Genomic DNA, 72,089 nt, shown 5'->3' on the forward strand with positions numbered 1-72,089 from the left:
AGGGGGAAAGCCACATCTATGAGAGCCTGGTAAGCTGTGGGCTCTCCTTGACATTGATCTTGGCAATGAGTTCTTGTTTTAGATAACTCAACAAAAGCTTAGGCTACAAAAACATAAACAAATCTAAGCAATGTCTGAATAGCACAGGAAATGACCATGGAAATAAAGTGCCAGTCTACAGAGGAACACATCCCAGGGATTTTGAAGAAATGAACTTAGTTTTAGAAGAGTTTTTAATACCACTCTCCATCAGCTTTGGGAGAATTGATCATCACAATATTGATAGTCTCCCATATTTTTACCATTTTTTTAATACAAAGTAAGTTTGGATATGCACTAGTTTAAAATATTTATATATTCATGGGTTTTTATTACAATACAGTGGTACTTCTTAGGCCTAATAATGTTTTTCCCTTACCTATTTAAAGTATTTTTAAGTTTCTAATCCTGAAATCTTACATGGCAGTTCACACACAAAAAGAAGAAACAAATCACATATTTTGAGCATTAGGACTTTTTTGGTTATTTGAGTTTATACACACACAGACACACACAAACACACACACACACACACACACACATACACAACTTCTGGCTATTGAGAGTATAGTGAGAGATATAAACAGGGTCAAAAATCATGGTGAGTCCCAAGAGTTACATATGAATACAAAACTTATCTGAAAACTGTATCTGTCTGGCTTGACTTGTAATGAGTCACTTCAGGTACAATTCACAACCATTTCATAACCCAGCCATCTAGAATTAGTTTTTCAATTTCTGCATTTCTAGCTCTATGTTAAATATATGCTTAGTATTTTACCCTTACTGAATCATCCATAGAATTATAACACTTTACACTTGAGGGCATTTCAAAACCAACCATTTCCTTGTGTGGAACAGTCTCCCTCATTCTATCTGTTCATAATGTTTTTATGATCACAATAATAGAAAAAGTTTCTGAATAATATGTATATTATTAATTGTATAATTTCTTTAAATGTATTTCTTTATAGAAAAGTAATCTTTAGTAGTAAACATACTATTGTTTTTCAATTTTAATTGCTGAATAAGAAATTGTAGCACTGTTATTCAGACACAAAGATAAATAGGTCTCAGGAGGATACTCCTAAAGATACAGTGACTGCTCAGCTGTGAATCAGTGTGAAAAGGGAGTATGTTCTCAACATCTGAAACATACAAAGTGCTCCCTGAATGATGCATGTTAATTGAGTTAGAGTCTCACCTCACATAACTTAATTGGAGAAAGATAAAGATCATTAAATTTCAGGATGGCAATGTGACTAACAGAGTGGTAGAAAGACAAGACAACCAGAAAATGTGAGATAGTCACCACCCTGGGACATTTTATTTTTTCCAAAGCTGATAAATTCTACTTGGAGGTTGTGTTGGTTTTAAAGGCAGTGCTTTTACTCTGCGAGGAAAAGTCACAAGGCATGACAAAACCCATTATCAGAGCAGCCAAGAGGGATGATGGACAGGTCCAAGGCAGCAGATGACAGCCCACCATCCCTATCCCCCAAGAGTCAATTGATGCCCACCAAGTCAACTGGAAGCAGTTTTTGGAAGACACGATGCCTCCATACCTGCCCATCTGCTGTCTATTTTATAATCAGCAAAAAATCTGGAATGTTGGAATTCCAGTCACTCTTCCAGCTATTTGACCACACGTGTGCAGTTCAGCAGCCAAGCAAGCAACCTTACTTCCTAAATAACCCATGTGCTGCGTGATTGTGCAAATACGCACAGCATGGCCACACAATCTGCACATGTGTGGCATAGCTCTGTAAGCCCATATGCACATGTGCAGGGGAATCCATAAGAAGAGGATCACAGACCCCTCCCCTTCCTCTTCTCCTTCTACTTTCCTCTCTCTCTCTCTCTCTCTCTCTCTCTCTCTCTCTCTCTCTCTCTCTCTCTCTCTCTCTCCACTTGTCTCTTCCACAAGCCTAGTCACACTATATTCTGTCCCTCCCCCCTCCCTTCTAATAAAACTCTGCTCTGATAATGGGTTTTGTTATGCCTCATGACTTTTCCTGGCAGATTAAAAGCGCTGCCTTTAAAACCAACAAATTGTCTTAGTCACTGTTCTATTGCTGGGAAGAGACACCATGATCACTGTAACTCTTATAAAAGAAAGCATTTAAGTTTGGCTTGCTTACAGTTTCAGAGGTTTAGTCTATCCCTTCATGGCAAGGAACATGGCACCATGCAGGTGAACACAATACTGGAGAAGTACTTAGCTGAGAATTTTACATAGGATTTGCAGGCAGCTGGAAGAGACACACTGGGCTTGGCTTGGGCTTTTGAAACCTCAAAGCCCACCCCCAATAGCACACACACCTCCTAATCCTTTCAAAGAATGCCACTCCCTAAGCATTCAAGTATGTAAACCTGTGGGGACCATTCCTATTCAAACTACCACATTCCATTCCCTGGCCCCAACAGGGTTGTAATGCAAACACACATTCAGTAGAAACTCAAAGTCCCATAGTCTATAACAATCTCAACATGGTTTAGAAATTCAATGTTCAAAGTCTCTTCTGAGACTCATGGAAATCTCTTAACTGCAACCCCCTGTAAAATCAAATTCAAACATACACATCAGATTCCAACATACACATAATATACCTTGCCATTATAAACTGGAGGAAAGGAAGCATAACGAGGAAATACTGGACCAAAGCAAGACTGGAAAATATCTGAACATATTCCAAACTCTGTATCTCCTTGTCTGATGTCAAAACACTCTTCAGATCTCCAAACCCTTTCAGCTTTGTTGACTTCAACATTCTTCTCCTTCTCTCTTTTGGGCTGGTTCCACACCCAATTGGCAGTTCATTTCACATATCCCATGACTCTGCCATCTGCAACATCTTAGGGAATGCAAGCAATCTAGGCTTCACCATCACAGTTTCACACAGTGGCTTCACTGAACCTCCATTGAGGGACATTCTTGATATACCTGGTATCAGTGGTTTTCCTTAGTCACAGAGGGAGTTTCCGTAAATGAATTCCTGTATCCTTCTCTCTGAAGCTTGAACCACAGGCCTGGAGCTGCCAAGTTCTGCTGCTTGCTGGGGCAGCAACATGTCCCCCTTATTCAATTACATTTGCATCAACTTTCTGTTTTCAATGATTTCTTTCACTGCTTAATATTTTCTTTAATTCCTTTTCATGAATTAGAATCTTACCTGACTGGTGTCTTGCCCTAAGATATCTACTTCCATCCATTAAACATCAGGCTTTCTTTAAACTTTTTATCTCCATGAAACCTGGACTTAGCTCTTTTACACTTCTTGGTGCTACTGTTTCCTCAAACTTTGTGTGCTTTTTCCTTGTCCAGTCTGCTCCTTCATTAGAGTCACCACTAATAACCATACAACACAATTAAAAGTAGGCTGTCTTGAAAATCTCCTCTTCCAATGCCATTAATCCAAAACTGAATGGTCTTTAGGTCACTTAATAATATTCTTCTATGAAACCTCTTGAGCTGATCTGTCATAATCTCCATTGCTCTCAATACCACTGTATTCCACACTCCTGATAGTTTGGCCCATTAAGCCCTGCTTAAAACATTCAACTGCTTTCCTAATCCAAATCCTTGAGTCCACTTTCTGTCAACAAACAACATGGTCAAGATTATCCCAGCAATACCCTATACCCTGGTATCAATTTCTGTCTCAGTCTTAGTCATTGTTTTCTTGCTGTGAAGAGGCACCATGACCATGGCAATTCTTATAAAGGAAAGCATTTTTGGGGGGCTTGTTTATAGTTTCAGAGGTTTAGTCCATTGTCATCATAGCAGAGAACATGGTGGCATGCATCTTACTGGAGAAGTATCTGAGAGTTCTATATCTGGATCCACAGGCTGCAGGAAGAGAGAGCCTACCTCCACTGACATACTTCCTCCAGTAAAGCCACACCTCCTAATCCTTTCAAATATATGAGCCTGTGGGGGTCATTCTTATTCAAACCACCATAGAGGTTGTTACAAGTAATGTAACCACCAGTGCTTACTTACTGAGCCAAGGTCACCCCATATAGCCTATGAGAAATTTAAACCAGGTAGGGATGGAGGAGTTCTCCGCAAAACTGAGGCTGAGACAAGTTTATTACAAGCAATCAGACTTTTTATACCCTTATCAGAAACAGAATACAATTATGGTAGCCAGGATCAATAGAGTGGTAGTTGCCAGGATGCAATGTCATTTGAAAGCTATACAGGGTACACAAGATTGTTATCTAAGACTAATTATCCTGTCAAACCTCTCTCTATATGCTTCACTCTCTTTTAAGAAGCACAGAGAATTATGGGTGTTCTGAATGCTTTGCTGCCTAAGGGAGTGCCTCAGTTTCTCAGGATCTGAATGGCACACATACACAAAGAACCACAGACTTTAACCTGAAAAACCTATGATGGATACCTCTCAAGGTAGCTAGGCCAGGCCAACTCCATAATTCCCTGCACAGTAACTTACAATTCAAGAGATGCTACTGCTGATCATATGCTGCCATCTTACTTCTGAATCCATGCTCTCACATTTCCTGTGTCATGGCAACCATCAGTAAACAAGTCTACTTCTTCCACAAACTAAAACAAGGGTCAAGGATCTGGCTCTTACCTCCACATACATGACTTGGCAACTGTATTCACACACAATAACTAATACCACAACTTTTAATTATTTTTAAAAATTCACTTAAACAGTATATCTGGAAAATATTTTCTTTATGAAATACTGAACGTCTGGGTTAAATTAAAGTTCTTAAAAATTTATTTAGGGGAAAAGGATAATAGAGCTTAGAATAGAACAACCTATTTGTACTGTTCATTCCAAGAAGCTTAAGTTCAGGTTTTCTGTGAGTCTCTGTTGTTAGGATGGGCATGAATATATCCACAAGCAGTGCATCCCATGACTGACATCTTCAGTAAGTGTTGAGGACATTTGTGAGCTCTTACTCTTGGCTGTGAGAATGTATCATGTATATGTGAATCTCGTAAACCTCTGCAAGGCTAAAGAATTATGAACTAAATTCAAGTAGTACTCCTTATAAGTACCTCTATCTCTTGGGAAATCTCATGTTTCAGGTACTTCATTTCAAATGAAATCAGAATAGGAAAAGATAAAAATCCCTAATTTTCTAGAGACAAATTAAATATGTAAATAACACAAAGAAATAGAAATAAAATCACAGTGATAGTTCCCTCATAAACCTTTGAAATTACAGGTCTAAAGTGGACAGAGAAACTTTTGCTAAACTCACTCAAAATACACTATATGGCATTTCAATTGTTTTAGCTATTTGATTTTTAAGATTGGTTTAGACACAATTTCACATTAGATTATGTCTTACTTGACCAGAACATACAATCCTCTGACTCAGTAGTGTAGACAAAATGAAGACTCTCCAAAATGAAGACTCAGCTGTGAGAAACAGAAGGACAGTGGAGAACCAGTGAACATGTGGAAGGAACAAGGATTGAGCTGGCTGGAGATGTCTCATGAACTTGGATGATCAGAAAAAGAACAATATGGTGTGTTATTTTGACATTTATGAAACTCTTCCCATAAGAGAGTGAGGACAGCTATTTTTGACAACTTTAATTATTTTGTTTGTTGTCTTTTGCTTTGACTGTGCTGGAATCACACCTAGAGATAGTACAAACTAGATCTGAGCTTGAGCACTGAGTTATACCCTGGGCTTTTTTGTTTTTCAGCTAACAACGTGTGCTGATAAGGAATAACTTAGGTTCTAACAGTCAAGTATTCTTGTTACTGCCCAGCCTGCTGACCTCTGTAGTAAATTCAATAAACCTGATTTTTTTCTAAAAGTAAATACAAATAAAAAATTTTTAAATGAGCATTCTAGTTAAAGGTATAAAAGATAATTTAACTGTAATTACATAATCAGAATTATTATAAAACATTATACTTCTTATATTCTCAAATACCCATTTAAATTTCTTTTATTAAGCAAATATATTATTTGATAACAATTTTAGAGAAAATATAATACATTATTAGTGGAAAATGTAGAGAACAAAGGCTTTTCTCAGCTCAGAATTTTTTTAAAAATAAAAAGTCAATAGATTTTCATGACACAATGGTCTCTAGTCAGCTTTTTAAAGGTATTTTTGAAGTCTGAATTCCATTGTAGATACCAAGATGTCCTGTTTAAACATTCCAAGTTAAAACTATTGCTGAAGAATGACACTGGGTGTCTTTTCCTTTGTCTTTAAAAGTGTGTTTGACTTATGGGATGAGTTCCAGTTGAATGTAAGGCTTCCTTTTTTGTCAAAATTTCATTATAGTAGCTGATATTTGACATCAAACGTGTATTATTTATTAACTTGTCAATTTTCTTCAAATAAAATCCATTTTATACCATCTATATAGAAAGTTTCATTTAAGTAAAACAGAAACATTTTACTGTCATATTGTTAAAGAGTAGAAAGCTGATTTTAGTAGTTTGATTATAAAAGACCCAGAGTCCTTAGAGAACTCCATTCTTCGTGGATGTGTGTCCCAATAATATAGGTTTAGAAATGAATAGATAACACTGATGTTGAGTGTACTGTCAAGGTTTCTGAAAATGCTGTCTCTTTGTATTTTATTACAATGTAATGTTCTTTATGTAAATACAGAGATTTTGTAACTGTGCCGCTGTGAATTTCCTAAATGGCTTCTTCCTTTCTGAGAATTTGGCCTGACTTCATATGTCCCTGATTTTACTTCTCAGTTCACCTACAGCACTTTCACATTCTACCTCTAACCTCAGGTACTGGTTGTAACTTCTCCCTCAATGTGTGCAGTGAAATGCATACTTATATTACAAATTACTGTGAGTCCAGTGCAAGAGAGCAGATAGAATGACTCAGCACCTAGGAAGCCTTACACCTTCACTCTCCCTACCACTGAGTTTCAATACTACTTTATCTCTAGAACTCAGTCCAGGTCACCAGATTCTCTATCACTTTGAAACCTTCAGAAAATGTCTAAAAGGCAGACAATCTTTTCAACCATGATTTAAGTGTTTATTTTCAAGTCTTATTTGATCAAGTTGATTATAACCCCTATAAGGATAAACCTGTCTTGTTATTTACTTGAGGTTTGCCTTTTACATTTGGGCCTACAGTATCTTTTATCATAATGTTATTACCACTACTGCTAATAACATTTACTGCCATCTAAATGCAGCTAACCTCTCCTTAGTACCTACTTTCATGTTATTGCTCTGCTCACATTGTCTCTTTTCATTGTTATAACAGCATTCATGTGGCTGCTGTGTTTACATCCATTTTACCAACGAGATTGGTAACAGATTTGGGAAGACTTAGTCATTTGAGCAATGTCATATAATCACCACCAGCAGGTTTCATGGTCTGTGTATCTGCATCGCTCCACAGCCCAGGTTACAATACCTCTGACTGAATCGATAGCTTTCTGGAACAACAGATGTGCTCTTTAGTGATTATTGTGCATGATGTTCAGTCATTCAATCTTAATTTTCCTCAGGTTAGTTCACAGCACACAATATCCCATACAACCAGGGAGATGGGTGGTAGGTAATAATTTGAAGAGAGCTCTCTGCAGAGTTTCTGCCGAATTTTTTCTTTTCATTTAAAAAAGAAAGGTAAATGGACTATGTGTAATTAATTACACGTAAATGTTTGTTTTTGTTGTTTCTTCTGATATGTTTATTATTTTTATTTTATGTGTATGAGTGTTTATCTTAATTGGTGTCTGTGTACCACAAACATGCCATGTCCATAGAGTCGAGAAGATGGCATCAGATCCTCTAGAACTGGAATTTTTATTTATTTTTTATTAAGAAAAAATTGTTTATTTGTTTTACATACCAATCAAAGATTCCTCTCTTCCCTCCTCCTGCCCGTCCCATTTCCCCATTCCAATCCACCCCCCATTCCCTCCTACAAGAAGATAAGGCTTTGATGGGGAGGTACATTCAGTAGAGGCAGGTTCAAGCCCCTCCCCCTGCCTCAAGGCTGTGTGAAGTGTCCCATCATAGGTAGTGGGCTTCAAAAAGCCTGATCATGCACCAGGGATGGATTCTGATCCGACTGTCAGGGGGCCCCTTAAGCAGATCAAGCTACACAACTGTCTTGCTATACAGAGGACCTAGACTACCAGCAATAGTGGAGAGGGTGCCTGAACTGGCTTACCCCAGTAATCAGATCAGGGAATACCCTAACTGTCATTATAGAGCTTTTCTCCAGTAACTGATGGAAGCAGATGCAGAGATCCACAGCCAAGCACCAGGCAGAGCTCCAGGAGTCCAGTCCAAGAGAGAGAAGAGGGATTCTATAAGCAAGGGGCATTAAGATCATAATGGGGAAACCTACAAAGACAACCAAACCAAGCTAGTGGGAACTCGTGTAATTTAGATCAACAGCTGTGGAGCCTTCAGGGGACTGAACTAGAACTGGAGTTTAAGACTCTTGGTAGCTGCCACGTGGGTGCTAGAAATAGAACTAGGGTTCTATGAAAGAGCAGCCAGTGCTCTAAACCACTGAGCCATCTCCCAGCCCCTAACTGGATACTTTAAATTTCTAAATTCTTTCCCTTGTCTTTACATGACAACTGATCTTTTATATTTCCTCTTCTAGGTTTTATTTACTGGCTTCTTAACAGTTTGCCATAGAATGAGGTCCTCAACCTGATGACTTATAGGTTAGGCTTAGACTTGAGACACTCAACAGGTTCATTCCCTCATGTTTTTCAGTGTAGAAACTGGAACATGAAGTGGGGATCTCTCCAAAGAACTCTATGGAGGATGATGACAGAAAACATGCTTTAACAGTAACTCATAAGCACTGGAAGTACAAAAGGTTTTATTTTTCATGTCTTTCTCCTATTCAGCCATGCAAGACAGGTCTCATTATCAGAGAATATCTGGCCCTGTTTACAAACAGTCCACTTTTCGGTCCTGCTCCAGCTTCATCTGCACTCCTGCCCTCCATCTTTTGTACTCAGAAGCTGAGGCATGCCTTAGACACATTCCCCCAATAGGAAGGAGAAACAAAATGTGGAGAGGTATCCTGAAGTTCTAGGCCCAGTTCTCTCTAAGAGGACATGACATTAGTGTGTTTTATCACAGATATACTTTGCTTCAAATGAAAAGGCTGTGATGTTCTAGAGCAATTTGTGCAGAATAAACACAGCAGAGCTGGACTTGGATAAACAATTGGAACTTCCAGCATGGTACATGGGAAGTGTAAATGGAGACAGATGATGCCAACTGTTCGCCACCACTAACTTCTTTGGAATAAGCACCCAGTGGTATTTTATAGTCGACACTGAGGTAGTGCTGCCTTCCTAAAGTGTATACAGTTGCTGTGCTGGTGTTACATATTTTCTGCAGGGTTTGGGGCCTGCAGAATATTATCATTGATAGCCAGGACAAGGTGCATTGTCCACACATGGAATAAGACCCCTGGGATAATGATCACAAGTCTTTATTTACAGTCTTTCATAGCAGTGGCTTTTTATTATGTCAGGATTCATTATAAAAAACAATGAGCCGGGCGGTGGTGGCGCACGCCTTTAATCCCAGCACTCAGGAGGCAGAGCCAGGCAGATCTCTGTGAGTTCGAGGCCAGCCTGGGCTACCAAGTGAGTCCCAGGAAAGGCGCAAAGCTACACAGAGAAACCCTGTCTCGAAAAACCAAAAAAAAAAAAAAAAAAAAATGAAAATTAGGGAATTTAAGTTAGACAATTATTTTTACTCCACTTCTTTCACCATAATCTACAGCTCCTAGATGACAGCTAGACATCCTTGTTACACAAAGGCAGAAAAACAATGAGGCTTAGATCCTTTGGGAGACCTCCTTTCAATTTGTTCATTTGTTAGGTAGAACATTTTTGTATCTGATTCAAAAGTATTCTCCAGAGATGACTTTGGCTCATGATTTCATCTCTCAGCTCCTTGAAATTTACTTATCTAGGAAATACTGATTGAATTTACTTTGATGGTAAGGAAAAAAAGAATATAGGGAATATATACTATAATCAATCACTTACATAAAAGTCAAGGAATATAATGGCTTCCATAGGACATACCCTATACAAATAATAACAACAATAACATTGTCATGAAATGAATATACTTTTCACATGCATCATAAATATCACAGGTTGGAAAGGCAAGGATGATAAATTCTAATTGGTTACCTATCTAGTGAATACTTACTCATAAAATTTCATTCACATACAGTTGGCTTCTCCACTGATAGATTTTAGCTACTGTTATTCAGCTTTTTATCAATAAAATGAATTGTCTGAGATAATTTACCTACACAGAAAAAAACCATTTATTTTGTTTCACAGTTTTGGATATTTCTGTCTAAAATCAGTGGACATGTTTCTTTGGACCTGTGGTGGAGTATTAGATATGGCATAAACAGATGGTGCTTATCTCATCACTCATGAAATGATGGGAGAATGAAGACAAGGCAGAGAATGGGTTTCCAGCATTCATGACTGCAGAACCTAAGTTCTCCCAATAGGGACCACTTGCCTGTAGCAAGATACATACTTGTATTGATACAAGTATAGAGTGTGCATTATGCACAAGTCAGCCAAAGATGATCTTTTTTTGTTTTATGCTTGAGCAGGTAAAATAAACATTATGTGTTTTGTAATTTTTCTAGGTTTATTTCTTTATGTCTGTAGCCAGGATTTCAATGGGATTTTCCTTGATCAAACCTGACCATCTTTCACATTAAACAAATCCACAGCCTCTCACGTCCTGTGGAAATAAAGGCGTAATATTTTCTCTAAAGTAGTATATCTTATGATTTGTATTTTGAAGTCAAGATGTTTTAAAAATATATAGGTTGGTTCAGTCTAGCAGTTTTTATAATTCAGTGTCTCTTAGTAGCCAAAAAATTTAAAAACAACACAATAACATATAGGATCCAGACTTTTGTGTATTTCCCATCTTTATGTGGCTTTTTTCTTTCATATTACTTTACTCCCTTTTTAAAGCCTTTATTATTCTTAAACTATTTTTATATACCCTTTCTCTTCTCTCTCCCATGCCTATGCATATTTTTAAATACACTGTGACCTATTTAAAGGCTTCTTCTGACTGAATCTGTATTTACAGAATATCTATAACCTTTTCTGTCTGCCTGAGCAAAAGCCCAAACCCATCATGAAGTGTGTTGTCTCAGTTTATGCTGGCAGCTCAAGTCCATAGGCAGCAGCCAGGAGATGGCTTTTTGTACCATGGCCCATGTGAGACACGAGACTAGGAAGGCATGTTTGGTTCCATTTTAAAACCTTTTTAAAGCTTTCTCAGGTTTTATGTGGAAATTCTTGTCAAAAGTTTGTGTGCTGTTGATAGGTGGAGGTTTATTTCCTGCCCGTAGCTCCCAAATAAACACACTGAGGCTTATATTGATTACAAATGCTTAGCCAGTAACTCAAGCTTATTACTAACTAGCTCTTACAATTTAAGTTATCCATATTCCTTATTTATGTTCTGCCAAATGACTGTACCTTTATTAGCATGGTATGTTCATCTCCTGCTCCCTCTGTGTCTGGCTGGCAACTCTAGACTCTACCCTTCCTTTCCCCAGCATTCTGTTTGGCTCTCCTACCTAACCTATTCAGCTATTAGCCATTAAGCTTATTTATTAAACTAATCACAGAGACATATATTCACAGTGTAAAGAATATTACACAGTATTCCCCCTTTTTGTCTAAATAAAAAGGGAAGGTTTTTAACTTCCTAGTAAAACTACATACAATAATTACAATAACTATATACAAATATATACAGGTAACAATTTCATTAACAATGTCCTGCCAATGGAACAAATCCACAGCACTTGGCAAAGCTCTCACAACTTCCTATTTAATGCAGTTCTGGAGAACAAACAATTTATATGAGGACCATTGGGGGACATAAAACATCCAAATCATGCAGCTGTCTGTTGCTGCTTCTGGAGTCTGAGTGATTTCAACCTGAGTCCTGCCCTAGACATTGAACATATTGTGAATCATCAGTTCAATCACAGAAATTCTCTGTTTCTTTCTGGGCAGCTACTGTCTTGTGGATCGCTACTTTGTCCACATTCTCACAATAAATAATTAGTGCACTAGCCTGATGCTTGTGAAATTGACCTCACCTCAAAAGAGAAGTAAGAAAATATCAGAAAAACTCATGAGGAAAAACCTTCCCTGCTAATTATATTATCTGAATATCCTCAGTGAAAATTTTAACTTTATCTTTTCTTCTGGAATTAAATACCAATATCTAATGCTACAATTTAGTTCATACACAGACATGCAAGAAAATGAATATTTATGCCCTTCCTGAGGAGCTGAAACATTTTGGCAGTTGCTCAATTTACTAGATACATTGCTAGAATAGTCAGCTGACTCAGCGCTTTCATTCAGGTGCAGATTTGCCTAATGTTCCTAGCCTCCTGCAGTAATGTAGACATATAAGTAGGTAATTCAATGGATACACCAGTTATATTATCATCAAGAACTGGCTCCATAGTGACTTGAAGTCATTTTCTTAATTATAATTTCTCCCTTTTCCCTTATCTGTGAGTCTTAAATTAAAACTGGCTCTTTTCCTTTAGTTCATAGCAGGCCTCACGCAGGCCTTTAAGTACATAGAAAAAAATGAAACAGATGTTAAATCTGTTCCTTACCTGGAATACAAGTAACAGAACCCACATGATTACATGATTAGCCTAGAAAAAATGTCAGTTGCACTTCCAAAAAGCCTTTTCTTTCTCATGCTATTATTGATTTCTAATTCTTGCTTAAAAATTTACTTATCTATTATATTAATATAACTTTGTTATTTATATATCACATGGCCTGGAAATTATGTAATATAGCCTATCAGTTAATGTTATAAATGTTTCATTTATATTTTGTATTTTAGGCTGTGTATGTGGCTGTGTGTACTTATGAGCTCATATGCAGAGGCCAGAGGAGGACATCAAGTTTTTCTTTATTGATTCTCACTGAAGCAATACAGGAAACAATTCTTATTGAATTTAGACATCAGTTTTTCTTCCATGATACTGGCCACAAAGTACCTGACCTCTTCCTGTTGCTTCCCAGCACCACTTGCTCTGGCTGAAGTTTCAGGCCATGACTGACTTTTAAATAGGTGCTGGAGATTTGTTTTCAGGTCCTCATGTTCACACAGTAAATGGTCATACCCAGGGTAAATCACCCAATCCCTATTATATTTTTCTAATAACTTAAGAATTTCCTGACACTAGTTGCAAGAAATCATATGTCTCCATCATCACATACCCACTCCATCACATTGTTTTTAAATGTAGGGTTTAATTAACCCAGAAACAAGTAGTAAGAGTGGGTGCTAAGTCCTTCAGCAAGCTGCTGAGTTTACTAGAGGTAAAAGAGACCCTTCCTATTCTCTAGCAACCCTCTACTTCTTACACAGCCTCTTCAATTCTTATTAACTATCACATTTTGAGTAATTTCTAAATAATGATCATGTGAGATTCTGAAACATGTGGCACATTTTTCAGAATAATATCTTATGACAATATGACTTACATGATTGGTTAACTGAGGGAGAGAATATGGGATTCCAGGGAGACTTAGGAATATATTTTCTTTTCAGATAAAAGGACTTTGTTTTATTTCTGTTCCAATTGCTCTGACAAAACACCATGACCAAGGATACTTATAAAAGAAAATGTTTAATTTGGGGCACACACAGTTCCAGAGAGTTAGAGTCCATGACTGTCACAGGGGAGGGCAGAGCAGTAGAGAGGTAGGTACGACACAGGAAAAGGAGCTGAATGCTCACATCTTGATACACAACTATGAGTCAAAGAGAACTATAAATGGTGTGAACTTTTTGAAACCGCAACATCCACTACCTATGATACTTCTCCAACAAAGCCACACTTCCTAATCGTTCCCAAACAGTTCCACCAACTGGAGATCAAGCATTCAAATATTTGAGCCTATGAGGTCCCTTCTCATTCAAATCACTACAGTCTCTAGCAACAGCCATAAAGTAGGCATCTGAAAACAGAGAACTGCAGGATAAAGAGATCTCCACTCATAAAGATTTTCAAGAAAAGGAGAGGCTCTTGCATTTGTGAGGAGGCAGGCTTAGTTAATATAATCTGTGCATGTATATGACTTAAACTATGTAATTAGAGTCACAGAGTCTCTGGGTAGTGGGATAGAGTTGATTAATTAATGACTCCAGTCAAGCCATCTCAAATCTTAGAGGGTAGGAAGTGGAAAATGTGTGGCTCTTTCTGAGAGCTGTGAGAGGCCTCTCAGCTTTTGTGGCAGTTCCTGGAGTAGAGATACTATTTTATCAGTGTCTGCAGAGCCAAGCATTCAACATGGTTAGATCTAATATAGGTCACCTATTTTCTCATTGAAAATGCAACCTTTTTTTAATTAAACAATACATCATCTTGCAGAGATATACTGGCACTTGTGATTTACTTAAGGAGTCAAGGAGATTGTGCCTTAGTAGCTTCCTATTTATTGTTTCCCTTTTTTCTTAAAGATTGGCATGAAGTTGAATACATCCAGTTTCAAATCCTAGCATGCTTTAAGGAACAATGGATAACAACTTAAATTTAAACTTAATCATCACTTTGACTCAGACGGTTTGCTTCATTTGTAGGCCAAAATTAATAAACTCACCATTGTCAAGTCATAGCATGCAATGTGGATTTTTGTAGCAATTCTATTGCTTTCCATGTGCTCAAGAAAAAACAAAAAAAATTGTGTGTGTTTATAAAATGTTGCCAACAATGTTATTCACCAACTGTATAAGTTTGAGTAAAATTATATTAATAAACCATTTAAATAACAGTGTATAAGAAAACAAAAGATTTCTGAACTTTCAAAAAGATTGGTTTTGCTTCACCTACAGAAATAAATCCTGCTCTTAGAGAAGCATGGGATGGTCTACACCTGTAAATTTTGTTAGCAAAATGCTCGACTGAATCCTGCCTTGACTTTGCAGGTCCTGGGGAATTGGCTTGCTAGTTATCTTGCTCAGATCCCAAGAATTTTCCAATAAAGCTTTGATTGCTGCTAAATCTTCATTTCCTCCAGTCACTGGGTGTCTGAGGTTCAGTTTCCCAATTCTCTGAACTCTACCTTCTCACATTTTAGATATTTGTCTTTTCTATAATGATTGAATTCCTATATTTCACCTTATAGATCATATAGAACTTGTCAGTTCATCAGTGATTACTTTATAGGAACATTAACTTGATTGAAATATGAATTTTAATATTTTCATCAGAACACCTGTCCAGATGAAATGTATATAAGCATGAGTGTGTGTATATATGTGTGTATGTGTGTGTAGGTGGTTATGCATGAATGTGTATATGTATGTGCATATGTGCATGTGTTTAGCTCAGAGGCTGACATTCCCAATCATCTAGCATCTACTTGAGTTTTTGAGACATTGCCTCTCAGTGAACCCAGAGCTTGCTAGTTGCCTACACTAGCTGGCCAGCAAGATACTCTTATTTACATCGTCTCTAGCTCCCCATCAGCATTCCAGTTAGATAATTAAAATGTGTGTGTGTGTGTGTGTGTGTGTGTGTGTGTGTGTGTGTGTGTGTGTGTGTGTACTAGGGATCCAAAATCAGGCCTTCATGTTTGTGCATCTCCCTAGCTCCTCTAGTGCTTTTAGTTTTGACCTTTATAGTCCTGGAGTGTTCTTTAGTCAGGAAGCCAGTGACATTCCTCTTTCAAGAAGAAGCCTGTAGGTGGCAGGTGCCCTGGATTTTCTCTCCTTCCTATTGGTGGCTAAGGATATCTTCTGAACACTCTCTTCCTTGAATGAAAGGTGTGCCAATGGTTCTACTTCTAGGAAAGGATTTACTCATTAAGGTTGAACTCTGAGGTGAGCAGGGAGGAAGGAGACCTTGTCACACCTCACTTCCTAAATACCACAGATCAAGTTTCCACATTTCCTCGACCCCTGAAGCATGATTTCTTGTTTGACACTGGGAGCTGCTGCAGACTGGCTCCCAGCCTGCTGCACGAATAGTTTTGACTTCTTCAAACCAGCCAAATTTCCAAATAGTGTCAGCTTTAAAATATGGACTTTCTTTTGCCTAAACATTTTAATGTTTATCTTAAAATGCAGAAAATCATTCAGTTTATTCTCATGCTAGTTGATATTCATAAACAAACAACAACAACAAAAATCAAGCACACTCCCCCAAAAACCCCCACGAACATATCTTTGCAAATGAAGCAGAAATGTTTTGGGTTACGTTCTTTAAAAAGAAAAGTAAATTATTCCCTTAGTCCATCTCTGCACACACTTACTTGACATTTATTTGTATTCATATTTATGGATAAATGACATTATTTGAATTTGTGTTTTCTATTTAACATATGTTCACTTTAAATGTATGCCAACTTAAAATGCTTTATGAGATTTAAGAATTCTCAGTTGAGGAAATTAGATACATATCCAGCAAATTTTTCAAAAAGATTAGTAGATTCATTGAAGAATAAAATATTAGCAGTTGGTTCACTTAACATTTCAAAAAAAGCCTTGTGATTTATGTGTATAGTCTGGATTTGAGATTAGCTGAATAGATCCAATCTAGAATTGTGAAGGGATTCCTTAGTTATGCCAGCTCCATATCTGATGGCAATAACACAACTTTAAAATATCAGTCTTTTTGAAAGGCATTGTGGGATGTTCTATTCATTTTTTCTGTCCTTAGGTTTTTATTGTCCTGCTTCAGAATTTACAGATTCTTTCTTCTAGAAGAAAGCTGGTTGATGGGCCAATTTTGATATCTAATTACATTTTCCTTTTGCCAGGAACATAATCATTATTATTCATATCAGTCAGAGGTGGTTCATTATCTGATAAAAAAATATTCCTCATGCTCAACTTTCAATAGCTGATTTTGTTTATTTATGTTCTCAGTAGGCATCATCTTCACTTCCTGCAAATGGAAATTCACTCTTTCCATAAGAGAGTTACCATTCATCTCATTAATCTACCTTGATTACTGATACCTTCAGTTCTTATTTGTCAGTTACTTTTATTATTTTAATTACTCGGTACATGTCCTAAGGGATTCTGACATTTCCAATAGTTAATATGTGCAGCAAAGAAAAACCACAGCCAAATGAACTGAAATGTAAGTGGAATTCAGCCACAAGAGCTCCTGAAATTGACAAGATGACACTTTTATTGGGTTCATACATATTTAAATGATAACAAACATCATACTAAAGATACAAAATTTATTTAGTATTCACCCATGTACCATGTTGTAACAATTTATAGAACACATAAGGGACTTCTTGGGTAATGTACTTTCTTTAGCCAAAAGGGCAACAAGGTGTGAAAGAAGAATCAAGAAGAATCGAAAAGGAGCAGGAAGTTCATGGATGTCTGAAATACCTGCTTGGAAACAGATTGACTAGACAAGTCCACAGCAGTTATATCTCTCCTTTGGTAGGGGCTGCTGTACTGACAGTCACCAAAGGTGCAATTGACTCTCTGGAGGAACCATGTGACAACAAAACCATGGTTAAGTCCATGGGCTGCATCTGCTTTTAACTAGAGCACTGCTTCCAGAAATCCTGACAATGCCACATGTTCTACACTATAGGACAAGTGTAGCTAGAGTTTTCCTGCCTGGCCCACAGTTAGGACAAATCTCTCTCACCCACCAGTCCCACAGCCGCTCAGACCCAACCAAGTAAACACAGAGACTTATATTGGTTACAAACTGTATGGCCGTGGCAGGCTTCTTGCTAACTGTTCTTACAGCTTAAATTAATCCATTTCTATAAATCTATACCTTGCCACGTGGCTCATGGCTTACCGGCATCTTCACATGCTGTTTGTCATCATGTCGGCTGGCAGTGTCTCTCTGACTCAGCCTTCCACTTCCCAGCTTTATTCTCCTCCTTGTCCCGTCTATACTTCCTGCCTGGCCACTGGCCAATCAGTGATTTATTTATTGACCAATCAGCAACACATTTGCCATACAGAACATCCCACAGTAGATAAGCATTTAAAAAATCTCTCGTATAACATCAGAACATAGATTTCTAAAATATATGTGGACAATGAGTTGGAAAGTCAAGAAAGAAAATAATTGACTATATAAAGCCAAAGAAGGAAAAATTGGAGTTATCAAGCACACAGACCCATATAGACATTTCTGTCATAGCACCTTTATTAAGATTTACTTTTATTTGTATATGCCCATGTGTGTGTGCACGCACGTGTGTGCACATGCTCCTGTGCTAGTGCAAGGCTCTGTGTGGAGGTGTCTACAGGGACCAGAAGTAGGAACTAGATTCCTGGGAGCTGTAGTTAAGGACAGTTATGAGCCTGAAGAACTGGGCAATAACAGAAACATGACTCTGAAATTTTAGTAAGCACTCTGCAGCCTTGAACTCTGATTGTTTATCATTATGCATTTCTATTGGCCTATACTTAAATACTTTAATTTTAATATGGCATTGAAAAAAAACATCATATAAGTTTTGGGTTTTGAAGTTCAATCTTGATCTTGTAGCCTGGGCAGTCATTGAAGCCACATTGTAGCTCAGGCTTATCGCACTTTCAGGGACTTCTGCCTTCTCATCCCCAGCTGGCTGGATTAGAGACAGGTGTTACCATATTTGACCATAAATTTCTATACTTTGTGACATTTTTAGTGGAACTTTTAGTAAAATTTTTTTTGAATTTTCAAGAGAACTATGAGATTCCCTTAGAGTACATTAAGACAAAACATGTAAAAATAATCCATAATTCAGTTTATAGATCTGTCAACCAAACCAATTCATTTTATAAAAGACAAGTTTATAGATATACAGATGGGATTATAGAAAAATGTTAGTTGAGTATAAAATATTCATGCATATATACTATTTGGAACTTTATAGATATAACTAGAAAAAATGGTTATTATATTAAAATACTATGTTTTCAATAGTTTATATAGAAGGAAATTGATGTTTTAGCAAGAAATATTTTCTTCTGTCATAATTATTGAGTTGATATCAAGGTACAAACTTTCATCAAACTTATCATTAGTTTTCTAAATTATTTATTTGTCCACATTTTTCAGTAATCTAATTAGCCTGCATCTTCCACTTAAATTTATTTTCTAGTCTTAGTTTTAATCTGGATTCTAAAAATATAGGTATTAAATTATCTTCTGATATGTGCAGGCGTAATATGGTTGAGTAAGTGTTCCATAAGGTAAATTTATGGTTTACTTCCTGTATTCAAGAAACACTAAAAGACAGGTGATTAACACATGACTTCACTTCACAGTGTATAGTATGCCTCAGTTTCAACCTGTTCAGCATGTAATTTTGACACCAATAATGACTTTGATAATGGACATTTCAGATATAATACAAAACGAAGGACTATTACTTATACTTTGATAATAACAGTTTTCAAATTAATCAAACATTGTGGTATTAAGAATATAATAATTTGTAATTTAAAATAGACTACTGTCTAAGGAAAGAGATATGATTCCTCAGGTTATGAAATTATAAAGTAAGAGCTTTGTGATTTCAGTTGACTGTAAGCTTAAGTTACTATGAGTACCCAGCTCTGTACAGTATAGCTATCATAACTATTATGTGACACACTAGGATTCAAAACCAGAGCAATATTTACAGCCTAGGGACACTGCTAAGTCAGATATTCATTGCACAATGATATTATGAATTACCTGTTCTGTATTAATCTGATGATAAACAAGACAAGTATACCTGTCCTAATTTATCAAGAAGAAATGATAGATATTACACGATTACCAAAATTTATTATGGAAGTTGTCAAAATCAATTGTATTTTATAGCAATTTGTTACAGCCAACCATAAATGAACTTAGTGTAAGGGATGCTTTGGTATTCCTTCCAATATGCCATAGGTTCCATCTAGGAGTTCCTGATGTCACACTACGTGTCCTTTTTAAAAAGAGAAAAACCTTTCTCTGAATTAGTGATCAGTTGTTCTCAGTAACTGATTGATTGTTCATATTCTGACAGTGTTGTCAAGCACAGAAGCTAGCAGTTTGATACATTGCATCTAGCGATGTCATCTACCTTGGGACCTTACTTGCAAGAAAGAAGGAAGGTGTAGATGGAAATGTGAAATGCTGAATGAAACTGAGGCTGGGATTGGCACCTTAAAAATACTGAAGCTGGCTCTTTGATTGTTGGAGATACAGAGTTGAAGAGGTGTATACTGGAACCTTTTAGTGACAGTCCAGCCACTTGGATCTGGTCTCATTCATTGCAAATTTAGTGAGTAACTGTCTGTCTTCTATGGTACAAAGAGTTTCACCACTTCAGCAGGCAATAATTTTACTTATGTTTTTAGTGTTTCTTTTTAAATAACTAACCAAAAGCCTGTAATCTGCCTGCCCTCTGTTGAAAGTGAAAAAATAATTGAGTATATGTCATGTAGAGTTCTGGAAATAATTTAGAATGTTTTGAGTATAGTTTCATAAATTGTTGCACCAGACTTGAAAAATACGAGAAAAATCTCTGCTTCTCTCTTTTGCTTCATGTGAAGGCACACACACATATTCCAAAAGGAGCAACACTAGCACATTTGTACCCACTCAACTCCCACTTTGAGTTCCTACATCACTGGCCTCTATCACGTCCCTTATTCATTTAGTTGATCCTTTAGTATTGCCCTTATTTTTATTAGCCATCTGACATGTTGAAAGACAAAAGACACTAAGAGAAAGGTAATTCATTAGCTATATTGCAGAGAACAGGGAAGAATACTTATGATTCTAACAACTGAGGTAAGTAAAGAGAGCTCAAAAATAATGCATACCATATAGTCACATGGTTACTTTTATTATTAAAATGCTACAACTCAAAGCTCCCTAGAAAAAATATAACACATTATTCAAAGCATGTGGAACATTCAGTATGTGACATACAGTTTTAAATATATAATATCTTATGTATAACACATACTGTCATGTTCATATCGTACAATTATGTCATAGCAATTATAATAATATAATGAACATAATTTTTTATCAAAACATAATTTTATGCATAAAATGTAAGATATGATAGATTCGTTCCATGACTTTGCAAGGTGGATGTATTTATGTGTAATGCATAATATAATTATTCAAATTTGTGTCTGACAAAATGCTGAGAAACAGAGAGGGTAAGGACATAGGAGAGGTGTTAATGTCATTGTATCTGGAAGAAATGACCCATGAGTCTGCATACTGTAACTGAAAGAAATATACTTTGAGTTGTCAAGAACTTTTCACTGTAATTATTTTTAATAGTCCAATTCTAAATTATTTTATATTTTTGATTACTCAGAGTCAAAATGCCTAGGCTAATCAGTTGTTCATAAAAGCTGTTTTCCTCCTAGAATGACTGCTTTCAGTTTCTTTTACTTTGATATTCAGTTCTAACTTAATTACATTTTGATCAAGAATATTTAAAAAATAGCATTTTTAAAATAAATCCTCTTATTTTAAAACCATCCACATGGGCCAGTAAGATGGTTCAATGGGTAAAGGCCCTTGTCGCCAAGCTGGGTGACTTGAATTCTATCCCTAGGACCCACAAGGGGGAAGGAGAGAACTGATTCCCAAAAGTTATCCTCTGACCTCCACATGTGTGCCATGACATGTACATGTACACACACATACACATGAAAGTAAATAACTGTAAAATGCTTTAATTAAAATGAAATACATAAAGCAATATACATAGCTATATGTAACACAACACACATATGTATAATGTATATAAATGACATATAAATATAAATAATATAAAGGTACATAAGTGTAATTAATATAACACATATTTTTAGTAGCTATATAATATATATATGTTACTTGATGCTTGGTTTCTCAGTGTTCTTTTTAGTTTTGCTAAATTGCTCTTACTTAGGTTGCCATATAGGGAACAGTTTGGGTGCAAACAGAGGTAGGGAGGATCTGGCAGGACTGTATAATGTAAAAAAAAAAAATCTTTTCATAAAAAGGATGGTACTTCCATTTCCACAATAGCCCAAAGAGTTATCATTAGGAAATTATTCTCTTCATTCTGTTAATGGTCCATCCACTGGTTCTATATTGCCTCATCTTATTGTGTCTATGCCAGATATCAGACAGTAGGTTTTGTGTATTTTTCCATCATTCTTGATATGGGATGTCTTTCTGTATTCTGTGAATATTTGTTGCTATGATTGGTTAGTAAAGAAGCTGCTCTGGCCTATGGCGAGTCAGGTTGTAACAAGGCGGGAAATCTAAGAGAGAGACAGCGAGAAGAAGGGCAGAGGAGGAGGAGACACCAGCCTACCACCCAAGGAGCAACAATATGCCAGCAGACTGGTAACACCACGGCAATGTGGCAACATATAGATGAATAGAAATGAGTTGAGTTAAATTATAAGAGCTAGCTATCAAGAAGCCTGACCCATAGGCCACACAGTTTGTAAATAATATAAGCCTCTGTGTGTTTATTTGGGATCGAGTGGCTGCAGGACTGGGTGGGACACAGGAAAACTCCTCCTACGCATTCCTGTTACTCATTTGTGGTTTATCTAGAATTCTTATGAAGAATATGAAGAAGGCTTTTAAATTATTTCTGACAGTTTTCACTCCCATTTAGAAATCTTAATCTTCTAAAATTTATTATGATTTCCAGTAAGAATAATTTTTCCCCATCACCAAGTATGAGAGTCTTTTGGGTTTTATTTTATTTTTCTGTTTGTGAACTGTTAAAGTTCTACTTGTTCCCTCAGTTTTGAAATTAAATAATAGATATTCATTTCTGTCCCAATTTTCTTTGTTTTCTATTTCTTTAGAGTGGCTTTTTGTGTGTCATTCATCTACTACTGACCTAGAGTCCTATACTATATGCTTATTAGAATTAAGAATTAAGAACTCAATTTATAAGAGGTCATCTACTAATTCATTTATTTATAATTTTTAATTAAAATATAATTAAATCATTTTATCCTTACTTCTCCTATCTCCAATCCCTCTCATGTCCCACCCCCCTTGCTTCTCAAATTGATGGCTCTTTATCTTTAATTATTGTTGTTAAATATGTATGTAAATGTATAAATTTAAATACAACATTTGTTCAGTGTGTTTTCAGGACCAATACTTAATATGGGATAAATCATACGAAGGCTTGTCTCTGGTGAAGATGAATTCTTCATCTCTCAGCAGTCATTAATTGCCTGTAGTTTTTCCTCTAGGAGTGGAGTCCCATCAGATGTCCCTTTCTAAGTTAGCATGTCTGTTGGTGTTGCTGTAGTTCATGTCTTATTTAAGCCACCATGTTGTTGGGGTATCATGAGTGTGGCTTCCCTGTCATTTATAGGAGATACAATCTTCAATCAGACTTCCTCTGGTTATTGAATCCTCCTGCCCCTTCTTCCACTATGTTTCCCAAGCCTTAGGTGCGGAAGTTGTGCTATGGATGTATACATTGGGACTGGGCACTCCATAGTTAGTTGTTCTCTGCATTTTGAGTGGTCGTGGCCTTCCATAATGGTTTATGTGTGTTGTGAAAAGAAGGCTCTTTGATGAGGGGTTTGCTACATTGATCTCTGAGGATAAGGATAGGTATTTGAAACGCAGCAAGGAGTTAGTCTGGTATAGCAAAATTATAGTAGTAGATTCTCCTTTAAGATCCATAACCGGGGCTGGAGAGATGGCTCAGAGGTTAAGAGCATTGACTGTTCTTCCAGAGGTCCTGAGTTCAATTCCCAGCACAACATGGTGGCTCACAACCATCTATAAAGAGATTTGGTGCCCTCTTCTGGCCTGCAGTCATACAAGCAAACAGAACACTATATACGTAATAAATAAAAAATAAACCTTTAAAAAAAATCCATAACCTCACTAGCACTGAATAGACAACTACATTTCTGGTACCAAGTATGATTTCCCACATATTGGGTGAGTCTTAAGTCCAATTAGATAGCTATTGGTTACTCCCAATATATTAGTATCACTTATGAATCTTTGGGGATATCTTGTTAGTATGATTTAAGTGAGAATGACTCTCACAGACTCATATGTTTGAATATTTAGTCCCTAGTTGATGGAAGTGTTTGGAAAAGATTAGGAGTGTGTCCTTGGAGGAGCTGTGTCATTGGGGACTGCATTTTGGTTTTACAAGGCCATGCCAGTCCAGTTAGCACTTTTTGACTCATGCTTATGGATCAAAATATTGCTGTAAACCCCAAATATATTCTTTTTTCTGAGTTGCCTTGGTCATGGTGCCTTATCACAGCAACAGGAAAGTACCTAAGACACTTGCCATGCCAGTCTCTGCTACAACATGTTCTGGGCATAATAGGAAAGTACCTAAGACACTCGCCATGCCAGTCTCTGTTACAACATGCTCTGGGCACCCCAGACTATTGCTCTCCTCACTTGGTGGCTTCCACAGCTATAGCATGTTCTAGTACTAAAGAGCTAGTCCTCTAAGACTGTGTATGGAATCGTGATGTCTTCAGCAATGAAGACCTGCCTTCAATTTCTGGGAGGCAACATACATTATCCTAATATTAAGTATAATTTGTTTTCTTTTACTTCCTTACCTTCATGTCCAAAATGGAATTTCAAGGGCACCAACTTTCTGAGACATATGGCACCCAAACCACATACTGAGTAAACTCATTTATATGACAGCCTATTTCATTTTCACTTCATATCTCAAGCAGATTCAGCTCAGATAAATTAACAACAAATATTGTGACCTGGAGATATGCCATGTATTTCTCCTTCAGAGAACCCAAATTCAGTTCCCAGCACCCATCTCAGATGGTGCTACATGTAACCCAAGCTCTGGAGGGTATGATGCTGCTGGCCTCCATGGCAATCAAACTAATACGTAAATACCCACATACAGATACACAAATGCACATAAATTGAATAAAATACAAAAAAGCCTTTAGAATGATTGAGCTGCTGTCACTTGTACTAATGTTTTAATCCAGGCTTGCTGTTTATTTTCAATGAGACAGGTGTTCAGGATATTATACTTTACATATTTCAAAATGAAAGGGAAAGACTATTAAAATAGTTTAAAAAGATAACAAAGTCATACATAGTGATGCATGCCTTTAATCCTGACACTCAGAAGCAGACATGGGCATCTGTGACTTTAAGCCCAGCCTGATCTTACACAGGGAGACCTTGTTTAAAGAACCAGGTAAAAGAATATTACCATTACAGACCATGGACCAGTACTCAGGCTGCAGAGATTTGCCTACAGCATACACTTCCTTGTGCTTTCTTTCCTTGGAGGTCCAAATATCTTTGAAACTTTATAGTGCTCAGTTTGAAAGGATTTGTAAGTATTCTTATTGAGTACTTGCTTTTCAAAATGGTCTTTACTCTTGAAGAAAACACACCCTTTAAATCTATGAGATCTATATTATTATGCTTCACCTCAATTATTTCTTAGCTCAGATGTTCCTTGTGTACTCAATATGAAAAATATCTGATCTAAGTATTGTGAGGAGTCCTTAAAAATTCAATTAACTTTCTTTAATGTATTTTATGCATTTATGGCATCAAAGAGCCACATTACTGCAAATTAGTTTTGATGATAGTCTTTCTTATAGCCATTATTTCTAGGACAAGAAGAAGTCAATTTCAATTCAGTTTTTGTATGTTGCAGTAAATTGCTGTGCTTAAAATTTTAAAAGTAATACATAATATGTAAATACACAAGTGAACACAGGTAGAGGAAATTGCTAAAGACTTATTTCTAAATGTTCTGTGCCTGTATGACAATGAATATGTAACAGTTCCCTTCAATTTCGCATCATTACACGGAATGCCATTGAGTATAAGAATATTTCATAAATTTGATCTTAAGCAGTTATAGTACCATTGTGACTACAGAAACAAAAGAAGTCAAATTACTCCCATCAATGCATAGTGTGCATTACCCAGGCCCGTCAATGTTGAGAACGTTGGCAACTGTGATTCCTCCATCTCATGTGCTATATTGATAGAGAAGCTAAATCATTTTCGAGAAGCTCTAAGAAAATTTAGAGTAACTGCATGTAGACTTGAATACTTTAATCACCAATAATGATCCTGTGCCACTTAAATCAATATGGAAAAGGCCATGTCCTGGATTTCTAGAAATGTATATGTTGATTTTTTTTTCTGGAACCTGAATAATACTAACTTTATCACATTTTCAGGCAGAATGTGTGTTAAGGCAGTTAGAAAACAAGGAACATTTTTGGTCTGCCTGCTTCAAATTGTTTTTTAGTTGAAACAGAAAAATGATGGCTGTAGTGGCATTTCAGGGAACTGGTTTGGAGTCAGTCTACTATGTTTGAAATATGTAGGTCTTACTCAGAGATCTTTGTGACTAGACCAAAGATAATGTCCACTTTCCTAATATCTAAAGGATACACTGAGGAATGGCGGGAATGAAGTTTTGAGAGACTGACAGAACATATGGTTGATTTACTATCCCAACTATCTCTCAATTTGAAACAACAAGTCTCAAAGTCAATCTGTGTTTATTTGGGAGAGGCAGAAAGGCTAGTCTGTAGATTAGCTGTGTCTCATTGGTCAAGAGTGGCTGAAGTAGAACTGAATTCCATTCAAGGCACACCTATCTGGTGGCTCATAATTGCCTGTAATTCCAGTACCTCCATTAGCTGGGACATACACTCATGGACACACACCCGTGCACAAAGACAAACATAGAGATAAATTAAAAATTTGAGTCTTAAAAACATAGTTTGTGAAGATTTTCTAATTTGCTTTATTAGAAAGAGCTTACTTGATTGGAAAGGGGTACATCTCTCTAATCCCAGCACTTAGGATAGACTGAGGCCAAAAAAAGAGGAAGAGAGGGAGGGAGGTATATCCAGTTTGGGGAAACTGATCTTTGTTGTTTATGTAAATTATATAAATCTATGAGAGTGTCTCCACTGTCGCTCACCATCACACAATTACCCTGCTTAATAAAAGAGATGATTTGAGTCATTGAGCCTCAGGTAGCATTGGACAGGTGTCTGTGTGTCTGTATGTCTGTGTCTGGGCGATGCCTAGCTTATCTCAGATAGTTATTTTAATAGGTTCTTAAGTTCTTCCTCAATAAAAATAATGGTAGATAAATATGTAAATCAAGACATTAGAGAAGGGAAAATGTTTAATTTTTTTTTAAATAAACTATGCTACTGTTTGTAGAAAAAATAACAGCAATGTATGAAGGGAAGTCTAATTTAATGAAAGCAAAGGCAGTGATGGCCTCAGTAAAAATGAATGTACAACCATTTAAGGAAAAAGATGGGGCTGCTTGCAAATCCGTATATCTCTTCCCTTTTTACTAAAGTAACAAGGAGAGTTAAGCAATTAAATATCCTTGTATTCTGTATTCTTTTTATTTGTTGCTAAAAATATACTACTGTTTCATTATCAATATAATTAATATATTTAATATGGATTAATGTAATTTAATGAATACAGTTAATATACAACAATTAATAAAGTAATGTGATTCTTGGAATACATAATATTAATAAAATTATTAGTTTAGCTTCTATGAGTGTTTTAATACCATTAAATACAAGAGATTTTTTTATTCTGAATACTTGATAATTTTTACCATTCTGTACATCATTCTCTAGGATTTTGACAAAAATATTATGTGTCTACATTACAACAAATGCATATTCTTTGGGAACGTATTGCCAATGGCCCAAACATTGAGTGGAGCTTTCAAGTCAGTAGGTTGCTGTGGAGGTCCTGTTGAAACCAGCTCATTGGTGAAGAGTTGTATCCAGTTTTGCCTCTGGGCACAGCCATTGTTCAAGTGAACATCTCTCATTAGAGTCAGGGCTGGGCATACATGATAGCTAAGTTATAAAAACCTGCCTTCCATTATTTATATTTAATCTGCAGTATGCTTACATACTCAGTAAAACACATGCAGGTTCTTATCACTCATGTTTGAGGTCAGTTTCCATGCACTTACTGAGATTTAGCAACCTAAACTTATCAGTGTTGTCCCTAACAGCCCTGCTAGGCTTCCTTTTTAAAGAAGGATTATTTTTTTAAAAAATAAAATAATTTTTATGTGTGCTGGTGTTTTGCCAGCATGTATGTTCATGAATCATGTGCGTGCCTGGTGCCTGTGGAGGTCAGAAGAGGGCTTTGGGTCTCCTAGAACTGGAGTTACATATGGTTGTGAGCCACCATATGAGTCCTTGAAACTAAATCTGGATCCTTTGAAAGAACAATGATTGTTCTTAACCATTGAGCCTTTTCCCTAGTCCTTGCTTGGCTAATACTGAGTGTGTTAAAGTGTCAGATAAAATTTTGTTATGGATTAAAAAAAGGATATCACCACTAGCAATCAAATAATTGGAGAAATGGTGTTTTGAATGAGTACATTCATGATTCCTAGTGAAATTCAAATATTAAGTAGGAATAACAGAGTAGTATATTAAATATTGCTTATGGATCTCTCAGTAGGCTTCATTGGATCAGACTGGATCCCGTTGACTAATAAAGGCCAGACACAAACTTAGTGCCGAGTGTTGATGTCAGGAATCAGAGCGTCAAAGATTTCCACTCTATTTTCAGAAAATTCATTTATCAAAAAGAAAAGAGCATTTGCAAGAACATTACCTATTAAAGCAACTGTACTAATTGCCTAAGGCTGTTTTGACAAAGAAACTCCAAAGTAAATGGCTTGCTACACACGTCTAGAAATTAAAGTATAAAAGTGAAATGTCAGCAGAAATATCCCACAGCATCATTAAGAGAAAACTTCTGTGATTCAGCAGTCACCTTTTGCCAGAGACTATGTTAATCCTGGTTCAGAGCTCTGTGCCACCATGTGGCAATCTTACTATAATCTACCAAATGGTTTAAGACCCACCTTATTTCAATGTGACCACATTTTATTTAGTTAGTTAGTTAAAGGAGAAAGAATTATTTTAATGGAGATCCTAAGGATCTGGATCTCAAGAGAGATCCAAATTGAAATAATGTTGAAAGTATCATCAGAATTCCCACCCAGCTCAACAGTCAGTAATCCACAGATTTTGAGAAATAATAAATCCTTATCACTTGGATCTATGTCTGAGGTTCATTTATTTTATTCCACATTAATAGTTGATACAGAAAAGCACTGAGATGGTGTGAGTACATTTTTAAGAACTCGTCAAATTGTGGAGTGGTCTAGCCTGCAGTTTGATGGTTCTGAGATGAGCAGGGGTATCTCCAAAGGTGTCCGGCAGAGATCACTCTCTCAAATGTATTTATTTCTCTATTCACCCGCACTCATCCATTTTAAATTAGACATTCTCTTCTTATAGAATGGTTCATCAAATTGTTTAGTTTGGTACATCAAAATCCAATATATCAGGCTTATAAACTAGGAGCTGTGCTTACTTATTAAAATTAATTTATGTGCATTGTGATATGAATAATACAGTAAAACTCATGGTTTATTTTTAAGGTTGATTTATGATACGACATAGTAATTGATTTCATGTTAATAAAAGTAGTAATTCTATATAGTTATTCTATATAGCGATATATTAGTTCTACTAATGGTGGAAATAAAAATCAATATAATGTCATTGTAGTTCATGTATTTCTGTATACCACATAGAATAAAAATGCTAATTTGCATACAGTGATAATCAGATAATGAAGAGATGAAATATATCTTACGAAATCTGGAGTGGATCCACTAAAATATGATATTTTAAATGATATATAATGAAAAGAAGCTGAAACCCATCCTTCTATAAATTAAAAAATCTCCAATATTATTCCCCAAAATTTGGGTTTATCTATAAATACTGAGACAGATTACAATTACTTATTTTTCCATTTGTTTCAGGTAAATAATTTTTAGAAGAAATATGTACCAACAAATGTTTGTAGCAGTTTTCTTTCTCTAGAGGATTTTTAAAATTTTTGTTGCTTGGCTGGTTTTTATTGAATATACCACAGGGAACACTAACGATGAACATAAAGTATATGCTTGTAATTGGACATAGAAGACTTCCCTGGCTTCTGTTGAAGCTGCAGTGTATCGTGACAAAGGCCTTATTTGAAACAACAGGAAAAGTTATGGTCATCTAATGAAGACAAATACAGAAGATGTAAAACTTACTAATACAGAGATAGGTCAGTGCTGTCTATTTTAGTCTCATGAAAACATCTGATGTAAGTATTCCCAGGATAGAAGTAGTAGTGTGAAGTAAATAATATGTCAACACTTTTCTAATATTACAAACCATGAAGAACAGTATTGAGATAAAAGAAGAGTCATAAGCACCCATCTCTACAGAATATTCTGAAACACCTTCTTACCCCTTTCCATATTTAGCTTACATTGCTAGTTCTCTTTTTATATATGTATTCCATATTTTCCTTTGATCGTAAACTTGCTGTATTAGAGGGTAAGAAAGAGGAATAGTCACAGGAAGATAATCTTTTAGTGGAATAAAACTTTCAAAGTTAATTTTTCACTAAATGTTTTTATATGTTTTCAATTGAAATTAAAGAATTAAATAAGTCCCCCTTTATCTACTCCACTCACTTACAGTTACCCTCCCTCCAACCTTTCCCATGTCCCCTACTTTCAAGTTGATAGCCTGCTTTTCTTGATTATTATTGTTACACATACATGCATGTGCACACACATATTTATATATGTTCATGTTTGTAAAATAGTAGGTTTTCAGATGATATTATTTTGGCTTTGTTCAGAGGTCTCTCAAATACTCTTATTGTAGTTATCCCTCCAACCACACTCTCCTCTACTCTACATATTAGCAATGCTCAACTAGTGGAAGCTGAAAGAACTTCTAGCTTACTCCCAGTGGAAGCAATAAAGCACTAAAAGTAATGACTAAAGCACCTACATACACACATGTTCTGGAACCTAAGTTAAAGAACCTTTTAAACAAAACCTGGAAACTAGTAGCTCATACTGCTGGAACCTGGGATTGTATTCTGATCATCTCTTGTCATGGAAAATGGAAGAGTCTGTAGAAATTTCAGGAAAAAAATAGTCAAGATCTACTCTGGTTGGCAATTCTATTGTGTTTTATCAGGTTACATTGGAAGGAGCCAGTCCCCTTTGAATCAAATAGAGCCAACAAAAATGATCCACCAGTTCTTGGTATCTTGCTCAACACATATTCTGAAAATCATCATGTAGTGTGTTCTTTATGACTCATTTTGCCATTTAATTTATAACTCAGTTCTTAGCACTATTTGATTACTTCATACTTTCCTTCTCTGATCTTGTTTGTTTTATTGGAGTTGATCATGCAATAATTTTGAGGTGGATAACAGTAATTTTCTTTTCTCTTGCCTATAAACCATGTATTACATTCATATTTGGACACATAGATCTTTAAAATTGCTTTCCATAGTTTTTCATAGTCCAATGTAGTTGCTTAGAATTGTGAAGAAAAAATGAATACTCTTCTCTGTCTGCAATTTACCTCTATAATTGGTACCCAAAGTTTCATCAAGATATATGTATACTTGTTTTGTTTGTTTAAATTAGCCATGAATTCGGAAGATTCCAAAATTCTGTGTATAGGCATATTTCTCATTAGCATTGTTTTTGTTTGTTTGTTTGTTTCAGTTAGTATAGTAAACACAGCTCTACTCCTCTGTTTTTTGATGTTTTGTGTGGGGCACTATTCCTTAAACAATATAGAACATGTCTGTGCAAACATATTGTTCTTCATTATGTGTGGATAGAATTGACATCACCAGATGCACTATGGGGTACTAATCACACTAGGCAGAATATTTGACTCTGTTAGGCACAGTAATTTGATCTGAGATGCATGTACAAGCTGTATGGGTTCAATGAAAACTATCTGAACATCCTCCAGTGCTGGAAACCTTGACCTCTGGGGGATTTTTTTTAATTTATTTATTTTACCTCCCTACCAGTTTCTCCTTCCTCCTCTCTTTCTAGTCCCATCCCTAGCTGCCCTCTGTGCCTGCCCCCATCTCCTCCTCCTCCAGTTCTGTTCAGAAAAGGGCAGGCCTCCCGTGGCTATCAACTAAGTATGGCATATCAAGTTGCAGTAGGATTAAGCACATCACCTTGTAGGAAGGCTAGGTAAGGCAACCCAGTATGAGAAATCAGGTCTCAGAAGCCAGCAAAAGAGTCAGACAGTCCCTGCTCCCACTTTACCAGTCCCACAAGAGGACCAAGCTACACAACTGTAACATACATGCAGAGGACCTAGGTCAGTCCCATGCAGTCTCCCTGGTTGTTGGTTCAGTCTCTGTGAGTCCTATGAGTCCAGTTTCAAGGACTCATATGGTGGCTCACAACCATATGTAACTCCAGTTCTAGGAGACCCAAAGCTCTCTTCTGGCCTCCACAGGCACCAGGCACACACATGATTCATGAACATACATGCTGGCAAAACACCAGCACACATAAAAATTATTTTATTTTTCTGTGCTGAAACCATCTGGTCCTGGGCTATTTTTGGTTAGGAGACTTTTAATGACTGTTTCTATTTCCTTAGGTGTTATAGGTCTATTTAAATTATTTATCTGATCTTGATTTAATTTTGGTAAATGGTACCTAGTGAGAAAATTGTCCATTTCTTTTAGATTTTCTAATTTTGTGGAGTATAGTTTTTTTAAGTATGACCTGTTAATTCTCTGTATTTCCTCAGAGTCTGTTGTTATGTTCCCCATTTTGTTCATTTGGATATTCTCTCCCTGTCTTTTGGTTAGTTTGTTGGATAAGGGTTTGTCTGGCTTTTTTATTTTCTCAAAGGACCAACTCTTTGTTTCAACAATTCTTAGTATTATTCTCTTTGTTTCAATTTTATTGATTTCAGCTCTGAGTTTAATTATTTCCTGCCATCTACTCTTCCTGGGTGAGTTTCCTTCTTTTTGTTCTAGAGCTTTCAGATTTGCTGTTAAGTTGCTTTTATGAGATTTCTCCAAATTCTTTATGTAGGCACTTAGTGCTACAAACTTTCCTCTTACACTGCTTTCATAGTGTCCCATAAGTTTGGGTATGTTGTGGATTCATTTTCATTGAATTCCAGGAAGTTTTTTATTTCCTTCTTTATTTCTTCCTTGACCCAGTGGTAATTCAGTTGAGCATTATTCAGTTTCCATAAGACTGTAGAATTTCTATAATTTTTTGTTGTTGTTGAAATCTAACTTTAAGCCATGGTGGTTGGATAAAACACAGGAGGTTATTCCAGATTTTTTTAATCTGATGAGATTTTCTTTGTGTCTGAGTATGCGATCAGTTTTAGAAAAGGTTCTATGAGGTGCTGAGAAGGAGGGATATTCTTTTGTGTTTGGGTGAAATGCTCTGTAGATGTCTACTAAGTCCATTTGAGTCATAACATCTGTTAGTTTCCTTGTTTCTCTGTCAAGTTTCTGTCTTGCAGACCTGTCCATTGGTAGGAGTGGGATGTTGAAGTCTCCAACTATTAGTGTATGGGTTTTGATGTGTGATTTAAGGTTCAGTAATGTTTTTTTTTTTACATGTGTGGGTGTCTTTGTGTTTGGGACATAGATGTTCAGAATTGAGACTTCATCCTGATGGATTTTTCCCATTATGAATATGAAATGTCCTTCTCAATCCCTTTTGATTGATTTTAGTTTGAAGTCTATCTTGTTAGGTATAAGGATAGCTATACCAGCTAGTTTCTTATGTCCATTTGTTTGGAAAATCTTTCCCCAACCCTTTACTCTGAGATAATGTGTGCCTTTGAAGTTGAGGTGTGTTTTTTTGTATGCAGCAGAAAGATAGATCCTGTTTTTATATCCATTCTGTTAGCCTGTGTCTTTTTATTGGTGAATTGAGTCCATTGATACTAAGAGATGTTATTGACCAGTGATTGTTAATTCTTTTTTTTTTTATTTTTGTTTTGGTGGTGGTGATATTAGTGTGTGTGTTTCCCTTCTTTGGAATTTACTGTTGTGAGACTATCTATTTTCTGTGTTTTCACAGATTTAACTGAGTTGGAGTTCTCCTTCAAGTACATTTTGCAGTGCTGGATTTGTGAATAGGTATTGTTTAAATCTGGTTTGTCATGAAATATCTTGTTTTCTCCTTCTGTGTTGATTGAAAATTTTGCTGGGTATAATAGTCTTGGCTGGCATCCATGGTCCCTCTGTGTAGATGTAACCAACGGTCTTATTAAATAAGAAACACAGAGCCGATTCAGAGAAGAAAGCCAAGAGGTCAGAGCTAAGAGCCTCACCCTTCCTGATTCAGGGATCCTCTTCAGCCAAGAGAGCTCTCCGAAAAAAGGGCCTACTTCCTGTGTGTATGTCTTTATATACTCTAGCTGTTCTGCCTTCTCATTGGTTGTAAACCCAAACATGTGACTGCCTCATCACTGCCTGAATGTACCACCCTCCAGGTCCTTAAAGGCGTGTGCCACCGCCGCCACGCACTTGCTATGGCTCTAATAGCTCTGACTCCCAGACAACTTTATTTATTAACATACAATTAAAATCACATTTCAGTACAAGTAAAATACCACCACACCTCTGTGTCTGTAAAATATCTGTTCAGGATCTCCTGGCTTTTAGAGTCTCCATTGAGAAGTCTGTTGTAATTCTCATAGGTCTGCCTTTATAGTGATACCCTACTGTCTATAATATGACTACTAGCCTTGATTTTCTTATTTATATTATAAATTGTTTTTACATTTATAACTCAAGCAATTCCTCAAAGTAGTGGGTTTTCTGTACTTGTTTCTATGGTACCTTTATTAAATATATTAATATATTTAACATATATTAAATAGATTGACAGTTAGGTAGATAATCAGATAGAGGATAAATTATAATTACATCAATAGAAAGGAAAACAAATAGATTGATAGATCATAGACAAATATAGCAATACATCAAAGAGTTGTTTAGATAGATAGATATACTGGTACATATGTATAAACCAGGGTTGCAGATATTACATATGGTAATTGCAGCCTGAAATGTCAGTTTCTTTATCCTGCTTTAATAACTAGTCTACAGTCATATGTTACTTCTATTAGAAAAGAGTTTTGATGCTATAAAATGCTAGAAACCAGCCATCTATTTTGTAGTTGCTCTGTTTATTCTTCTGGGAAAGTTCTAGTACTCTGTGGAGAATACTCTCTAGCAGATCCTTGACTTTGAAAGTTTATGTTAGAGTTTTATTGTAGAATCTTTTCCAGAACTTCATTAAGTTCAGAGGTCCTCCTGGAGTGCTTTCTCATGGAAGCTGCACACCAGATCACTTTACAGTCTCCCCAGATGCAAGAGAAAGACACTGTGACTTCTATGTAGGAGTGGGGATGTCTCTCATCGTGCTGTGATTTCAATATGTGATATCGAAGTATTTCAATAAGTTCCCTACTATGCTAATTGTAGAGGGAAAATGGGTGTGGAAAACATTTTGAGCCTTTCATAAGCACCCTTTCAATCAACATCCTTCTATTTATTCTATACTTCTTACAGCTTAAGTACTGAAAGTCATTTTTTAGTCATTGACGACAGACAAATGATATCAAACTTTTCACAATGGCTGAGTAGCTCCTCTAAACAGAAAGCTTCCTTGTAGTTAAAGGACCACATATTGAATTGCTTTATTCTACGTAAACGGCTTTCTTGGTCTATTATCTTAACCCTTGCTGACTTCAGCTTCCTAATCTCCATACAGAATGTTTGAATGAGGCTTATCTTATGTATGTTTCCCATGATTGATGTATACATGTTGAATGATACAAGAGGGCATGTGAACCCCTGAGGACATCATCTGTTTGGTACATGCTAATACTTAATCTTTCTCTCTTTTTAAATTGCTTTATGTTTTAAATGACATTCATCTATACATGCACTAGTATTGCACATATGACATTTACCTGTATTCTATTATCTTTGCTTTTAACACCTGTGCTTATGAATATTAATTTGGAGCATGAAATATAGCATAGATATGTAGAAAAGTAAACTACATACAGCAGTGAAAGTGACTTCCTGGTCTTTATAATACCAAGATTTTACAAAAGTTTAAATTCAGAATTATTGTTGGTTATAGTATTTAATTCACCAAAGAAAGTGTATCCAGGAAAGGGTACAATAAGAAATGCAGGTGTGAACTATATTATAATTTGAGGTACATTAATCAGAAGAGTGTCTTCAAATACAGGCTGTGTGAACCACAACATAGATGATGGGTCCACACGAATACTGTCTTAGTTGCCTTTCCAGTTTCAATGAGGAAATACATAACAAGGGCAAGTCAAGGGAGAAAGAGTTTATTCTACTTCACAGCTACAAAATGAAAACCATGATAAGGAAGAAGTCACAGCAGACGAGACATGGTGGCAGGAGTGTGAGAAGTAGACACATTATACCCATTATCAGGAACAGAGAACAAGGAATGCATACCTGCTTATAGAAGTACCACCTCTATCTGATGAGTGATCAGCAGATGATGCCTATGGGGAGAGGAAGAATCAGTTTTCTTCAGGGGTGGGGGTTTAGAGAGGCTCCATATGCTTCAGTCAAGGTTACACCCATATCCGTGCACAGACAAGCAGCAGGAAATGTACTAAGTGGGTATTAAAAAGGGAAAGACAGTGAATGAGTGAAATTGGGAGAGGAAAGTGATGGGGTCTATAGGGATGGAATAGGGATGTGAGCATGTGGTATATTTGATCCAAACAGATAAGTGTGTATGAATATGAAATACAATAGTTAAAAATTTGAAAAGTCCATCACAAAAACTAAAGGAAAATATATTTAAATGATGGAAAACAAAATACAAAAGGAAATGCTTAGCAAGTTTTACCCTATCATAATATTTTGAGTTCATAATGTATGCATTCAAATTAGTGCCAGGCACTGGTGGTGCATGCCTTTAATCCCAGCACTTGGGAGACAGAGCCAGGTGAATCTCTGTGGGTTCAAGGCCAGCCTGGTCTACAAAGTGAGTTCCAGGACAGGCTCCAAGGCTACACAGAGAAACCCTGTCTCGAAAAACCAAAAAAAAAAAAAAATAATAATATGTGTAAGAAAGAAGAATACATAGAAAAGTGCATTTGAGGTAAGGGGAAGAACTTGCAGGCACAACTTTGTACCAGGCTTTCTTTTGGGCAAACAACCAGCTCCCAAGTTGTGACATAGAGAATTCATTTTAGTTACAATTGTTCAACCTTAACCTGGTCCCACTAGCTCTTATAACTTAACCTGTTCCTCTTCATCTGCATTTTGCCTTAGGGCCTTTTACCTTTCTTTCCTTCAGTATATCTTACTTTCATTGCTTGTGTCTGGCTTACTGGCAGCTGCTTGGCTTCTGGCCCCAGGCATGTTCCTCTCTTTCTTCATAGATCTCTCCTTCTTCTCTCTAGCCTAGATTTTTCCTCTTAGTTATTTTCTCTCTGCCCTTCAGCCCTGCCTATCCCTCTCCTCCTAGCTACTGGACATTTAGCTTTTTATTAGACTAAGCAAGTTGTCTTAGGCAGGCAAGTGAAACAGCAACACATCTTTACATAATCAAATAAATTCAGCAAAAACAAATGTAACACATCTTTACATCATGAACAAAGGCAGCATAAACAAATGTAACACATCTTTACATAGTTAAAATAATATTCCACAACACAAGCCCACTTAAGTGGAGTTTCTTCAATTCCTTGCCAATGTAATAGGTCTGATTAGTAGAGGCAAAGCACTCAGGTTCCTCTTCCATTACCAACTGCAGAAATCACTCTCCTCACCATTTTACCACAAAGGACACAAAGCTTCAGGAAGTAAACTGTCCAGTGACACCTGAATAACCCACGAAGCATCAAGAATTCACACTGAAATCTGATGCCACATTCTCCCCACAGCCTCATTCTGCTTTCCCAGGAGAGCAAGAGCCCTGGACAAATGTGACACCTCAGTTTTGTGGCCCTTTGCTCTTCTATCACCTGAGACGGTGCTCTACTAGCATATCCTCATGTGGCATTTTTGTTGAAACAATAAAATGAATAGCAGAAAAAAAAAGTGTAATGGAAATAAGGTCAAAACTTTAAAGGCCTTTAATTCTGCATACATACAATTCTGAATGTTCAAAATTCTGCCATTTGATAATGCACAAAAATACCTTTCTCCTGGAAATATACCCAGTAATATCTAATGGTAAGAAGCCTATCTTAGCTGGCTTTTCTTCTCTACGTATTTCCTGAGTTGAAGAGTAGGTTTGAATTATTGATCAAATGGGACCAAGTATACAAAGCTACATATTTTACTTTGGGGTCAGTGTATAAATAATTTCTAGATACACATGCACAATATATATTTTGAATTATGACTCAAAGAAGTTAATGTGAGGTTGATGAGATGGCTCACACGTTAAGTGTAGCATGAATCTTAAAGAGTCTTGTTAATAAAAACAAACCTGGAGCCAGGTATTGGGGTGAATACTGGAAGATCAGAAAAGCAGAACAAGCCACAGCTTCCTCACCTCGACAGTTCCTCAGCTGATCCTGTTTCCTCAGACTGGAAGCCTCTGAGTACTTATCCAAATGAATCTCAGATGAACTGCTTCTTGAAAACCTGAATGCTTAACCAGCCAAACGCTTCTAGGTTGGGGATTTAGCTCAGTAGTAGAGTGCTTGCCTAGCAAGCACAAGGCCCTGGGTTCGGTCCTCAGCTCTCAAAACAAAAAAAAAGGACAAAAGAAACCAAAGCCACACAGTGTGACCTTAATCAAATACACAATATGGAACTTTGTGATAATCCATTCATAATAAAATGCTAAACCTGTTAAAAAGTAAAAGAAAAAAAAAAAAGCCGGGCGGTGGTGGCACACGCCTTTAATCCCAGCACTCGGGAGGCAGAGCCAGGTGGATCTCTGTGAGTTCGAGGCCAGCCTGGTCTCCAAAGCGAGTTCCAGGAAAGGCGCAAAGCTACACAGAGAAACCCTGTCTCGAAAAACTAACAAAAAAAAAAAAAAAAGTAAAAAAAAAAAAAGAATATGGATAAGATAAGATAAAAAGGTCAATTATTGAATCTACATTTAAAAAGGAACTACTTGTTTTAAATAGGATAAGTAATGAAATTTTTTTGAGTTTATCAAATGTTACTGGACTGGACATTGTTATATATTAATGGAGGTTTTTTGTCTGAATCTGTCAAATGTTAATGGACTAGACATTGTTAATGCAATTTTTGACTGTATATATTGTATATACTTATTGGATAGCTTTTCTTGTGTTAGTTACAAGCTTTTTTTAATTTTAGACAAAAGAAGGGAAAATGTGGTGGTATTATGTTCCCCAAAATATTGTACACCCTAATAAACTTATCTGGGGTCAGGGACAGAACAGCCACAAGATACTAGAAAAGGCTAGAAAATGGTGGCACTCACACCTTTAATCCTAGTATTCCAGAGGTAGAAATCCCTCTGGATCTCTGTATGTTCAAGACCACATTGGAAACAGCCAGGCATGGCGACTCATGCCTTTAATCCCAGAAAGTGAGCCTTTAATTCCAGCGCATGATGACAGAAAGCAGAAAAGTATATAAGGCATGAGAACCAGACACTAGGAGCATTTGGCTGGTTAAGCTTTCAGGCTTCTAGCAGCAGTTCAGCTGAGATTCATTCTGGATGAGGACTCAGAGGCCTCCAGTCTGAGGAAACAGGATCAGCTGAGGAACTGGCGAGGTAAAGTAGCTGTGGCTTGTTTTGCTTCTCTGACCTTCCAGCATTCAACCAAAATAACTGGCCTCAAGTTTGATTTTATTAATAAGACTTTCTAAGATTCTGCTACAGTTAAGAGCATTGGTTATTCTTCCAGAAAGCCTGGGTTTGATTCCAGAAGCATTTTTGGGCCCTCATAACCTCTAGTTCCAGGGCATCCAACACCCTCTTCTGGCCTCTGGGCAATAGGTGTGCATGCTGTGCCTAGACTTGTAAGCACACAAAACACCCATACATACAGGTAAAAATAGTTTGAAAAGTTACTATAACAATGCATATATAACAACAAATAAACAAATACTACAGATGTACACTGTTCATTCATAAAACCAAAATAATGCATTTTGTTTCTATTTTTACTTTTATATAAATTTATACAGATAATAAATGTAAAAAATAAGTCTAGGGAAGTTCAGTGAATGCAGTTATTGCTGATAGTTGATCTGGTATCAGAAGAATTAAGAGTATTTTGTTGTTGTTTGCTGTTATTTAATCTCTCAGGTTCAGAACTGTGAAATGAAAGTTTACCTTTGATGGGATCAAAAGAATGTTGAAGTCTAGTGAAAATTCAGTAAGTGATAGTTATTATTTTTATTGATAGTATGTCAAATGAATATTTTTTTCTTATATTGAAAACAGTTTCTCTTCCCCAACCCCTCCTCCTCCTCCCAGGTCCTCCTCCCAGGTCCTCCTCCCCTCCTATATAGATCCATACCTTTTTTCCCTCTTGTTAGAAGGCAAACAGGAATTCAAAGAATAGTAATAAATTAAAATAAGATAAATCAAAAGCAAACAAAATGGAATATGACAAAACAACCAAACAAGAAAAAGAGCCAAAGACAAAGCACAAGAAATACATGTAAGCACAGGGATATACACATTGTCACAGAAAGACATCATATAAAAACTCCAGACCTATATGTGCAAAGGACCTGTAAGGTAAAGTTATTTTATTTATATTTATTAATATATTTTCTTATAAATACATTTTCTTTCTTATACATTTCTAAAATGTATTAGAAAATGTATGCTGCATAGCCACGCTCTCATTCAGATGTTTTGAACATGAGCTAATCCAGAATAAGAAGAATGTGGGCTCTGATGAGAGTTAGTGTTTGATTTTCATTTCTGCATGTCACACTCATACACACACACACACACACACACACACACACACACACACACACACTTAAAGATTTCCTTCAGGCAAACCCTGAGAGGAAGCCCAAGAGATTTCTTGCTCAATTCTTTGCCAAATAAAACCTCCAGACCTTTCAAATTCATTTCCTATGTAAACCCAAGGGGTATAATTGCCTGGCCTGCATTGCCTGTGGTCTATAAGCCATGCTGGCCTACAAAGGATGAAGCAAGCCTGGATCTTTCAAGGATTCTATCAAAAGTTTTATAAACAACACAGGCTCAGAATGAAGCAGAGAAATTTGCATGGTCAATGGATAAAACTCATGTTTTTACAGTGAAAAGCATGTCAGTACTTTTCTCCAGTGTCAGGGAGGGAGAAAGAGGCAGGGCCAGTTGCAGTTTTGTGAATGTATGCAGTAAAAGTCACCCATAAAGTGCATCATAGGAGAAAGAAATTCAGGTTGTAAAGATGCAAAGATGCCCTTGATCTCACGACCCTCTCACTGGTGTGATGACTTGGAGTTAGTGTGCAGCTGCTTCTCTTTTTCTCTGCTCCACCTGGTAGTGCCTTCCAGGGTTATTTTCCATGTGCTGACCTGCAATCATCTTGGTATCAGGTCTTCTTTAATGCTGAGTCTCATGAGGGTGGCTACTCTGCTCTCCTGGTGTCTTCAAAGTTGTCTCTTGCAGAAAGCCACACTGGGAATTATTTTCAAGTTCTCTCTCTTACAACTCTTCAATTGGTTCTTTCCAAAATGTCAGCATTTTTGCCTCAAGGTTTTTTCTTATTGGCTGTCAGCTTCTGAAAGGAATATGGGAAGGGCACTTAATACCACAGTTACCTGCAAAATCCCTGAGGTCAGACAAGATCAGATTCAATGTCTTAAACTTTCAGTATGGATTGGCATCTCTGTTGCCTCAGTCATATGCTAAAGACAGAAAAGAAAAAAAGCACCCGACTGGCCTCATGGCACAAGGAAGCAAAGCCATCAAGTAAAGAGAGAACACAAAAGAGTTTCTCCAACCAGAAGTCACTGCTTGAAAATAAGACTTGGGACTGTGGTCAGGTGACACCTCCAAACAGAAGTTAACTAGATATCAGAATGCCAAAGCTGTCTCATATTGAGTTAGAAGATTGCAGATATAGCAAATCAGTAAGAGATATACAAGCATTAAGAATCAGATGATCCTTTAAGCATGAAAAGAGTGATACTCTTTGTACACATATGCCAGAACAACAGACTCCTATTGAGATAATTATTGAATAGTATCACTGGATTAGAAATCTGAAGGAGAATTCAGCTCTTCAATTAAGCTAAAAGCAATCATCAATTCTTGGAGGTTCAGGCTTCATTTCTTTCATCTATGAGGATGATTAAGAGTTGGAACAGATGGGGACCTGGAGACTGTATATCTGTAATACAAATCTTAAAAGGTCATATTAATAAAAAAAACAGAGTCAGATATTGGGGTGAATGCTGAAAGATCAGAGAAGCAGAACAAGCCACAGCCAACCTCACCTTGCCAGCTCCTCAGCTGATCTTGTTTCCTCAGACTAAAAGCCTCTGAGTCCTCACCTGAATGGATCTCAGTTGAACTGCTGCTAAAAAGCTTCTAGTTCTTCATCCTCATGCCTTATATACCTTTCTGCTTCCTGCCATCACTTCCTGGGATTAAAGGCATGTGTCCTTCACAAGCAAGTCATGAGATCTCAAGTGTTGGGATTAAAGGCATGTGCCTCCATACCTGGCTCTGTTCCCAGTGTGGCCTTGAAGTCACAGAGATCCAGATGGATCTCTGCTTCCCCAGGGATAGGATTAAAGGCGTGTGTGCCACCACTGTCTGGCCTCTATGTCTAATTTAGTGACTCTTCTGTTCTCTGACCCCAGATAAGTTTATTAGGGTACACAACATATTGGGGAACATAATATATAACCACATATATTTCATTTATATCATATTTAAAAGTTTTTTGGTTGAAGAACTTGAGAACTAGACTTAAAGTCAAAAGACACAACTATTTCTTTATCATAAGCATCATGTCCATTGCCACTTCCATACTTGCAGCCAAGTTTTGAATTTCTGCTCTCCAAAACTGTTGTTCTGCTTGCTGCCTTCACCGGCAACTGTAGAGTGGACCATGGTTAATAGTTTACATAACTATATGATACAAAGTTATCTTTAAAGTTGTATAACTTTATGTGAGTATATAGGTATGTTATAACTATGTAAATTATATTTCTATAATTACTATATTAATATGCTATGTTAAGATAGCTATTAGGATTATGTTTTATACATGTATACATTTAAAATTTGTGTGAAATGTATGTTGGCATATACCATCTACATTCATAATCTACACATTACATTTGGGTATTTGGAGATGTTTAAGTTTGACTTACCAGTATACACTTGTGCTATGTCCTTGGAATTCACCAAATTCTAGGCCTCATAAGGCAGGAGTCATAAAATTTTCCTTCAGCATAATTTTGCTGTGCTTTGAAATACAGTCTAAATCCCTCTGTAATTCCAAATAGATAAACATTGGTCCAGCAACCTAAAGTCTCCAAGAACCTTTGAATGTGCTGGTTAAGTCCTTCCATTTCTAGTATTATATCTGTGTGAGGTTCGCTTCTCCTTAATTCATATCCATAGAATAATTTAACAGTTTAAATGTAGAAAAAATCTGAGAACGAAAGGGGAATATGAAAACGTAATGTTACTCTTCTATTAAGTACATTTTTTACTGGAAACTGTGCTGTAACTATCCTAAATATGTTTACATGGAATAGATGTTAACATTATTTTTAATATATGTACCTCATTTCTCAGTTTTTATATTCAATACAATAACTATCAATATGGTAACAGCAACAGAAAAAAGATCTTGGGGAATCATGATCATCTAATTTCTGTATTTTAATTTTATGTGTCTGGGTGCTTTGTCTGCATATATGTCTGTTTGCCATTTGCATGCCTGGTACCTGTGGAGGCCAGAGAATGTCATTGAATCCCCTGGAACTGGAGTTACAGATAACTGTAAGCTGCCATGTGGGTGCTAGGAACCAAACTTGGGTGTTCTGGAAGAGCAGCTGCTGCTCTCAGATACTTAGCCAAATTTTGAATTTCCATTCTCCAAAACTAGTAATCTTTAAGAACATAAGATATTTCAAACCTAAAAATTTGAGAGTTTTGCATTACGTTATAGAATATAAGATGTTTTATCACAAAGTCCCCCCAAATAGTGGCCAAGGTACCCATCACATCCTTGTTTTTGATAAGTTTAAGAGGTCAACAAGTTGTATGAGGTATCTGACATCAACGTCCACACTGGAAAAGAGGACACAGCAGCCTGCGGGTCACAAAGGTACCATGAATAATCAGATAATGGAAGAGGAAATATGTCAGAGAGAATGGTAGCTCAGAAACAGAAGAAAAATAGAACAGGTCACTACAACAGTGAGGAAGGTTTCTCTTTTCTGAGAACAGCGGCTGCTGAAGACATTGAACATGAGTTGCTGTAGGTGGAAGATGTAGCATGCATGAACTGCATCTCTAGCACTTCACACACAAGGTGTAGTGGGATATGCCTGTTATCATCATGTTTGAAGGACATTTGCTTAGCATGCACAGGTCCTGAATTTAATTCCCCCAACTGCTAAAAACTGGAAATAGTGGTTCATGAAGGGAGCAGGAAAAAGCACTTTGGCCTGAGTACTGCCATTTTGACCTCAGACTCTATTTTACCTGTAGGGTGAAATAAAGTTCAGGTTCCCAAGCCCTAGGGGAAATGAGAGCTGTCCAATGGTTGATCAACATCCTCCATAAACCATAGAAATAGTCGTTATGCATCTTTAGTTCTTTATAAACATTATGGCTGTTCCTAACCACAGGAAAAAAAAAAACAATCTGATTGGTTGAACTAAAAGTTCAACTAAAGTTAAAACTAAAACTTGCCTTGTATGTTGATTGACAATGATGGAACATGAAAGCCCTGAATCTTTGATTTCTGATTAGTGAAAATTGTAACTTGGAAACAAATGTTTGTAAATTTTGTGCTTATAAATCCTACTTCTGCCCCTACTTGGGGCTGCCAGGAGGAAAAGGCCTCCTGAGTCCTTGTCCTGGAAGCCTTATTGATCACTGACCTGCATACAAGGTGATTTAATAAAATCTTTGGAACCCGTAAGTGTTGTCGCTCTCCTTCTTCATGAATAAGAGGGTATGTGCAACAGTTCACACTTGTAATTTCAACACTGAGGAGGTGGAGATAGGAGGTTAGAAGTTCAAGGTAATCATTCAAAGTTATCCTCAGTTACATAACAGGTTATGGGCCAGTCTGGAATACATAAGACTCCGACTCAAGGAGACAAAAAAAAGGCAACTGCTGCAAACTGAAAATTCTGCCACAAGTTCCATGTTGCTTCTTCTGCATTTATATACTTTTGATGTGCCAGGAGAATATCATTATGTATTAAGATCCAGTTCCATGATCTGGAGACACAAAAGCTTATCTGTGTCAAGCGTGAACCTGACCCGAGAAGGATATTGAACTAATGATGGCTCTTTCCAAATAAATCTCCTCTTTCTTTTCTCTTTTCAGTCCTGCTGCTGAAGGTAAAGGAGTTCAAGGTCACATATGGAGTTTCTAATGATATCTATTTTAAAATTTTATAAGCATTTCCTTTGAAATAAAGCATTTATTATAGATGAATACCTTATTCTAAACTTTCCAGCTTAAGGTCCGGTTATGAAGGTTGATAATGAGCTTACTTTAGTTGATGAACAGTGATTTCCCTGCAACATGACATCTTTAAGGTTCACTGTCTTTGGCATTAAACATAAGAATTTTTCACATATTACACCCATACATGTACAACAAAAGTTTATCAGAATCTTATGATCTATAATTTTATTCACATTGTATCTTTCCTAAATTCTCATTATGACATTGCACTTCTAAACTATTTCCCCTTCTTTTAGTTCCTTCTCCAGTGAGGCATTGTTTTAGCTCCAAGCCAAAAATTAAGAAAAAAAAATCTGAACTTGGTACAAATTATGTATTTTTGTACAAGTGATTGATGTTTTCATTTAGAATTGAATACCCTGGAGCTTAGATGTCAGCCTAAAGTATTATTCTATAGACTGAGTTGAGGGCCCTATCTGTAAATTGGTAAAGAAACTTACGTATTTTTTTACAATAGTGAATGTAATTTAAGTCATTTTTCGTGATATATCCATACAATTATGGTTCTACTTTAAATATCTACTAAGTGTTCTGTGTGTTCTTCACCAGCCATCTAAGTTCTGTTAAAATGTCTTGATGAGTCATCCCAAGAGCAAAGCATTAGGGCACACACACAGAGAGACCTTTAAACACAAGAAAGATGATGCTATCTTAAGCCAGAAGAGCTTCTCAAAAGAAATCAGCCATGTTGACAACTTTCTTTGAGATTTCTAACCTCTATGAAAAGAAATCAAAAGGCTATATTTAAGTCACTCAGCTTCAGAATGTGCTTGCTGTAGGAACACTAAAAAGTTGGTACAGTAGTAAGATATAAACATACAGGAACACTGTCTTGACCCTTACTAGTTCAGTACATCAATTTTATCTTCCCATATGCAGTTGAAGAATCAATCATGAAACTAGAGTAGAAATTTCAGTAAAGGACACTTTCTTCCCTTCTGAATCTTCTGTACACTTTGGCTGGATCTTCAAGGGTGACTTGTTTGAGGGTATTGTTGGACATAAGAGACCTTGCAGAGAATCAAAATGTTTACTGCTCTCCTGAAGCAGCTAGGACACCGTATTGCCTGGCCTCAGAAGTGCCAGGTCTGTACTGAGTGTTGTAGCAAGGCAGCTCTATCCCTGAAACTAGGAGCAGAAGCAGGGGAGTAAGAAGGGGGATCCCATCTTCCCCTGAGCTGCAGTGGTCGATGCCCATGAATGAAAGTCTGCTGCAGAATGTGGACTTTAGGATTCACCAGCAGTAACAAATAAGACAGCCACAATGGAATACTCATATAAGTTTTGGTCTCATGTAACTTAGGAAATGCCTGCACTTCAGTGAAAAATAACTCAACCTAACAAGAATAAGGGAGACTTCCATCTCAATTGGGAATAGCAATTAATTGACATGACCAATGAGGTGACAAAAATTTTAGGATTACAATCATCTTCAAGCAGCTATCATAAAAATGCCTCATGAGCCATTATGAACACAATATAAACAAGTGGGAATACAGAAAACCTCAGCCAATAAATAAAAGATATGAAGAGCCTAAGGGAAATTTTAGAACTACAAAATACAATAACTGAGATTAAAAATCAATGCACTGGCTCAGCAAGAGAAAGAAAGGGATAGAAGAAATAATACACTTAGAGGCAGAATAACAGCAACCCAATCAGAACAATAAGGAGAATCCAAATCAGAGGAGGGGAGCAAAATAAACCAGATCCCAGCAGAGTTGAGGGACTCTAATAAAATGGCCCAAACTTTATTTTATCAGCATCTACAAGGAGAGAAAAGTGGAGCACAATGATTTAACTTTACAAAGTTGACAAAAAAAAAACTATCAGTTTTTAGATTGAGAAGCAGAGGAAGTTCCACGTGAAACAAAGGAAGTTATGGGAGAAAATCATGAAAACTACAGGAGATAATGATAGCTTACCTATGAGAAGAAAACACTGTGTGTGTGTGTGTGTGTGTGTGTGTGTGTGTGTGTGTGTGTGTGTGTGTGTGTGTGTATGTGTGTGTGTGTGCAAGTCAGAAGAACCTTGGCTGTCATTTGGAGGAAGGTTTCAAGGTATTGTTGGACATAAGAGACCTTGCAGAGAATCAGTGTTTAATTCTTTCCAGAAGCAGCTAGGTCATCATATCACTTGGCCTCAGGAGTGCCAGGTCTGTACTGAGTGCTGTATGTAACAAAGCAGCTCTATCCCTGAAACTAGCAGGTGTCAGTAGCAGAAGTAGGGTAGTAAGAAGGCAGATACCATATACCCCTCAGCTGCATAATGACCTGGAGACTTATTATTAATTATTAATTATTAATTATGAAAGCTTGGCCTTAACTTAGGATTTTTCCCAACTAGCTCTTATAACTTAATTAACCCATATTTATTAATCTTCATTCTGCCATGTGGCTTGGTTACCTCTTCTTAGTTTGGCACATCCAACTTGCTCCAAATCTGCTGGTGAAATCATGAATCTAGATTCCTCTTCCCAGTTTCTCTCTTTTTCTGCCTATACCTCCTGCCTAGCTACTGGCCATTCAGCTTTTTATTGCACCATTTACAGAAATACATCTTCACATGATGTACAGACATCCCACAACAGGCATTCTTTCAGTTTAGATTATACCTCAATTTTTGAATCAGGGTCTTGCACTGGCTTCAAATTTACCACATTTGTTAGTTTGTCTAGCCAACAATCACCAACAATCTTCCAAGTGTTGTCTCCCTGAGGCTGAGATTACAAGTGCATAACCATGCATAACTTTTTATAAATGGCTTCCTATACCTGAACTCAGGTCCTCATGCTTGCAAGGCAAGGACTTTACTGGCTGAACTATCTTCTCAGCCTGGAAAAAATAAATGAGAGCCACTTTCTCCTCAGAAACTCTGTAGCTTAGAAAGAAAAGGCAAATGTTCAAGTGTCATGAATAATGGAGTTCAACTTAACCTCATTGCAGGTGAGAATACCTCAGCAAGGAAGGGAAAATCCACCCATGCTCAGATGAAGGAATTAAAACAATTTGTCACAAGAAATTGACCGTGAACAATGGTCTAAAAATGGTTACTAAACTTACATAACACATAAAAATGAATCTTGGAAATCAAGGAGGCTGAAAAAAAATATAATCACTAAAGTATCTGTGTAATAAGTAAATTTTACTTCTTCAAATTCCTACATTCTTTTTGATGAAGTAAAATCATAACCTAATGTTTATCTATTCAAGATTCTTACATTATCAATAATAAAAGGATAGATATTAAGAGGTGTAACATTTCTTCATCTGTTTTGACTACTGGGAAAAGCAGGAAGATGTGAGAGTTGAATTTATGCAGTGTATTACAACTGCATCATAAAACAAAAAATATAAAATATATATTAAAACTTTAAAAATGGGATAGCAAGATGGCTGAATGGGTAAAGTCACTTGCTACCAACACTGATGAACTGAGTTCAATACATGGGATGTACGCGGTAGAAGAAAGTACGTGACCCTGCAAGTTGTTCTCTGACCCTGTGGCACACAGGTGCTGTGCCTGTGCTCACAACCTGCTCCAAACAAATAAAGAAAACTAGAAAAGTAACAGTGAAGTGCCACATTAAAAATAGAGGAGGATAAGACTTGTTTATAGGGCATTTGCATGAAGCCCTAGGCTCAATCTCCAGCACCTCATAAAACCAAACATGGTTGTGAATAGTTGTGACCACAATACAGAAAGGGAAATACAGGAGGATCAGAAAATCATGTCTTTATTGGGACAATAAAAACCGAAAGACCAGCTTGGGCTACATGAGACCTGTCTCAAAAGAAAACAAAACAAAACATTAAAAATAATGTAGATTTCTGGGTGGCAGTATAGAGGTGGCACATGCCTTTAATACAAAGAAGGCAGATCTCTGATTTGAGGTCAGCCTGGTCTACAGAATGAAGTGTAGATGTAACCAACCATCTTACTAAATAAGAAACACAGAGCCAATACAAAGACGAAAGCCAAGAGATCAGAGCTAAGAGCCTTACCCAACTGCTACAGCTAGCCTCTTCAGCCAAGAGACCTCTCCAAAAGAGAGCTACTTCCTGTCTGTTTGTCTTTATATAGACTTTCTGTTCTGCCTTCTCATTGGTTGTAAAACCAACCACATGACTGCCTCGTTACTGTCTGTTGGCTGTGTCCTTGAACACACAATGATCTACCTAGCTCTGCCTACTAAGTGCTGGGATTAAAGGCGTGCACCACCAATGGCCAGCTTTTGCTATGGCTCTAATAGCTCTGACCCCCGGGCAACTTTATTCATTAACATACAATTAAAATCACATTTCAGTGCAAATAAAATACCACCATATTTCCCCTTTTCTATTTTAATTAAAAGAAAAAAGGAAAAAGGTTATAACTAACATAAGAAAAACTATATACAAAAGTACAATAACTGTATACAATATATACAAGTAATAAATACCTAAACAATGTCTAGTCCATTTGTATTTGACAAATTCAGAGAAAATAATTCCATTATCTATCCTATTTTGGTAAGTCCAAAATGTACCTAATTCACTTTCTATCCTAACTAGTCTTCAACTATAACTAACTAATCTTCAACTATAACTAACTAATATTCAACTCCCTCAGAGACCCAAGAAGGAAATAATATTACCTAACAAAAATAAAAACAGGAAGTGCATGCAAGCAACTTCCAAAAAATTTGTGAGTTGACAGAAAACAGCCAACTGCCTGGACAATCATCTGAGGTTTCTCCGCAGTGTTGGGGCATCATTTTCAGCCTATAGGCTTAGCGTATCTGACAGACTCATTTGTGAAGTAGGATGTACACAAGGTCAACAGTTCGACCTCACATTGGGTGAGAGCAGTCCATGTACCAGAAACACCTGAATTCCACTAGGGTCACGTCATGATTCAGGATTTTAAATTCTGGAAATTGTTGATGGTTTTTTAATTCAGCTGTATATATATGGCTTCATCTCAGCATCCTGTTCTTCTCCACATCCCTCTATCAAATGCCAGTCTATTATTGAGAGGCATGAGCTTAGTTACTCTTCAAGAATAACTGTTTCAGCTGCTGTTCCATTGCACATCAGAAGCCATCAACCCACTGCCTGTTCAGCTGCCTTTGAAGAAAAGGGCACTGTACCTTGTCTGGATTGTGAAGGCCACTTCAGGGATGGTGCCATAATGTCCTGGCCTGAGAAGATGCCTTTTGATAAAGCTATAACCAATGGCCAGCTTTTGCTATGGCTCTAATAGCTCTGACCCCCGGGCAAATAAAATACCACCATATTTCCCCTTTTCTATTTTAGTTAAACATTGGTTTTGGCAAGAATCGGTAGTCCTTTGTTTCATGTCCTGTCTGTCCACTTTGTCCTGTTGATTTGAGGATACTTTGTTGTCCAGTGGCTAACTTTTGCCACATTGAAAATTAACTCCATATGCAGTTTCTTCAATGCCCATATTTTCTCTAAAGTAGATTGGTACTGCCAGGAGCCAACATGTCTTATAGTCATAACAAAAAAGAAAAATTTTGTAAGTTATTAAAACATTTTAAATATCATCCATATAATGATAAATTATAGATTTAGGAAATTTTTGACGTATCATTTCCAATGGCTGTTGTACAAAATATTGGCACAGAGTTGGGCTATTCAACATTCCCTGTGGGAGGACCCTCCACTGAAATCTTTTAACCAGTTGAGAATTATTATAAGTAGGCACTGTGAAAGCAAATCTTTCTCTGTCTTTTTCTTGTAAAGGTATTGAAAAGAAACAGTCTTTTAAATCAATAACTATGGGAGGCCATCCTTTTGGTAACAGAGTAGGCAAAAGAATTCCAGATTGTAGAGAGCCCACTGGCTGAATTACTTTGTTAATTGCTCTAAGGTCTGTTACCATTCTCCATTTACCAGATTTCTTTTTTAATAACAAATACAGGAGAATTCCAAGGACTGGTTGATTCTTCAATATGCTGAGAATTTAACTGTTCTTCTACCAGCTCTTCTAAAGCCTGGAGTTTCTCTGTTGTTAAAGGCCATTGCTGAACCCATATAGGCTTGTCTGTTAACTATTTTAAATGTAGAGCTGTTGGTGTTTTGGGGAGATCATCAGTTGTTGTGCCCTGTTCTTGTATAATATAGATGCCTGGTGACCACTCATTAGAATAATATCTTCTAATATTTCTCTCAGAAACATGTGTTAGTTTATGATTTGTTACTAAGATTGGATGGATGTTAATCTGAGTATTTCATTGTTGCAACAAGTCTCGACCCCACAGGTTCATAGCTATGTTAGCCATATATAGTTTTAATTTTCCTCTCTGTCCTTTTGGACCTACATTCGAGCCATCTTGCATTCTGTTTCACTCAGATAATGTCCCAATTCCTAACAGTTGAACATTACCTCCTAAAGAGTCCAAGTTGGATGCCAAAATTCTGGTGCAATTATGGTAACGTCCGCACCTGTGTCTACCAGACCAGACAACAAAACACCATTTATTTTTGTCGTTAATTTTGGTCTTTGTTCGTTAATAGAAGTTTGCCAAAAAATTTTCTTTATGTTTTCTCCTGAATTTTCTATTCTCTCTGTTTCCTCATCCCAACCAGCATGATTTATTCCAATAGACATTTGGTTATTTAATTGCTCTGAATAGGGGTTTCCTCTACGACTGCAGGAAAGGTTTGAACTGGATTTGCTATGGGGGCCTGCATGAGGCCCCTCTGAGAGTTTCCTGAAGACTGAGACAAAGGATTACCTTGCTTGTCCCTTGTTGATCTACATTCATCGGTCCAGTGTTTTCCCTTACCACACCTTCTGCATACTCCAGAAGGAAGGGGCATTCTGTTGCCATTGTTCCTTGAAGAAACATTGTTTCTAGGAATGACCTGTTTACAGTCCCTTTTCAAATGTCCTTGCTTTCCACATCCAAAACATCTAACATTCCTCAAACCTTTTGAAATTGCTTCTCCTACCCACATATCATCATGGTCATGAGCCTCAACACTAACCGTGTCTCTAATCCAATCTTCCAAGGGTGCAGATCTTGCCTTTAATGGCCTGATTATTCTTTTGCATGCTGCATTCGCATTCTCGAAGGCCAAAGATTCAATTATTATCTGACTAGCTTCTGAATCTGGGACCATTCTCTTTACTGCTGAAGCCAGTCTTTGTAAAAAATCTGTGAAAGATTCTTTTGGGCCTTGTATAATCTTTGTAAATGACTCATTTTTTTTTCCTGGTTCCTCAACTCTGTCCCATGCATTCAAGGCTGCTGTTTGACATAGAATTAGGTTTTGGACATCATATAAACATTGTGTTTGTACTGAAGCATATTGGCCTTCTCCAATAAGCTGATCCTGGCAGACTTGTATTCCTTTATCCCTCCATTGTTTTTCTATGTTTTTAGCCTCATCCCTGAACCACATTTGCCACTGGAGCCTTTGACTGGGTTCAAGAATAGCCTGTGCCAGCTCCTGCCAGTCCTATTATATGTTGACCAGGAGTTTAACATTTGCTTTACATATTGGGAATGCATGCCATAAGATACTATTGCCTCCTTAAATCTTTGTAAATCTAACATTTCAATTGCAGCCAAAATATTTTTTGTAGTCATTTGATTAGGCAACTGCTGTACAGTTACTGGATAAATTAAGTGTGACTGTGTGAAAACAGGCTTTCTTTCTGTAACCTTATGACCCAATCTTGAAACAACCTCACTGTTAATTTCTTCTGTCTAAATTTTTACAGGTTTACCAAGTTTTTCTAAAACTGTTATCCTGGCACTTAAATTGACTATCTTTTTAAATAGTAAAATGAGGATAGCATAGTAATAAACTGCATAATTCGATCAACATTGATCTTCTCATATAGTTGTTCCATTGTCAGACTGCCTAAAATATCAAACAAAGCCCAATTTTCTTCCAATGTACACATAAAACCCCATTTTCTTAATGTGGAAAAAAATTATCTTTTAAATAGTTTCCTTTAAAATATCTGATATGTTAAGTGACTCTCTAAGTCTGTATAGAACACTAGAAATGCAAGGGAATTTCAAAACAGCCGCCTAGTGTCCGAGGTGTGAATCCAGAGAGAGAGAGAGAGAGAGAGAGAGAGAGAGAGAGAGAGAGAGAGAGAGAGAGAGAGAAAATGCAAGAAAGCATAGCCACAAGTTCTGGCTAAAACTTAAATCCAGCCACTTGTTCCCTCTTGAGCTGAGTCAAGCCTTGACTCTGGCTTCCTTAAGCTCCGACCATGTGTGTTGGCTTTACAAGCAGGGGCCCTGTTTGGCAGGTCAGGCCTGAGCTGTTTGTAGCACAGGCTTTAAACAAATCGCTCCATCTGCAGCTAACCGCTTGGGGCTACGGTCAGTCCGGCCTGAGGCCAAGCCAACCTGGGCCCGGGCTAGGGAGCCAGCCACCCAGGCGGGAAACTGGACCTGCCGCCAAGCCAAGTCAAGCCGTTTTTAATGGATTCTTGTCACGTTGGGCGCCAAATGTAGATGTAACCAACCGTCTTACTAAATAAGAAACACAGAGCCAATACAAAGACAAAAGCCAAGAGATCAGAGCTAAGAGCCTTACCCACCTGCTGCAGCTTAGCCTCTTCACCCAAGAGACCTCTCCAAAAGAGAGCTACTTCCTGTCTGTTTGTCTTTATATAGACTTTCTGTTCTGCCTTCTTATTGGTTGTAAAACCAACCACATGACTGCCTCGTCACTGTCTGTTGGCTGTATCCTTGAACACACAGAGATCTACCTAGCTCTGCCTACCAAGTGCTGGGATTAAAGGAATGCACCACCAATGGCCAGCTTTTGCTGTGGCTCTAATAGCTCTGATCCCTGGGCAACTTTATTTATTAACATACAATTAAAATCACATTTCAGTACAAACCAGGACTACACAGAGAAATTTTGTCTCAAAAAAGAAAAATCAAAAAAGAAGAAAAAGAAAAGAAAAATTATGTACACTTACCATTTAAATAAAATTTAATTTAAAATTGTCTTTGTTAACCTAGAGAAAATGAAAAAAAAAACATAAAATAGGATGATCAGTGAGAAAATTACCAAATCCTATCTTATCAATTACTATAACACAGACACACACAGGGGGAGGGGTGGGGGAGTGCAAAGTGTAATAAAAGCCATTATTTAAATCTATGTTATAAAATTTTTTATTTCATATATGATAAGGCAGTTTGAAACTTAATGTATAGATAGTGTTGTACCATTTAGGGGCTGGAAAAAGTGGATTGGTGGTTAAGAACACTTGCTGTTCTTTCAATGGTTATGGTTTGTTCCCAGCACGTTATGTATTGGGCAGCTTACAACTATGTATAACCCCACTGGGGAAGATTGAAGGACCTTTGCCACTGTGGGCATCTATGCACACACACACACACACACACACACACACACACACACACACACACACAAATAAAAGCTAAAAGAATCCTAGAAAATTAATAAAACTGATAGAAGAAAAAGACAAATACACTTATATAGCAGGAAAGCTTAAGCAGTCCTCTTTCAAGAGCTGATAAAACAAATGACAATAAAAAAATTATGAATGCGAGTTCCCCAGTATTTAACATGAGCCAGCAGTCTAACGTTTTCAGAATACTAGCAGCAAAGTACACTATACTCTTCTAAAGTATCTTTGAAACATGTGCCAAGGCAGCATGTATCTTGATCCTCTCTCTCTCTTTCTTTCTCTCTCTCAATTCCTTTCTCTTTCTATATCTCTCTCTATATATATATACACATACATATATACATATATATGTATAGTTATATATATGTTAATATATTTTAATATATTACAGAATATCATATGTATATATATATACAATTCTCTAATATATATTGATACATACTAATAATGAAATTATCAAATATCCTTGTTCATCATAGTCTGAAACCAGAAGTGAATAATACAAACTTACACCAAACTCTATAAACCCTTCAAAACTACAGAGCACATTTTCTTTTTATGTTATTTTTAACTTGTTCTTTTTTTAATATTTTGTAATATTTATCTATTTATTTTATATCCACACCATAGTTTTCCCTCCCTTCTCTGCTCCCAGTCCCTCCTGCCCACCTCCCCTCTTGACTCCGTCCCCATCCACTCCTCCTCCATTTCTATTTAGAAAAGGGCAGGCCTCCTCCTCTTGCAAAATACGGTATACCAAGTTGCAGTAAGGCTAAAAATGCCTTCCCTTGTATTAAGGCTGGGCAATACAACCCATTATGAGAAATAGGTTCCCCCAAACCAGTAAAAGAGTCAGACAGCCCCTGTTGCCACTGTTAGCAGTCCCATAAGAATACCACGCTACACAACTGTCACATATATGCAGAGGGCCTAGGTTAGTCCCGTGCAAGCTCCCTGGTTGTCAATTCAGTCTCTGTGACCTACTATGAGATCCCAGGTTAGTTGATTCTGTGAGTTTTCTTGTGATGTCCTTGATCCCTCTGTCTCCTACAATTCCTCCTCCCTCTCTTCAGTAGATTTTCAAATGAATTAAAATTTAATGAAGCATATCACAGAGGTATGTGGTGATATTTTCTCTGTGTGCCCTAATAAAGCTTATCTGAGGATCAGAGGAAAAAGCCAGCCACTATAGTAAACACAGAAGTCAGGCAATGGTAGCACATGCCTTTAATCCTAGCATTCAGGTGGCAAAGATGCATCTGGATCTCTGTGAGTTCAAAGCCATATGGGAACAGAGCCAGGCATGGTGGCACACACCTTTAATTCCAACATTCGTTAACCATAAAGGTCTTTAGGTCTGTACAGATAGACAGGAAGTGACAGAGCTGGTCAAAAAGAGGAAGTGATTTAGCTGGGCAGAGAGAGGAAGTGAGATTGCAGAACAGAAAGGCATATAGGTGTGGGTGTACAGAAAGTAGCTCGCTCTGGAGGCTGAGGACCAGGAACTAGAGGCTTTTAAACTTTCAGCTTTTGAGCAGCAGCTCAGCTGAGATCCATTTCAGTGAGGACTCAGAGGTTTTAAGTCTGAGGATTCATGGAGACAGAATTGGCTGAGGAGTTGGTGAGATGAGGTTGGCAGTGACTTTTTCCTCTTCTCTGAGCTTTCAGAATTCATCCCAATATCTGGCTCCTGGGTTTTTATTAATAAGACCTTTTAAGGTTCATGTTACAGAGATATTTGTGGATTGGTATAAAATGGTGGCAACAAGGAAATTCATAGCACTAAGTGCATCAATAGAAAATATGAGAAGGCTCAAATTAATTGCACAGGTGACCCTCTCACAAACTAGGGAAAGAAAGCTTGAACATGAACATGGATGCTGCAGGATGGGCCCATACTTCTGGCTGCAATGTGGCAGCCTCAGATGACCATACAGAGCTATAGGATCCCCTCCTGTCATTGCGTGAATTGTGAACATTTTAATTTGAAAAAATAATGATTTTATTATTCTTTGACAATTTCATGGGGTGTATTTTGATAATATTCAACCACTCTCCCCAAGTCCTCCTGTACCACCTTATCTACCTGACTTCATGCTCTCTCTCTCTCTCTCTTTCTCATCTATCTCTATTTCTCTTTCTCTCTATCTTAGTTAGCATTTCTACTGCTGTGAAGAGACACCATGACCACAGCAACTATTATAAAGGAAAACATTTAATTGGGGTGACTCGCTTATAGCTCAGAGGTTCAGTCCATTATCATCATGGTGGGACATGGCAGTGTGCAGGCTGACATGATACTGGAGAGTCCAAAATTTTAAAGCAACAGGAAATGGTTTCAGTGTCATACTTCCTCCAACAAGGCCATACCTCCTAATAGTGCCACTCCCTATGAACTTATTGAAAACAATTACATTCAAACTCCCACAATCTCCTTTCCTCCCTTCCCCCTCTACCACCCTTCCCCCCTCCCCCTCCCTGATCCTCCCTCTTTCTTTCTCTCTCCATTCATCCACTTTGGCTTGTATGTGCTGCCTACTCCTGGGCTTGAAGCCTGCCTTGCAATGTGCTCGTATATCATGTGTCACACCATTAAAGACAACATACTTTCCCTCTCCATGTGTCTACAGCTCTTCAGCTAGGTTATCTGCTTCAACAAAGCAGCTCAATGCCAGTGTTCTGGTTGCTATCTTCTCTGAATTTAAACACATTTATAATCTGGGAAAACTAGGTGATGGGTTCATAGGAATATCCCTCTACTATTTCATATATCCATGTGTGAACCTATAATTCTCCAATTATCATTTTACTTAAAGTGAAAAGGCCTGCCTTTTTCTGCTCCTGAACAACATTAGCAGAACCAGGAGCAACTCAGGTAAATGTGCAAAACTCCACACACAGGATTTCAGAGGGAAGTCATTTGTAAACCTAGCACATCATATTTTCAAAGCTGTGAGTGGTATTTTGATGATCTTTTCTGTTATTTGACTAGAGGACTAAAGTTTTTGTTTAGACAATCACCCCTCATCCTCTCATAGTTCTTTAAAAGATCTACTGATATATAGCAAAGCAGAGTGCTGTTGTCAGGTTACCTTCAAAGATATTCTTATATTTCCCAATCAAGAGTCAGGAAGGATTATTTTGTTGAGTAATGAGATCTAAATGAGACTCCTTTCATCTGATGCTGAAGTTGGATTTTGAAGCCATAGCACTTTAAGTGAATCATAGACCAATATGTGTATACCCATAGAGACACAGACCCCTGAACAGAGGTCAAGGATAGAACATAGCAATTCTATGATTCTTATGGAATTACAAGATTACCACCTTCCTTCCAGTGAACATGTCTGGTCTCCAGTTCTATGTAGGCATTTGGTTAATATGTGAATCTGGGGAAGAAGATAGTAGTATAATATAGCAAGAATGACTACTACTTTGAAAAACAGAGTGCAGTCATGTAGGGACAATCACCTGTGCAGAGGTAGAGTGATTCATGTACTGGAGAAATGGCCAATTACAGAGAAGTTAGAATCAGGCAATGTCCTTAGTAATTAGTTAGTCTTTATCTTGTTTGAACTTGTGTCCTTTCAACCTTGTCCATCATGGAAGAAAGTATCTATACTACTGGGTGACCTCTTCATTATCTCGCAGTCTTTAATATATATGTTTTATTTATCAGAGACATTTTCTATTATTTATAACCCAAATCACTGATACGTAAATCACAGGCAAGACATGGTTATTAGGCCTAATGCTGAAAAAAATTCTGCTAGAGTGAGGAAAACAGTTTTGGCAGGAAATGATTTATAATGAAGGACTTTCTAATTGAATTATCAACTATGCTTTCCTGGAATAAAGTGTTTTTCAAAAATAAGACCCTATAAAACTAACTCACATCTATTTTGGAACAATGGGAAAAAAAGAGGAATTACAGAACAATGGAATTTGTTGGCTATTTTTAACAGCAACTGCAATAATGAAACTGGCTAGCTCAAAACCCTGAATTCCCAGTGCACAGCCTGAAATCTCAATTTTTTTTTTCCTGTGATCATGCTACAGCTACATTTGTGGGTCTGCAAGAGGCAAGAATCCAATGCAAAAACCAAACTTACACAGTCTGCCAATTTACAATACCCAGTAAACTCAGATAATTACCAAGTCTCTTATGGGAAAGTCAGGAGCTTTGATCAGAATAGAACTTGAATTCAAGAACTGGTATCAGACATAAATGGACAGAATAATAAGTCATGGTGTATCCACACCCTCATGCCCTATTTCTCCCATTTGACATAGTTTTTCTTCATTTCCTTGATGAAAATATTTCTTATAGTAATCACACAATTTTTAAAAGGAAGATGATTATCTTAGTTTTCTACCTTTTGTCCATTCAATTATCTACATTACAAACTTTTTACCAATTTAGTTTATAGAAATGAAAACATGTAGAATGTTTTATATAATTGTTTTCATTCAAATACCTGGAAACACCTTGAATGTACAGGTTGCTTTCAGTTGAAATATAGGCAATTATTGCTATTATGAGATGCAGATATTTAGTTTGTATAAACTACACAGTATATCTTTCATTGGTGACCTTCTCTTTTATATGTCCCCAACAGTGACCCAGAAAAGCCAGAAGCAATAAAGTACAGACCAGAATGATATTAAACTGTTTTTTCATTAAGAGATTTTCTATTCATTTTACATACCAACCACAGCTTCTCCTGTCCTCTTTCCTCCCAACCCCCAGCCTTTCCCCCCAAACTACCCCCCATGCCCACCTCCTCCAAGGCAAGGTCTCCCATGGGGAATAAGCAGAGCCTGGTACATTCAGTTGAGGCAGGTCCAAGCCCCTCCTCCCTGCACCAAGGCTTGCAAAGTGTCTCACCATAGGCACTAGGTTCCAAAAAGCCAGCTCATGCTGTAGAGACAGGTCCTGATCCCACTGCCTGGGGCCCCATATACAGTTTAAGCTCAACAACTATCTCACTTATCCAGGGGGCCTAGTCCATTACCATGGGGTCTCCTCAGCTATTGGTCCACAGTTCATGTGTTTCTACTAGTTTGTCTAGTTTTCTCTGTACTTTTTCCAGTCATGGTCTCCATATCCCTTGTTCATGGAATCCCTCCTCTCTCTCATCGATTGGACTCCTGGAGCTCAGCCTGGGATGCAGCTGACGCTCTCTGCATCTGCTTCCATCGGTCACTGGATGAGGATTTTATGATGACAGTTAGGATATTCAGCCATCCATCACCAGAGTAGGCCAGCTCAGGCACCCTCTCGACTATTGCCAGTAGTCTATGGTGGAATCATCCTTGCGGATTCTTGGGAAGCTCCCTAGAACTCTGTTTCTCCCTATTCCCAAGGTGTCTTCATTTACCATGGTATCTCTTTCCTTGCTCTCCTACCCTGTTCCCATTCCAGCTCAAACCTCCCACTACCCTAAGCTTTCATCCCCTGTCCCTTGCCCTCCATTACCCCCCTTCACCCAGTTTGTTCATGTAGATCTCATGCACATCTCCATGACTGGGTGATCCATGCACCCTTCCTAGGGTCCTTGCAGTCTGGTTATCCTTTGCTTTATATCTAGTTTCCACTTATGAGTGAGTACATAGACTGTATGTCCTTCTGAGTCTCGGATCCCTCAGTCAGGATGATAATTTTCTAGTTCCATCCATTTGCCAGCAAACCTCATGATATCTTTGCTGAATAGTACTCCATTGTGTATATGTACCATAATTTCTTTGTCCATTCTTCAGTTGAAGGCCATCTAGGTTGTTTCCAGGTTCTGGCTATTACAAATAACACTGCTGTGAACATAATGGAGCATGTGTCCTTGTAGTATGATTGAGAATTCCTTGGATATATGTCCAAGAGTGATATAGCTGAATCTTGAGGAAGATTGATTCCCAAGTTTCTGAGAAACTGCCGTGCTGATTTCCAAAGAGGCTGTACAGGTTTGCATTCCCACCAACAGTGGAGGACTGTTCCCCTTGCTCCACATCCTCTCCATCATAAGCTCTCTTCAGTGTTTTTGATCTTAGCCATTCTGACAGGTGTAAGATGGTATCTCAGAGTCATTTTGATTTGAATTTCCCTGATGACTAAGGATGTTGAACAATTTCTTAAATGTCTTTCAGCCATTTAAGATTCTTCTGTTGAGAATTCTCTGTTTAGCTCTATATAGCCCATTTTTTAATTGGACTGTTAAGTATTTTGATGTTTAGTTTCTTGAGTTCTTTATATATTCTGGAGATCAACCCTCTGTCAGATGTGGAGTTGTAAAGATCTTTTCCCATTCTGCAGACAGTCATTTTGTGTTATTGACCATGACCTGCTGTGGGATGGTCTGTATGTCAAATGTGTTGCTGATTGGTCAGTGAATAAATCACTGATTGGCAGTGGCCAGGCAGGAAGTATAGGCGGGACTAACAGAGAGGAAAATTGAGAGAACAGGAAGCTGGGAGGGGAGACACGGCCAGCCGCCAGCAGGACAAGGAAGATGTAAAGTACCGGTAAGCCACAAGCCACGTGGCAAGGTATAGATTAATAGAAATGGATTAATTTAAGCTGTAAGAACAGTTAACAAAAAGCCTGCCACGGCCATACAGTTTGAAACCAATATAAGTGTCTGTGTTTACTTGATCGGGTTTGAGCGGCTTGGGACTGGCGGGTGAGAGAGATTTGTCCTGACTGTGGGCCAGGCAGAAAAACTCTAGCAACAATGACCAGTTTCAAGAGGTCCCATTTATTAATTGTTGTTCTCAGTGTCTGTGGTACTTGTATTATATTTAGGAAGTGATCTCTGGTGCCAATATGTTCAAGACTACTTCCCACTTCCTCATCTATCAGGTTCAGAGAAACTGGATTTATGCTGAGGTCTTTGATCCACTTGGACTTAAGTTTTGTGCATGGTGACATATATGGATCTATTTGCAATCTTCTACATGGTGACATCCAGTTATGCAAGCACCATTTGTTGAAGATGCTTTCTTTTTTCCATTGTACAATTTTGGCTTCTTTGTCAAAAAGTAGGTGTTCACACGTGTGTGGATTAATGTCAAGATCTTCAATTTGATTCCATTGGTCCACATGCCAGTTTTCAGGCCAGTACCAAGCAGTTTTTATTACTGTAGCTCTGTAATAGAGCTTGAAGTCAGGGATTATGATGCCTCCAGAGACTGCTTTATTGTACAGAATTCTTTTCGCTATCCTGTTTTGTTGTGGTTGTTGTTGCTGTTATTTTTCCATATGAAGTTGAGGTCTGTGAAGAATTGTGTTAGGATTTTGATGGGGATTGCATTGATTCTGTAGATTGCTTTTGGGAAGACTGCCATTTTCACTATGTTAACCCTACCTATCCATGAGCATGGGAGATCTTTCCATTTTCTGATATCTTCTTCAATTTCTTTCTTCAGAGACTTAAAATTCTTGTCATATAGGTCCTTCACTTGCTTAGTTAGAGTTACCCCAAGGTATTTTATATTATATTTGGCTATTATAAAGGGTGATGTTTCTCTGACTTCTTTCTCAGCCCATTGAGCATTTTTATATAGGAGGGCTACTGATTTTTTTGAGTTAATCTTGTATCCTGCCACAAACTGCCTTCAGTAGAAGGAGTTTATCAGCTGTAGGAGTTCCCTGGTAGAATTTTTGGGGTCACTTATGTACATTATCATATCATCTGCAAATAGTGAAAGTTTGACTTCTTCCTTTCCAATTTCTATCCCTTTGATCTCCTTTTGGTGTCTTATTGCTCTAGCTAGAACTTCAAGTACTATATTGAATAAATATGGGGAGGGGGACAGCCTTTTCTTGTTCCTGATTTTAGTGGAACCCCTTTGAGTGAGTTTCTCTCCATTTAATTTGATGTTGGCTGCTGGCTTGCTGTAAATTGCCTTTATTATGTTTAGTTGTGTTCCTTGTATTCCTGATCTTTCTAGGACCTTTATCATGAATAGGTGTTGGATTTTGTCAAAGGATTTTTCAGCATCTTATGAGATGATCATGTGGGTTTTTTTTTCCTTCAGTTTGTTTATATGGTGTATTACACTGATGGACTTTCGTATGTTGAACCACCCTTGCATCTCTGGGATAAAGCCTATTTGATCATGGTGGATAATTTTTTTGACGTGTTCTTGGATTTGGTTTGCCAATATTTTATTGAGTATTTTTGCATCAGTGTTCATGAGGGAGCTTGGTCTATAATTCTCTTTCTTTGTTGCATGTTTGTGTGGTTTGGGTATCAGGGTAACTGTAACCTCATAAAAAGAGTTTGGTAACCTTCTTTCTGTTTCTATTGTGTGAAACTATTTGAAGAGTATTGGAATTAGCTCTTCTTTGAAATTCTGGTAGAATTCTGCACTGAAGTCATCTGTTCCTGGACTTTTTTTTTTTTGTTAGGAGACTTTTAATGACTATTTCTACTTCCTTAGGGGTTATTGGCCTATTTAAATACTTTATCTGGTTTTGATTTACCTTTGGTATGTGGTGCCTATCCAGAAAAATTGTCCATTTCTTTCAGATTTTCCAGTTTTGTGGAGTACAGGTTCTTGAAGTATGACCTGATGATTCTCTGGATTTCCTCATTGTCTGTTGTTATGTCTCCCTTTTCATTTCTGATTTTGATTTGGATTTTCTCTCTCTTTGCCTTTTGGTTAATTTGGATAAGGGCTTGTCTATCTTGTTAATTTTCTCAAAGAACCAACTCTTTATTTTATTGATTCTTTGTATTGTTCTCTTTGTTTCTATTTCTTTGATTTTAGCCTTCAATTTGATTATTTCCTGTCATCTTCTCCTCCTGGGTGAGTTTGCTTCTTTTTGTTCTAGAGCTTTCAGGTGTGCTATTAAGTCACTAGTGTGAGATTTCTCCATCTTCTTTATGTGGGTATTTAGTGCTATGAATTTTCCTCTTAGCACTGGTTTCATAGTATACCATAAGTTTGGATAAGTTATACTTTCATTTTCATTGAATTTTAGGAAATCTTTAATTTTTTTCTTTATTTCTTTCTTGACCTTTTGGTGATTCATTTGGGCATTGTTCAGTTTCCATGAGATTGTAGGCTTTCTGTAAATTTTGTTTTTGGTGAAATCTAACTTTAAACCATAGTGGTTCGATAAAATACAGGAGGTTATTCCATTTTTTTTGTATCTGTTGAAATTTGCTTTGTGACTGAGCATGCGGTCAATTTTAGAGATGGTTCCATGGGGTGCTGAGAAGAAGGTATATTCTTTTGTGTTTGGATGGAATGTTCTGTAGATATCTATTAAGTCCATTTGAGTCATAACTTCTGTTAGGTCCCTTATTTGTCTGTTAAGTTTCTGTCTGGCAGACTTATCCAGTGGTGAGAGTGGGGTGTTGGAATCTCCCACTACTAGTGTGTGGGGTTTGATGTGCGATTTAAGCTTTAGTAATGTTTCTTTTACAAATGTGGATGCCCTTGTATTTGTTCAAAATTGAGACTTCATCTTTATGGATTTTTCCCTGTGTTACGTATGTAATGTCTCTTTCAATTGATTTTAGTTTGAAGTCTATTTTATTAGATATTAGGATAGCTACACCAGCTTGCTTTTCAAATTCATTTGATTGGAAGTCTTGTCCCAGCCTTTCACGACGAGGCATTGTCGGTCTTTATAATTGAGGTGTGTTTCTTGTATACAGCAGAAGGATGGAACCTGTTTTCATATCCATCTGTCAGCCTGTGTCTTTTTATAAGCGAATTGAGACCATTGATATTAATGGATGTTAATGACTGGTGATTGTTAATTCCTGTTATTTTTTGGTGGTAGTGTTGCAGCTCTTAATGTTTTTTCTCTATTCTCTATATTTAATTGTTTGATTATTATGTGGTGAGGGGTCTTTTTTAAAATCCATTTTATTTGTTCTTCTGTAAGCATCTGGTACCTTCATAGGCATTTCCTTCTTTAAATTGGGAACGTTTTTTTTTCTATGATTTTGTTGAATATATTTTCTGTGTCTTTGAGTTGGTATTCTCCTTCTTTTATCCCTATTATTCTTTGGTTTGGTCTTTTCATGGTGTCCCAAATTTCCTGGACATTTTGTATTATGACTTTTTTTGCTTTAGTGTTTTCTGTGACTGATGAATCTATTTCCTCTACTGTATCTTCAATGCCAGAGATTCTTTCTTCCATCTCTTGCATTCTGTTGGTTATGCTTGCATCTGTGTTTCCTGTTTGTTTACTCAGATTTTCCATTTCCAACCTTCCCTCAGTTTGTGTCTTCTTTATTGCCTCTATTTCAGTATTCAAATCTTGGACTTTTTCATTCACCTGTTTAATTGCTCTTTGTTGGCTTTCTTTAAGGGATTTATTGATTTCTTCCAATTTTTTGTTTGTCTTTTCTTCAAATTCTTTAAGGGTAGTTTTCATTTCCTCTTTAAAATCCTCTATTATCTTCTTAAAGTCATTTTTAAGGTCTCTTTTTTCTGCTTCTTTTGTGTTGGAATGTTCAGGTCTTCCTGATGTAGCACCACTAGGTTCTGATGGTGCCATGTTGGTCTTTATGTTGTTGACTGTATTTTTGCACTGGCATCTACCCATCTCTTCCTCCACTCCATGCAAGTGCTGTCTGTGTCTGAGGGAGCCTCTTTTGGTCCAGTTGATACTCTTGGTCTAATGGGAGCTCCTGGTCTAATCCGGGCTTTTGGTCCAATCTGTTCCCTATCAGTGCAGGGTGTGCTTATCTCCAGTTTTCACTGGTGTCATAGGGGGCTGTTTTCATGGTGAGGGGGTGGGGGAAGAGGCAGCTAGCTGGTCCCTGGGGCTCCAATGGCTTGTAGGAGAGGCACAGGATGTGCCCTGGGGCCTAGGGCCTAGGATCCTGGTCTGCCCAGTGGGAGATAAGGCCTTACCTGTTCCCAACTGGTGAAGGGTGTCAATATTAAACTGTTTTAATAGTTATTGTCATTGTTTGTTTTTTGTTGGTGGTAGTATGAATATACATTGAGTGTTATAAACTTGTTGAAAAAATTCAGTTGAACTTGGCTCCCTAATAAAAGACAAAGCAGTGTTTATCATGAATGAGATGAAGAAGGTAATTATGATAATTTAATGCTCTGAGATTATTTGGTGGTTAATTGATTACAATATTTCTTAAAATCACAACACATTGAAAATACTCTGAAGCTTGTATTACTCAGTATAGGCAAGAGAAGGATAGAATTACAAATTAAAAATGTATATGCCAAACATATATCTAAACTTATAATGGCACAACTCCAACATCATCCATGCCAGAGGTTATAGCCAGGAGAAGAGAAAATTAAAAATGTATTTAGAGATCCAGGTTGATACTACTTCTGCCAACTTCAATATGTTTCTGCCATGAAAGACACTGGGTTACTTTGGAAGGAAGATGAATATGAAATTCAGGAGCCAGAATTATACATGGCAACATCATTTAAGACACCATTTAGGTAACTACAATTAAGTAGTATGATCCAAAATAATCTCAGAGAAGGAGGGAATCTAATGGATTTTGTATATACAAAGAAATTTATGAAAAGCCTGACTTGATTGCCATTCTGTAAAGTTATTGACAGTCATTCTAATTCCCAAATCTAATGTGTAACCAGAGATATCAGGGAAAGGCCTGTGTGGTCAAGTCACCAACTCAGCTACCATTCAGGCTCAGATACAGCACTTTGAGTCAGTATATCACATCTACTCTGCCTACTTCTGCTACTGAAGTAAGTGGAAGAGCTGGTCTTGCAGAACCAGTGCCATTACTGAATAGGGCCAGTCCTAGGCTCACTGGCCAGCCTCCCAATAGGAGTCTTTGTGGCTGCAGCCCTAGCTGGCTTGCCCTGCTGGAAGACAGAAAGCACAAGGCAATGGTGCTGCCTGAAGCCTACAAGCACCAAGTTTGAGCCCAGAGAGATGCAGGGCAGAAGACAGAGAGGCCATGGAGATGTGCAGCAGCTTGTAACTTGCATGGGACCTGCCTCCAGATGCCCTGCCTAGCCACAAGATCACACACTAATACTGGGCAACAGCAAGATATCCAAGATGAGTCTTAGCAACAGTTTAGTATTTATAATATGTCTGAAACCACAAACCTTGAACCAGACCAATGACTCATTGCAATAAATTGATATCTTTGATCTGTACTACCACTGGAGACCATACTGAGGTCCTTGGTGCATGCTGACACTGGGGACCATGTGGATGTCCCAGATCCATGCTTTTGCCAGAAACCATGTTTAAGTACAAGATCTGTGCTCCCACTGACTGTAAAGGCTAAAGAGTTACTTTTGCCATGGTAGTGATGACTGCAGACTCACAGTTGAGAAAGAGAGACATGGAAGCCTCTTGTGACAATCCCACCTCCATGCCCAAATAAAATAATAGCCTAGATGAAGATCTATTGAAAAGAACACTTTAAAATTGTGATAAGGATGCTGAAGTGTCACTCCCTACAATTGATGGTTTCCTGTGGGGGTGTGGGTAGGGGATGACCCAGAGTTCTTTAAGGGACTGGCCACCAGGAGTTTGACCATGTTCCATTGAATATATAAGTAACAAAAATTAGACTTTTTTGTTTGTTTGTTTTGTGTTTTTCTTTTTCCTCTTTTTTATGGTAGGGGTATTTCAAGGGTAGGGTAGTATATTTGGGAGGACTGGGAAGTGAGGATGCTATGGGTTCATGTTGTGAAATTCCCTAATAAACTGCAAAAATATTCCGTTGGAAAAAAAAGATACCATAGAAGAAACTTCTGAGCAGACATCATGGACTGAGAGAATGCATGCTACACTGACAAAAGCCAGAAGCAATCTCATCTCTGGGCTAGTACCATTGGGATCAGCCTGAAGGAGATAATAATTCAACTCTAATGAATGCTGGAGGCAGGAAAACAGGTTTTTTTTCTTTTCTAAAGCAGACACCGGATTTAGATTTACTTCTCTGCCCATTGCGCTTCTGCCATCCTTATAATTTATAGATTCACTAAATGTCTTTATGTGTCATCCAATTTGTAGGTAAATATGTCTTAGAAGGAGTAAATTTTAGACATGAAAAAGTTTGGGTTTTTTTCCTATCATGTAAATTTTGGTCTTTTCTTACAGCTTCAATATCTTTCCTGTTTTAGTCTTTTTGGACTTACAGAATAATTGAAAACCATATTGGAGTTCTATGACTGTTTAAATTACTATTACAACAAACCAGATGATCCTCAGTGAGAGAAAAACACATGTTCTATTCTTCCAAAGTCATCCATATGTCTGGAACCAAAAGAAGCAAGTGGAAGTGTTTCTTTTCATTATTAAAATCAATGTCCTAAATGACAAAATCTTGCTTTACATAGCTGAAACTGACTTCCATTGATCATAATGCAAGCATTGACAGAAGTCACCTTTGAGAAGGTCCCAGTTACCCATACCCCATACGTTCCACACTTCTGTGTAATTCATTTCCCTTGAATGTGGGCTGGATGTAAGGGCTTCATTGTAATAAATAGATTATAGCAAACTTATATGACAACATCAGTTAACTAAAGTAAGCATAGAATATGGCTTTAATTTTTCCCATGTCTCTTTCTTCATCACATACTTCAGATAGAGAGCTAGTGTCATATTGTACATCCCTATTGTGAGACCCATGTGGAAATGAAATAAAACTCTCATTCCAGCACCATATGAAGAACTGAATTCTGTTACCACAGAAGTTATTACAAAAGTGTTTTTCTCTGCTGGAAGCTCCATATGAAACTATAAACCCAAAACACCTTACTTGTAGCCTTAGGGGACACCTGAGAAGGCAGACTCAGTTAACATGTGTCTAAAACCCTGTACCACCTAGGATAATAAATGTTGCTGCTAAATTCTAGGGTTTTAAATGTTTATTAGCTGGATCTTGAGGGAGGTTGATTCCCTCAAGCGCCATATTCATTTCCAAAGTGACTGTACAAGTTTGCATTCCCACCAACAGTGGAGGAGTGTTCCCCTTGCTCCACATCCTCTCCAACATAAACTGTCTTCAGTGTTTTTGATCATAGCCATTCTGACAGGTGTAAGATGGTATCTCAGAGTTGTTTTGATTTACATTTCCCTGATGACTAAGGATGTTGAACAATTTCTTAAATGTCTTTCAGCCATTTGAGATTCTTCTGTTGAGAATTATCTGTTTAGCTCTATATAGCCCGTTTTTTAATTTGACTATTGGTTATTTTGATGTGTAATTTCTTGAGTTCTTTATGTATTCTGGATATCAGCCCTCTGTCAGATGTGGAGTTGTAAAGAGCTTTTCCCATTCTGTAGGCTCTCGTTTTGTCTTGTTGACCATGTCCTTTGCCCTACAAAAGCTTCTCAGTTTCAAGAGGTCCCATTTATTAATTGTTTCTCTCAGTGTCTGTGCTACTAGTATTATATTTAGGAAGTGATCTCTGATGCCAATATGTTCAAGACTACTTCCTATTTTCTCTTCTATCAGGTTCAGAGAGCCCCCATGGAACTGGACCAGGTCCTCTGGATGAGTGATACAGTTGATTAGCTTGAACTATTTAGGAGACTACCAGGCAGTGGGACCAGGACCTGTCCTTGGTACATGAGCTGGCTTTTTGGAATCTAGGGCCTATACTAAGACATTTTGCTCTCAGCCTTGGTATAGGGAGGAGGGGACTGGACCTACCTTAGCTGAATCTACCAGGCTGGGCTGACTCTCCAGGGGAGACCTTGCCTTGGAGGAGGTGGGAATGGTAGATGGATTGGGGGGAGGGATGGAGAATCCATGGCTAATATGTAAAATTAAATTAATTATAAAATAAAAATAAAAAATGTTTATTAGTAGACAATTAACAAAGTACACCAAAGAGATGTTGTCATTATATGCACAGAAATGGTTATTGACACAATTATTAATTCAATGTGCTTTAAAGATAACAGAATAAATACTGTAGTAATTTGAAAGGAAATGTCTCCCAAAGAGAGTAGAACTATTAGGTAGTATGGCCTTGTTGAAATAGGTGTGGTCTTGTTGGAGGAAGTATGTCACTGTGGAGGCAGGCTTTGAAGTCTCATATGTGCTCAAGTCATGTCCAGTGAGATAGTTCACTTCCTGTTGCCTGCACAAGATGTAGAACTCTCAGCTACCATCCTAGCACCATGTCTCCCTATATGCCACCACATTCCTTCATGATGATTATGGACTGAAACTCTGAACTGTAAACACCCAATTAAATGTTTCCCTTTAAAGGAGTTGCCTTGGTCATTATGTCTCTTCATAGCAAGACACCCTAACTAAGACAAAAACTACATTATAAATTTCATAATACATGGTAAATTGTCTTAAGTGTGATTTTCAAAACGTGCAGTCCAACAATACCATCTAACTATGTGTTTCATACTAAAATAGCTGTATTCTATATTTGCACAGACAATACTGCCTTTATTTTCTCCTGTCTACTGCCATAGATTGGTACCATATTATATTAAATATCTCCCCCTCAGTCTCTCTCTCTCCCTTTCCCTCTTTTCTGAGTGTGTGTGTGTGTGTGTCTGTCTGTCTGTCTGTCTGTCTCTGTGTGTGTGTCTGTGTATGTGTGTCTGTATACATATGCATGCAGAGGCCAGAATAGGGCCCCAGAGCCCCTGGAACTGGAGTTACACACAGTTGTGAGCCAACTGACCTGGGTAATGGGAAAGGAATTGTGGTTCCCTACAAAAGCAGTAAGTGATCTTAACTGCTGAGACATCTATCTGACCCCCAGTAGTATTTTTGTTTGTTTTGTTTATTAACAGAACCCACCCCTAAAACCTGGGTATCAGCATGTTGAGATGGAATCACAAAAGGACACAAGTAAGAAATAAAATCTAAACAGAAATGAGTGTCAGATCTATCTCTTTTAAGAGTGTAAGTATATAAGACAGATGTTTTGTGCTGTGGTACAGAATTCTGTTCTGAAAAAATAATGTGAGCAAGTGTGCAGAATGGGTCTTGAGGAAGTAAAGGAAGGAATTACACTGCATATGCTTTTTGGTTTGTTGAACATCCAAATGAACTCCTAATTTAATTGGGAATGCTCTGATTTCTACAATAAAAACTTAATAAAGCAGATGGTCTCTCTTCCAGCTCTATAACAGCTGTGGCAGGCTGTGCGGCCTGGGTTCCTTCTGTTAGATATCCTATCATGATCTCAAGTTTTTAAGATATAGCATGGGTTCAGAGGTCACTCAGTGTCCAAGGAAACTCCTCAAGATAGGATTTTAAAAGGAAGTTACACCCCCTCTCCATTTATTTACTCATTTTGGTTCACAAATAATTTTTGTCAATTCTGGGATTTCTGTAATATATTTAATGTTAAATTTACCAGTGATAGTACATGCTTGTTAAAGGGTTCCATTGAGACAGAGTGAAAGATACTCACTCATCAGATAAAATCAAGATTTATTAGAGAATAAATATTCTAGAAATAGAGACATTTAATAACATTGTCAAATACATTTAAAAGAATCAAGGCTAGTATAAAAAACTAGTATAAAGGTGATATAAAAAGGAAACTAAAAAATAAGACTAATAAATGTTATAAAGACAGAAATGGAAACTATCTGTTTTGTAATCTGTTTTTTGTTTGTATATTTGTTTGTTGTTTTCTGAGACAGGATCTCATATAACTCAGGCTGGTCTCAAGTTAGCTAGGTAACCAAAGATAACTACAGTCCTGATCTTCCTTTCTTCACTTCTCACATTCTGAAATTATAGAAGGCACCCCCACAACATCTGTGTATGTGTGTGTATGTCTATGTGTGTCTTTGTCTGTGTGTGCATGTGTGTGTGTATGGGTATGTGTGTCTGTGTGTGCATGTGTTTGTGTGTGTACATTCCTTTTCCATACATAATGTGTGTGTACTAACATATGATCTTATGAATTCATCTTAGTAACTATATGAACTTTATACTACCAATACTTTAAAGATAACGATTAAATGTATTTGTGATTTTCTTGTAACAATGTAGGTG

This window comes from Peromyscus californicus, unplaced genomic scaffold (genome assembly GCF_007827085.1).
Source record: "Peromyscus californicus insignis strain IS unplaced genomic scaffold, ASM782708v3 Scaffold_9__1_contigs__length_137607984, whole genome shotgun sequence".
Taxonomy (NCBI): domain Eukaryota; kingdom Metazoa; phylum Chordata; class Mammalia; order Rodentia; family Cricetidae; genus Peromyscus; species Peromyscus californicus.